The 72,089-nt window shown below is 44.6% G+C and overlaps 1 protein-coding gene across 1 annotated transcript; it reads left to right on the top strand.

The window, feature by feature from the left end:
* The first annotated feature begins 30,313 nt into the window (after nt 1-30,313).
* On the top strand, nt 30,314-69,443 carry LOC144501884 (myeloperoxidase-like). Its single transcript, XM_078225923.1, has 16 exons — nt 30,314-30,363; nt 32,273-32,346; nt 36,794-36,887; nt 37,865-38,040; nt 43,573-43,705; nt 45,765-45,894; nt 46,406-46,612; nt 50,366-50,720; nt 52,690-52,850; nt 55,300-55,558; nt 56,776-56,946; nt 59,586-59,823; nt 64,427-64,632; nt 66,495-66,656; nt 68,924-68,985; nt 69,408-69,443. Exons 1-16 carry the CDS (start codon nt 30,314-30,316, stop codon nt 69,441-69,443), a joined length of 2,514 nt encoding a protein of 837 aa, XP_078082049.1.
* The last annotated feature ends 2,646 nt before the right edge of the window (nt 69,444-72,089 follow it).

Raw genomic sequence — 72,089 nt, 5'->3', positions numbered from 1 at the left:
TGTTGGTTTCTAAACCCAGCTTACCAATGATACATGAAGCATTAGAACAACATGCAATCCTCTCCCTAAGCTCATCCTGAGTTGAACAATGCTCAATCAGTAAACTTATTTCCTTAAACTGTCGCCATCTTGAATGATTCCTTTAAACCATCTGGATGTACAGTCATTATTCCATATCCTGCTCTCTGAAAATTTCTCATACCCCATTTGCTGAGTTCACTTATATTAAGTCTGGCTCATCTTTTGATTTAACGTCGCTTCTGCAGAACATTGTTCAGGTGTCTTATTAATAAATTGAAAGTGAAACAGTCCCATTTTCTTTCTTTTAGTTGATGTTAACCTTAATTTAGATGCTTATATTTACTTGGGCAGTGCCAAATATGGACAATTAGTCAATTCGCAGTTTCCTCCACAGCACCATTTCTTTTACGAATGTCTGATCTTCAGGATAACTTTGAACCCAGAGCCCATCAGGTCAGGAAAGGGAACATTTAATTTCTGCAGTTTTATTCATTGAAGTTTTTTATGGAGTGTGAGCTGCTGTTATATAGCATTAAATCATTTTCAGGGTCACATTAACTTGCTGAATTATTTTACTGCCCACAGGATAAATGATGCATGTAATAACATTCTACACGTGTAAAATAATGTACCCACCAAAATTGTGCCATCTCCACCAGAGGTGGCACAATTTTGCAAATTGTGGCACTATTGTGGCAAATCCTACTCCAATGTAATTATTTAACCAGTTGATTGTTTGATTAATGGGCCTGGGTTTCATCGCAATACATCCCTGTAATTTTTCGGTCACATAATCTCACAATGCAGAAGAAAGTCATATGGCCCATCATGTTCATGTCAGCTCTTTGAATGATCTATTCAATTAGCTCCCTTCCTCTGCTCTTTTCTTGTAATACTTATCTCTTTTGAATAATTATCCAACTTCTTTCTAAAAGTTACTGTTGAATCTGGTCTTGCCACCGTTCTGACTGTATATTCCCGATCACAGCTGGCTGCTTTTAAAAATTCTGCTCATCTCTCTTCTGACGATTACATTAAAGCTGGCTCCTCTGATTGCCCACATTCTTGCTAGTGGAATCAATTGCTTCTTATTTACTCGATCAAAATCCTTGCAAATTTTGAGCACCTTTATTAAATCTCCCCTTATTGAATAAATAGAAAAATTCCCAATCTTTGTTCATCAAAGTACTATAGATTACTTTCTTAAAGAGGCCTCACCAAACCTCCCCAGAAATAGCCATGCGTTCCTTTAATTTCTGTTGGATCAAGTGGAGCAGAAGTGCCCCATTTACCCCCACAAAAATAATCCCCATCCTTGCAGAGCCCTTGCCCATGATTAACTTTGTTTCCAGGGTCGGCACTGTCAGCTGGCTCGGGGTAGGTCCAGCCAATTTTGCTTTTTGACTGGTCGACAGCCTCACGTTCATTCATTTGATACATAAACTCACTGGCCCTATCTCACTGAGGATATTGGTTCAGATCTCTTGCTGCTGCCATTGGGTGGGCCGTTTTATCACAACTACAACCACCTACTCAAATTGAAGGAACAAACCAAAATATCTTTGCTCCAAAACATTTCATTTAAAACAATTAGTTTCCTGTCCTTGGTGTTTAGCCTTTCCCCTATTAAAGTGCAGCTCCTAGGAATGTAGCAGGTTATTGAGAGCTAAGGGAATAACTGTTGAGTGAAAGGTAACGGGAAAATCAAATTAAGGTTATCTGGTGTTCCCTGCCAAAAGGTTGTTAACCCTCAGAGCCTCATCTCCATATTATGGTTCATATTAGTTTGTAATGTTTACTGAGGTGCATTGTCATATTCAATCTTGACTAATTTCCTTGTGTTCATTTGGGATTTCACATGTACATACGTAATAAATAAGAGAAAAAGGAAGAATAAACAGTATCAGCAAAACTGCTTGGATTTGTTCTGCAACTCAACCTTTGAGTCTTGACATGCTGTGCTTTTAATTTTCCGCAGATGATGAGGACTCCATTGGTCTAGTGAGGCGAAACTATCTCTATGGTGACAAGTAGGTTTTTCTCTCAATCACCCAGCTCTCAGGCGGGGTTGTCTGTTAATGGTGACACTCTCAGTAGCAAAGTCGGTTTTAGGGTGGGAAACATCAAAATATCCCAATTATTGACACACGCTCAATGGGACCAATCACAAAAGAGGGAAATGAGCTGATGAGGCACTAAGGAATTTCTCCCCCTTTCCAGAGATGAGCATCTGAAGAACTCCCTGTGGCATGCTAACCAGGAGTCAGGAAATCTAGACCCTGGAGGTCAGCCTGGTAAATAGTGAATCAAGGCTGTGACTGGAAGCCTAGTTGTACTGTACCAGAGAGACAGCAGCTATTCTCACAATGCTGAGAGCACAAAGTAGTCAATCAGTGCTGAGTTATCATTATATTTATGATGTGGGCTGTTGTTCTTTGTAATCTGGGATTAGACCAAACAATGCCTCAGAACTATGAAAACAACTTGAAACAAGTGAAGAGGCACTCAGTAGAGCACATACCTCCGCCACGCTGTGTTAACTGAATGTTAGTATACTTAAGTAATTCTCCCTTGATGCTTTTCCTTAACTGAATGATGGTCTGTCGCTACAGCATGGAAAGAATAAATCTTTTGATAAGAGCTCCCATCTAACTCAGGAGGCTTAAGGTCAAACCATATCTAACATCCTGCTCAGAAAACTCTGCTCATATCTTAACAGTTGTGCAGGGAGAGAATCCATAACATTCTAAAATAATCAGCAACATTTTAACTAAAACATTTCTCAACATTCTAATTTAAAGTCAATTTGTCCTATTACCCAATGTTAACAAATCTTTAAAAAAATTACAGGATCCACATCTTTGCCAAAAATTATCTGTTCTTCTTTGGGTCACATCCTAATTGTGTACCAAATTTAATTGAAATTGAACATTAGATTTTGAGATATGTTTGCAAACAGACTAACAAACCGGGGAAAACATATCACCTCCAACCAACAAATGGAAATTTGATGGATGTGATTTGCAATGGCTACAGAACAAAAATATTTTATTCCTTACAACAGAATTTGTACATTATAGCATAGCCATTCTGATTTATAAAAATATACTGATCTATTGGTCAATGTCTATCTGTTTTAAAGGATATGTGAGCTCATTGAGGTACTGATGGAATGCAAGCCAACTCAAAAACATTCAGGCAATTGAAGGAATTCTTTCTGTTGGACAGAAATGTTTTAGTTTCTTTTCAGACTTTTCTTAGAGTGGATGGAGAGTGAATTTTGGCATAGTCATTGGCCATGTGCTGAAATACTCTTTGTATTGGTTGGCATGGGACCAGCTTGGCATTTTCTGTCAAAGAGTGCCAGCAAATAGTGGCTCGCTGCTCCCTCACATGTGAAAATGAATGACTTAAGAAAGTGTCAATGTCTCACTGAGAAACAATCATAAAAGATCTACAATATCATAAAAAACATACATAAGTTTTCGTTGTCCCTTTTCTTTGTGCTTTTTCTTCATTCTCTTCATTCAGCTTCCCTTTCCCCTGTTACGGACTGGGTTTTATGTCCTCCCACCAGCAGGGTTAAAGGCAGACATGAAATCCAGTGGGCGCCCCCCCCCTCCCCCCCACTGCTGCTACCCACCCCAAACTGTCTGAAATTTTATACTGAGGAGCGGGGAAGGGAGAGGGCAGCCTGACAACCTTAGGTCTATTGAAGCCCTTAAGTGACCAATTAATGGCCAGATAAGGGACTTAAGAACCTTATCACACCTCAGTATTTTATCCATAGAGTTGGGAGTGGGGTGATGGAATGACACGCTGTGTGGGAAACCCAACAGCTGTAGCTACATGGGCTGTTGTAAGAGTGGGGATTCTCCTTTGTTGGCACCATGGGCACATCAATGTCCCCTTCCCACCATTTTGGTTGCTTCAGCCATGCCCCTCACCACTCTATGCAACATTACCCCCCCGAAACCCGAAACTTTATAATCCCATGTGTAATCAGAGCACCAGGACTCATTCTCTAATTCTGGTTAACACATCAGTGTGGGGTGGCACGCTGGCACAGTGGTGAGCACTACTGCCTCACAGCACCAGGGACACAGGTTCAATTCTGGCCTCAGGTCACTGTCTGTGTGGAGTTTGCACATTCTCCCCGTATCAGCGTGGGTTTCCTCCGGGTGCTCCGGTTTCCTCCCACACTCCAGAGATATGCAATTAGGTTGATTGGCCATGCTAAATTGACCCTAGTGTCAGGGGGATTAGCAGGGTAAATGTGTGGGGTTACGGGGATAGGGCCTGAGTGGGATGTGTTTGGTATAGACTTGATGCGCTGAATGGCCTTCTTCTGAACTCTAGGAAATCTATGATTCTATGATTATCAATTGCCATTTTCTATACCGATCTTACAATATACACCAACTTTCGCTTTTCAGAAACCTAACTGTATTAACAGGATGGAAATCTTTAAACATGGATTGATAATATCATGCATTATCTGGCTACTTGAAGTAGGCAGAACTACTTTCAGCTGCTTCATCAATGACCGTCTATCACAAGGTCAGAAGTGGGGATGCTTGCTGATGATTGCACAATATTCAGCACCATCTGTGACTCCTCAGATGCTGAATCTATCCATGTCCAAATGCAGCAAGACCTGGACGTTATCCAGGCTTGGGTAGAAAAGTGGCAAGTAATGTTTGTGCCACACAAGTGCCAGGCAATGACCATCTCAAACAAGAAAGAGTCTAACCATTGCCCCTTGACATTCAATGGTATTACTATTGCTGAATCCCCCTGGATCCCCCAATGGATCAACAGCCTGGAGGTGACCATTAACCAGAAACTCAACTGAACTAGCCATATAAATACTGTGGCCACCAGAGCAGGTCAGAGACTAGGAATCCTGCAGGCTGTTATACACCTCTGACTCATAAGGTTTGTCCACAATCTATAGGGCACAAGCCAGGAGTGTGATGGAATACTCTGCACTTGTCTGGATGGGTGCAGCTCCAATAACACTCAAGAAGCTTGACACCATCCAGGACAAAGCAGCTGGCTTGATTGCTACCCCTTCCAGAAACATTCACTCCCTCCACCACTGGCGAACAGTGGCATGTGTGTACTCCATCTGCAGGATGCTCTGCAGAAACTCACCAAGACTCCTTAGATGTCACCTTACAATCCCTTCTACCATCTAGAAGGACAAGGGCAGCAGACACATGGGAACACCACCACCTGGAAGTTCTCCTCCAAACTACACACCATCCTGACTTGGAAATATGTCGCTATTTCTTCACTGTCTCAAGGTCAAAATTCTGGAACATTCTCCCTAAAGCACTATGGGTGTCCCTACACCACAACTACTGCAGCAGTTCAAGAAGGCAGTTCACAATCACCTTCTCAAGGACATCAGGGCAATTAAGGCTGGGCAATAAATGCTGGCCTCGTCAGTGAATTCTACATTGCAAGAATGAATAAAAAATACACCAAAAACATAGTGAAATGGAACAGTTGGGGGAGCTTGGACACTGGGATTTTCCGGTTGCGTTCGTCCCAAAACCGGAAAATCCCACTACGATTCCCATGGCGGGCGAGAGGGGAAGATTCAGCCCTAAAAGTATGAGCTTAAATGTATGTGTTAATGTACAAGTGAAGTGAGGTTTCATCAAACAATTATTGGACAAAAGGATGAACTGAGATGAGAACATAAGGACATCAAAATAATAAACCTCAGTGAAATAATTCATATGAACATTAATAGATTGAATACCCTTCTCTCGTTTTATACTTTTCTCATGTTTTCATGTTCCTGAAATGACCTTATTGCATCATAAGTAGAATGTAGATTATGCATTAATCAAAAGATCTTGCTTTATCTTTGTGCCCAAAGTTTCACTGATTGAGAACCGAAGCTAATTCTTTCTTCATTTTATAACAGCATAATTGCAGCATATTCAAACCTTGATGAAAGTGCTAATGATCTCCAAAAACGTGTTTATGGTAAGTTGAGAAACATTTTTAGACTAAGTGAAAAGAGTAACATAATTAGATGGGGAAGAGGGTCTAATCACTGTTACCTCTATCTCGCTGTGTTTCACATGGATTGTCTGCTGAAGTTACAGTGGAATATTGAAAGAATCCAAATGGAAATTCCAGTCCCAACTCTTTGTAGTAGGATAGAAAGCAGAAGAGGGATGTGCTTTGAAGCCAGCCTTAATATATCAAAGTGATTGATTTCAAATGAAAAAATATCAGTTTATTATTATGATTATTATTAATTCTATAATTCAATTAGAGTCATAGGGTCATAGATCATAGAGGTTTACAGCATGGAAACAGGCCCTCCGGCCCAACTATTTTATGCCGCCCCTTTTTTTTAACCCATTGCCCGCATTTGGCCCATATCCCTCTATACCTATCTTACATTGTAACTGTCTAAACACTTTTTAAAAGACAAAATTGTACCCGTCTCTCTGGCCGCTTGTTCCAGACACTCACCATCCTCTGTGTGAAAAATTTGCCCCTCTGGACCCTTTTGTATCTCTCTCCTCTCACCTTAAACCTGTGCCCTCTAGTTTTTGACTCCCCTACCTTTGGGAAAAGATATTGACTATCTAGCTGATCTATGCCCCTCATTATTTTATAGACCTCTATACGATCACTCCTAAGCCTCCTACGCTCCAGAGAAAAAAAGTCCCAGTCTATTCAGCCTCTCCTTATAACTCAAACCATGAAGTCCCAGTAGCATCCTAGTAAATCTTTTCTGCGCTCTTTCTAGTTTAATAGTATCCTTTCTATAATAGGGTGACCAGAATTATACACAGTATTCCAAATGTGGCCTTACGATTGTCTTGTACAACTTCACTTTCAAGGAGCTATGAACCCACACCCCTAGATCTCTTTGTTCTATGAATCTCCCCAACGCCCGACCATTAACTGAGTAAGTCCTGCCCTGGTTCGAAGACCAAAATGCATCACCTCACATTTATCTAAATTAAACTCCATCTGCCATTTGTCAGCCCATTGGCCCAATTGATCAAGATCCCATTGCAATCCGAGATAACCTTCTTCACTGTCCACTATGTCACCAATGTTGGTGTCATCTGCAAACTTACTGCCCATGCCAACTAAATTCTCTTCCAAATCATTAATATAAATGACAAATAACAGTGGACCAGCACCGATCCCTGAGGCACACCAACCCTCAACAATCCTCAACAACCACCTTCTGTCATCAAGCCAATTTTCTATCCAATTGGCTACTTCACCCTGGATCCCATGAGATTTAAGCTTATGCAACAACCTACTATGCGGTACCTTGTCAAAGGCCTTGCTAAAGTCCATGTAGACAACATCAACTGCACTACCCTCATCTACCTTCTTGGTTACCCCTTCAAAAAACTCAGTCAAATTTGTGAGACATGATTTTCCACTCACAAAGCCATGCTAATCAGTCCTTGCCTTTCTAAATGCCTGTAAATCCTGTCTCTCAAAACACCTTCTAACAAATTACCCACTACAGATGTGAGGCTTACCAGTTCCTAGGCTTTTCCCTGCAGCCCTTCTGAATTGTGATTTTACTTATTTAATGCAATAACTTTCTTATAACCAAAGTTGTTTAATGTACGTAAATTTGTGTGTGATCTCCTATGGTTCATACATTTCTTTCCAACATCATCCAAGGTCCGTACAGAGCGTAAAATTTAATATTTGGAGTCTGACTCATTTTCGCGAACTCATATAGCCAACTCTGTTGGTCCTTGCACCTGAGAAATGCATATTACTCAAGAGACAGTATTAAGGATGAGCGGCATGGTGGCACATGGTGGCACAGTGGTTAGCACTGCTGCCTCACAGTGCCAGAGACCCAGGTTCGATTCCCAGCTTGGGTCACTGTCTGTGTGGAGTTTGCACGTTCTCCCCGTGTCTGCGTGGGTTTCCTCTGGGTGCTCCGGTTTCCTCCCACAGTCTGAAAGACGCGCTGGTTAGATGCATTGACTCGAACAGGCGCCGGTGTGTGAGTTCACTGCAGTGTTAATGTAAGTCTTACTTGTAACTAATAAATAAACTTTAACTTTGAGGCCAATTCAGAATGCGTTTTTGATTCCCTGAGATTATGAGCACTTTTCTGTGGGATAAGATAAAACTAAGGGCCTCCCACAGTCCAAAGATGTGCGGGTTAGGTTGATTGGCCATGCTAAAATTGCCCCTTAGTGTCCTGAGATGCGTAGGTTCGAGGGATTAGCGGGTAAATGTGTAGGGATATGTGGGTAGGACCTGGATGGGATTGTGGTCGGTGCAGACTCGATGGGCCAGATGGCCTCTTTCTGCACTGTAGGGTTTCTATGATTGATTCTATGAAATGAGGCATTCCTGACCAACTTGCATTTTTTTTTACAATGGAAGCTCTCATGGCTGCCCAAAGAATGATGATGCTATGGTGCAATTCCCCAAATCTGGTGAATTATATGGGCACGGACAGTCCTGGGTGCAAGCCAAAGCTTTGATGGTAACCCTGAGTCTTTAGTCCTCGTCTCTATGAGGCTTAAACTGCAATGGAACCTTCCATTTGCCAATTTCCTGATCAAGAGGGCAGAGGGAAGCTGAGGGCTCCGAATTTCTGCCCCTCTATTTAATACTAGGAAATCTGGGACAAGGCCTGATCTTGAGTAGTTTCCACATCATTCAATTTTGGACAGATTTGCGAGGCAATCCCAGGACTGAGGCAGATGCCGTGTACTTTGGTGCACTGCTGATTAGTCCTCTCGTGATTTCTGAATTACTCAAACCAATGGAAGAACTTCAACCATAAATTCTCTGTACCTTAACCTTTGGAGCACGTAGCATATAATTCTCAGCAAATGATTGGCCTTAAATCATTTCATGGTAGAATATGCAGTTTTCAGTAATGGATTGTCATTGATTTATCCATTCTTCAGCATCAGTGTACACAGTATGTGTTCCCAAGTTGAATTTCTGACCTAATGTTTGGGAAGATTTCCAGGTTGATCCTTGGGTGGTAAAGCAGACAGAGCAAATCACCTGCCCTTCATAGAACCTGTCTGATTCTCATTTCACAATGGAAGAGTGTTACGCCTCATTTCCATCCTTTTCCTCCATAACATCATCCTTACCTCAGCTCACTCTCTGCCGAGATCCTCACACAAAGCTTTGTTGACAGAATGAAGTAGACTCGTGGGACCTGAAAGAGAGAAGACCACTTTCCTGGTCCTCACTCTCTCCACAGGACCTCAATACCCTGAGAATTAGCATGTACCAGCTGATGCCAGCATGCCTCTGGAATTCATTGCTCACTCATCACCACTGAAAACTCTATAGGATGTGGAAGCGCTGGAAAGAGTGCAGAGGAGATTTACCAGGATGCTGCCTGGTTTGGAGGGTAGGTCTTATGAGGAAAGGTTGAGGGAGCTGGGGCTGTTCTCTCTGGAGCGGAGGAGGCTGAGGGGAGACTTAATAGAGGTTTATAAGATGATGAAGGGGATAGATAGAGTGAACGTTCAAAGACTATTACCTCGGGTGGATGGAGCTATTACAAGGGGGCATAACTATAGGGTTCGTGGTGGGAGATACAGGAAGAATATCAGAGGTAGGTTCTTTACGCAGAGAGTGGTTGGGGTGTGGAATGGACTGCCTGCACTGATAGTGGAGTCAGACACTTTAGGAACATTTAAGCGGTTATTGGATAGGCACTTGGAGCACACCAGGATGATAGGGAGTGGGATAGCTTGATCTTGGTTTCAGATAAAGCTCGGCACAACATCGTGGGCTGAAGGGCCTGTTCTGTGCTGTACTGTTCTATGTTCTATGTTCTATCCCCCATTTTCTGGCTTTAAGAAGTTATGGAGCAGCCAATTGCCCCAGCTTCTTCATTAGTAACAAACCTACAAACTTACAGCTGGCTTTCTGCATGCCATTGAGTCCTGAGCATCCAAATAAGACCTGGCCTCAGCCCATCTGGTATACATTGCAGACAAATATATCAAAAACCCCAGTCCTGTCCAACTGCCCATGTTCCATCTTCCATCAACTTCAGCCCATTCACTCTCTGCTTTCTACATCCTAGCCCAGGCCAATTCTCACTCTTCCATCAGTGTTAGCCATACCTCTGGGACTTCCTCCATCAATATAGCCCCCCACCCTGAACTTCCATTTCCACAGTCTCCAGAACATTCAGGTGTTCCATCAATCACCCCCGACAATCCCCTTCACACCAGTTATTCCACCATTGGCAGATGTGCCTTCAATTCGTTGGGTCCCTTTTAAGTTTAAGTTGAATTATTAGTGTCACAAGTAGGCTTACATTAATACTGCAATGAAGTTACTGTGAAAATCCCCCAGTCACCACACTCCGGCACATGTTCGGGTACACTGAGGGAGAATTTAGCACGGCCGATGCACCTAACTAGCACGCCTTTCGGATGGTGGGAGGAAACCGGAGCACCCGGAGGGAACCCACGCAGACACAGGGAGAACGTGCAGACAGTGACGGGTCCCTGGCGCTGTGAGGAAGCAGTGCTAACCACTGTGCCACCGTTCGGTTCTATTTCTAAACCTCTCAATCAGTCTCTCCTATTTTATGAGCCTTCTTAAAACAGACCTCAAATCAAACTATTTGCCTTCTCTCCTGAACATTCCTCCCCAAGCTTCACATTGGTTTGAGGGGTCTTGGTACATGGTGCTGTGTTAAAAGTACTGGGGCTTGCTGGCCAGTCCACTTTCAGGATCAGAAATCTCCCCCCTGAAGTCAACAAACCTTTTGCTGGTCCATCAAATTGTCCATCCCACTTGCGGGACAGGAAAATCCCAGCCAATTTGTTGTTCTTGTCATTGCATATGACTCTCAGATGATTTTATCTTTAATTCAGATTCTGGTTGTGGTAAACCACCAGACGTCCCTGGTGGAGAGGCTCATGTCACCGGTAACAAAGTGACATACACCTGCAATCCTGGCTATTCAATATCAGGATCAGCAACATTAAACTGTCGAGACAATAATCGCTGGGACGGTGATCCACCAAAGTGTTTAAGTAAGTAACTGAATTGCTTAAGTTTGGAACATTAAATGATCAATATGCCTGTATTTTCTGAAATGACACAGTCTTATTTCAGGTACTATCTCTCAGGAGGACAATCAGGCCCAAAACACGTTTCTGGGAAGGGTGAAGTGTGAAGGGACAATACTCAAGCATCCAGCTTTCCAGCTGATTTGACACAGAGAGTTACACATCCCACTTGATGGGGCCAATCTGAAATTGGTCCATCCAATGGAAAATGGGGTGGTAAAAGCTCGAAGACAGCTTCACTCCCATTATCATTGACACTTTCTCCAGGGCAGAATTTTATGCTGCCCCCATGGCGGGTTCTGAGGTGGGGGGAATAAAATTGAATGGATGGGATTTCCCCCCCCCCCCCACACCCCCCCCCCCCCCCCCCCCCCCCAGAACCTGCCCACCCAAACCCAATGCAATTACACAATTGGGTGGGAAAACCACCCATTCACCTGTTAAGGCCCTTAAGTGGCCACTTACTGGCCTTATTGTGCCCAACCTCCATTTTTAGGCTGGTGAGAGCAGGTGCAAAGAGGGTGGAAAAGTGGCATTTGCACCATCTCCGGTGGGGTTGGGGGGGTGGCATCTCTGAGAGCCCCCCTTGCATTGGAGCACCCACCCCCCTCCAAGACCCCTTCCCACCTTGGTTTACCTCTGCAGCAACTGCCCCTTCCCAACCCCTCCATCCCCTTCCCTCCCATCCCACTGGTCATCCCATACCATCCTGCTCCCGGGACACCCAGGCCCAGGACCTCACCTTTTCAAAGGTCCTGGGACTTAATCCCAGGCAGACTGCTGCAGTATCACTTCTGGCCACTTTTTTTGGGGCGGGCAATAGCTCTATCCCAACAAGGCCCACCAGAAACCTGAATCTCACCACATTCAGTTCCTGACATTCAGTTTGTCACCTTCCCAGCAGAAGTGCTGACATTATGTCAGAAGTGAGTTGTGCAGGCTTTTGCCTTCTATGTGGTTAATATTATTTATTAAAACAATAAGATTAACATTGATCCTAGCCTACATGCTGGAAACACTCACTTTTGCCTCTTGCACATGGACCCCCTCCCTCTCTCACACCATCAGTGCTTTTGCCTTCAGCTTTCCTGTGCCATAGAGTCTGCAACTCTCTTTCGAAAAGCCTTGTATATCTTCTCAGTCACTGGCTTATCCTTTCTGTAGCTTCTTCGTGTTGTGCGCTGTGTAACTTTTACTATTATTCTTACTTTTATATTACAGAAATTTCCTGCTCAGCACCTATCAACATCCAGCATGGATATTTCAATCGTGTGGGTAATACTTTGACATATTTCTGCCAACGTGGGTATTATCTTCTGGGGAAGAAAATACTCATCTGTCTTGTCACTGGTAAATGGGATTCGTTTACACCACGCTGTATCCGTAAGTATTAATGGACACCCTCCTTTTAAAATTCCAGTCTCGGGTGACTGTCTGTGTGGAGTTTGCACGTTCTCCCCGAGACTGCGCAGGTTTACAAAAAAGGTGTTCCGTTTTCCTCCCACATTCCAAAGATGTGCGGGTTAGGTTGATTGGCCATGGTAAATTGCCCCTCAGTGTCAGGAGGATTAACAGGGTAAATACATGGGGTTACTGCAATAGGGCCCTGGAGGGATTGTTGTCGGTGCAGGATTGTTGGGCGGCACGGTAGCACAGTGGTTAGCACTGCTGCTTCACAGCTCCAGGGACCTGGGTTCAATTCCCGGCTTGGGTCACTGTCTGTGTGGAGTTTGCACATTCTCCTCGTGTCTGCGTGGGTTTCCTCCGGGTGCTCCGGTTTCCTCCCACAGTCCAAAGATGTGCAGGTTAGGTTGATTGGCCATGCTAAAAATTGCCCCTTAGTGTCCTGAGATGCGTAGATTAGAGGGATTAGTTGCTAAAATATATGGGGGTAGGGCCTGGGTGGGATTGTGGTCGGTGCAGACTTGATGGGCCAAATGGCCTCATTCTGCACTGTAGGATTTCTATTTCTAGGATCAATGGGTTGAATGGCCTCCCTCTGCACTGTAGGGATTCTCTGATTCTCTCTGTTTCCTTCTGAAAATACAGCTTTGTCAAGTGCCCAGCACTGCAACGATGGGCCAAATGTCCTCCTTCTGTGCATTAAGATTCTAAGATTCACAGCGTTAACAAATGGAGAGCAAGTTAAGGTGCAGTAATAAAGTAGGAGAGAAGTTTATATCTGTGGAGCTGTACATTTGGGCCTAGATTTTCTGCTTATCAAGATCTGGGGAGAGTGCCTGTTTTGGTGGGACTTTTACTAATTACAAAGATGCAAGTCTGTTCCCAATTGGTCTGAGGAACTTTTAACATATCGCAGGCATGCCCTCAGCCACTGCTGGGCACTCGGGTCAGGGTGGGGTGGCATTTAGCAGTGCGTGGTTGTTTCTGAATGTGTTCTTTTTTTTTCAAAAACACTGAAGACTGGAGTCAAACACAATTTTAAATTTGAGGCAGCGGGAATCAAAATTCTCGAATTTGAGGCCATCAATACAAAATATACTGGAGAATGCCTTTCACTCATTTCATCCTCTCATAATATTCCAGCCTAGACACAGATGGGTAGTCTGCTCAGTATTCAGTTAAAGTATAAGCAGAGTGTACCCTGACACCTCCTTTATTTTGAATAACTGTTGTCCTAATTAAAACCAAAAAATTTCAATGGTGGGGTGGGGGGGAGGGGCGACTGGAAATCTTGCTTTGTAAATGATATGTGTAAAGCTCATTTAACTTATCAATCCTGTGCTGACAGGAGCTCAAAATCCCCCAGGACACTATGGTAAGGCAGACAAGTTTAGGGAGGGAGTTTCTAATGATTCCACAAAGCAGCTGGAGGCATGGTGACCAGTGGTCACTGAAAAGGAATGGGGTTAGGGAGTTGGGGGGGTTGGTGGTTGGGGGGATGTATAGGAGGCAAGAGTCAGAGGATCAGAACGTTTGGGGTAACAATATAGGGTTTGGGAAATGAGAGAAAAGTTGAGGCATGGAGTCATGGGGCAGGATTTTTACGCCCCGCCCTCCTCGGGAATCGTAGTTGGTCGGGGCGGATCATGCAAAGGTCCGTTGACCTCGGACGGGAATTTCCGGTCTTGGGGCGAGCGCAGCTGGAAAATCCCATCCATGGAATCAAACACAATTTTAAATTGGTGGCTTTGGGAAATTCGGAAGGAAATGTATATTTCTTTATTCCATGATGGAGCTGTCACACATCCAACCAGAGCTACAATTGGCTGATTTCCTTAATCCATTGTTCACTTAGAGTTGTCCCCTCTCAGACTTGAATTCCAAACTTGTACCAAAAATGAACATCTCCCTCTTTGAGGAAACAATGCGTGCAATCAATCTCTAACATCTGTTTCATATTTACAATTTAAGGGTGATCACATTGATCTCACATTGCCCGTGGGGGTCGTGCCAAATCTGTATATAACATGAGCTATTTCATCATATAGTACATTTGAAGGTTCCATGGCTAAACATGACAAACTTACTTTTTTGAACAGCCATCCGTGCTCCAAGAGGACCAAGAGGGGATGCAGGTCCCAGAGGACCAGAGGGAGCAAAAGGTGACGCAGGTGCAAATGGAAATAGGGGCGCACCAGGCATTCCAGGGGAAAATGGACAACGAGGAGAGCCAGGTCCCTCAGGCTATCCTGGATCACCTGGACCAGCAGGCCCAAGAGGCCCAAGAGGATCACCTGGGCCTAAAGGTCAAAATGGTAGTAATGGGAGGCCAGGTGCAGATGGTAACAGAGGTGCTCCTGGGCAAATGGGAATGATGGGCAGTAGAGGAGAAGTTGGGCCAATGGGAGAGAAAGGAGAGCCTGGACCTCCAGGACCACCAGGGCTTGTGCCTCCTCTTACAACTACAGCTGTAGCTTTTTGCGTGTCTCTAGGCACCAATTATCCAGCACCCAATATGCCAATTACATTCAGGAATGTAATATACAATGATCAAGGAGTTTATTCTCTGGAAACAGGCATGTTCAGGGCTAGTATTCCCGGTGTGTATTTCTTTTCATTTAATTGTGAAGTTAACAGAGAAAATGCATATGTTGAATTGAGGAAAAATGGTATCGCTATTGTCGTTGCCTACCAGGCGTATCAGAATGGTTACCAATCAATGGCAGGAGGTGCAGTCATAGCATTAGATGCCGGAGATACGGTTTACTTGACAACTTTAGAACATCAGAATGGCCTCACAAAGGCAAGTTGCTTTACTGGAAACATGATTTTCAAATGTCCATTCTATTCCCGTTAAAGACAGGCATTGTGTATCTAAATTTATTAATCTCAGTGTGAACCTTATTTAATGAGGGCATCATCTCACAACTTTCACATTTATTTTATGATTACTGACAAATACAATTCTCGAGGGAAAAAAAACATCACCAGTGTGATTTAGATTTAAAGATTTCAAAGGTGATTATAATGCACTCCTATTTTACCTGTGAATTGCATAACTATACTTCTCCTGTCAACACCAAAGATGCACCAAGTTTCTTTCATTAATCCTATCTAGGCATGATTGAAGGGATGATTTTCTTGAAGGTAGGTATAGTGAGGAAGTATCATCAAACCAAAAGCACAAACAGTAACTGTTCCAGACACCTACTCTATGAAACCACCGCTATGTATATTCACCAGGCAGAGTTAGAGCTTGGAATATCCTCTGAGACAGAAAGAGTTGCAATCAGAACAAGACAAAATCACTTCAGACTTAAACATTTAGAATTCCTTGCACATTTTCAAGAGCCCATCCATCGGTGGGTGCTTCCCTGATTAAAAATTTGAAGGATTAGATATATTTCAATATCTCATTGGCATATTCGGTGTGGTTAATTAGCTGTGATACCATCTAGTAATACTTCTGTGTGGCATACAGGTGACTAGGTCATGGGGAGTAGTATGAACAGATAGTCACTTGAGATGGACTGAGATGTTCATGGTGTCAAGGACCCAATGGTCAATTGTATCTGTTGTAATCCAGCGACAGAACATCCAACCTCAATCAAGTGTTGGTTTTAGCAATCTAAGGGGTTTATACCCCAAAAGCTGTTAATCACTAGAAAGATCAAGGCTCTCGTTTGAGTTCGTTACACTCATAGATCTGCTTTGCATTTATTAAATGCTCATTTCTACGTATCTTCTGCTGTGATTTGTCACCATACTAATTTCACAACAGCAGCTTTGAACAAGGCTAGCTGAAGCTATGTGACAACCCTTGGCCAATGTGAACTCTCCTCCATGACTGCTCCTTAAATCAGAGTCATCATTAAATGGATGTTAAAGCGTGACAAATGCCAAATCAGCAGCTTAACCAGGCGTCTACAATTCAGATCAATGACAGTGGCTGTTGTCCTTACTCTACGAGATTGCACTAGTTACGGTGTGGGTCCCACCATTCTCTGTCCTGCCTCTCACTGTCTGGGATCCCAGAGCCTACAGGCCACTGCTCCATGTTACTGGTAACAAATTAAGGAACATTTAAAATGCTAAAAGAAAACCTTTCCTCTTCCTATTCATTTTTGTGTCTGGATTTATCTGATTGAAAACATTTCACCTGACCTGTTTCTCAATTTTGTTTGAGGCCAAATATTCATGTGGGTACTACAGGACTGATCAATATGTGTTAAATTATGAAATATGCCTGCAATTCAATATTCTGAATGTTAAAAAACAAACATTGATAAAGAAATAGTTCCTAACAGATTGACTGTGTCACCAGCAATAAGAACTCAGTAGGTTAGTTCAGTGGGAAACAGATTGTTAGAACTGTCCTTTTGAAATTGTTGTTTCTATGAGAACTTAATTGTATGGAAATTGAAACATTGTTTGGAAACTTGCAAGATACACAATAAAGAACACTGCACTCTCATTCCACTAGTGGTGTTTTTATATGGGTGGCTCAAGTTCTATTAAGGAGCTACCTTTGTTTCCAGTTCTATTGTGGTTCAGAAGGCAATGAGAACATAAATTCAAAATAACTCGCAGAAGGCTACATACACCATTGCCAGAAATCTCCAGCCATTCACACTCCGCCACTGCTGCCAACGATAACGGAGGAATTGGGGCTCAGCCAAATCTCCATTGACTGCAGCGGGACCGGAGAATCACAGCCTATTGTCTCAAATGGACCAATCTATTGAACTTCAATTGTGAGAGAATGCTCACAAAATACAAGCGACTATATTCCAGATTTAAAATTCTGTCTGCAAACAGGAAAATCCTGAAATGTCACCATCACCATCACCAATTTTGCTTTCTGTCGCTATTCTTCATATTTGGTGTAGGGAGAGGGTTTGAGTGAGCAGGAAATAAAATTGTAACTTTTCACGAGGTGTATAATTTCATGGGGTTACGTCCCGCACATCACAAACAGCTGGAATAAATCCAACACCATACTGGACAACAGGGTTCTCTCATCTCCTGCTTAATTATAGGCGGCACGGGGCACAGTGATTAGCACTGCTGCCTCACAATGCCAGGGACCCGGGATTGATTCCCGGCTTGGGTCACATTCCTTATGATCTTTCATATGATAATCATGAAGCTCCCAAAAACCCCTTACTGAGTTTGATTCCCAGCTTGGGTCACTGTCTATGCGAAATCTGCACATTCCCCTGTGTCTGCATGGGTGTCCTTCGGGTGCTCCGGTTTCCTCCCACAGTCCAAAAGAGGTGCTGGTTAGGTGCATTGGCCATGCTAAATTCTCCCTCAGTGTACCCGAACAGGTGCTGTAGTGTGGCGACTAAGGAATTTTCACAGTAATCTCATTGCAGTGTTAATGTACGCCTACTTGTGAGATTAAAGAATATACTTAAACTTAATTACATGTGTAATAATGAAGGTTTAGCTCCTGTTCATTCAAAAAATCATCAGAGATTGGGGAGCAAAGCACAGAAAGGCTAGCTTGTTTAGGTTTTCAAAATTCTATATGCCCTGATCATTGATTTATATGGACAATTGGTGGCTGGCATCAGAAATTTTAGTTTTTATACTTGCCTTGATGTTTGCATTGCTGACCACACGTGCAACATTTATACATCAGTATACAGCTTGAAGGCAGTAGAGCTATGCTTCTTTTGGCTAGCAACATAAGTTAAATCAACAAACTGTGGGTTCAACTAAAATGCAGCCCCATAAAGTGATACTGCATCAAAGTAAACGGAATCAAAAAGAAAATTTAAAACATCAAAAGTAAATGTGATTAAAGAGATCAATAATGCACCCCAGTCCCTGTGGTGCCCAATGAGCATGGAAGGCCTCAATGGTGCCGGCAGATACTGTGTGCTGCCTTTCCAGGGGCACACGGCAACGCACAAAGTAATGCAAGAGGGACAGATATTCAGGACGGATGATCCCCTTGACCACCCACTGGCCTGGACCTGTTAATGGCCAGCTTGGCTGCCCTGAGGAGCAGGCCCATGATGAAGTCCTCCGCCCTCCTTACCTTCCCCCCTCCACACCAGGTGCCCGAACATCAGGAGCGCGAGGCTAAAGTACAACCGGAAAGAAAGTAGCAGATATGAATAGGGACAGCTGAGACACTGGTTGTGTGTGGGGAGCTGAGAGACTAAACAAAATCAGTAGAGTCTCTTAGGAAAGAGGGAGTGGGAAGATACGAGTGAGTGAGTGAGGGCTGAGTGGATTGGAAAATGTGAGAGACTGACTAAGCACAGGTTGAGGGAGAGAGGAGGTGTGCATGAGTGACTGAGGGCTGAGGGAGAAGGAAGGGAGGGCGTGGATGAGTTTGTGGCTGGGAGGGCGAACAATCACTTTGGGTGCATAATGATCACTTTTAGTGACCGATGATCGTTTTTGAGGCCTAATGATTGTTTTTGATGCCCAGTGATTGCTTTTGATGTTAGTGAGCACTTTTTATACCCAGAGATCAATTCTGAGGCTGGGTGTTCAGTTTTGATGTAAATGATCATGTTTGATGCCCAGTGATAGCTTTTGATGCCTTGACCGCATTTGATGTCAAAAGATGACAATCAGTGATTATTCCTGATTATATGAGGATCAAACGCTAAACCTTAAGCTTCAGCTTACAGCTCTGTTTGAGTGGTATAGCCACTGAGTGCTATGCCATTAAGCTCTGCCATTTATTAAATATTAGTATCTGGAATTTCCTCAGAACGGCTTCCAATCCATTGGCTGATACTTTCTGTACCCGATCGTGTAGAGTGTTAGGCAACGGGAGTGGAAAATATCACAAGAATGGCAAAGTCACGTTTTTTGTTGTCGTCAACACGATTATCCCTGCCACCCATCAGTGACAGGGCACATTTCCCAATGTTCAATGTTGGGAACAGAATTTGGTTTTATTAACATATTATTATCAGGCCCTTACGCGTGAATCATTCCTCCCCTCTCCCGCCTATTAGAAACTCCATCCATGGCGGCATGACAGCAGAACAGCACGAAACCCGACTGGTCCCCCAAGGCGTGCACCTAGCGAGCAGACCTCTCAGGGGGCTGCATGAGTGCATCGCTCAACAGGGAGAGGGCCATGCCTGGGCAGTGCCTGGGCAGTGCCAGGGGGCAGTGCTTGGATTGTGCTGACGAACTCCTTTGCACTCTCTGGGTGCGATCTTACCGGCTCATCACACCAGTTGATAGGTGTGGCGACGTGGTAAGATAGGGTAAGAGGCAGAAAAATGGGTTCACACCCGGTTTCTTGCCTCTGGCGAGCTTGCCGGCCCTGTTCTGTTGACGAAATCAGCCTCGCGCCATTTCAGTATAATGACATGTTTAACACTCTTTTGACACTCCGTCAAAAGAAAACAACTGGGCACGCCATCATGCCATCATGTAGAGGGGAGGGGCCTAAAGGTGCTGGCAAAGCCCGGCTGCACTGCTTAACGGGCTCCCCAACAAGAGAAAATAACCGCTCCCCCCACCTACCACGGAGGTTTCAGGCTTCCCCCCCCCCCCCACCCCCACTCCCTCCACAACCTCCCTCTCGTGATCAGAGCCAGCATTCATCAAACCCTCATTCTACCATCAGAACCGGCAATCAACACCCATACCGCGCCCACACTGTGATCAGAACCAGCCTGCAGCAACCCCTCCACCCTTCCCAAACAAACAATCAATGCTGACACGGCTTCTGGATTTCGCCGGATCTTGAACCACCATTGCCATTCCTGCGTTTGATAAGGTTCCCCATGGTAAGCTTTTGCAGAAAATACGGACACATGGGATTGAGGGTGATTTAGTGGTTTGGATCAGGAATTGGCTCGCTGTAAGAAAACAAAGGGTGGTGGTTGATGGGAAATATTCATCCTGGAGTTCAGTTACTAGTGGTGTACCGAAAGGATCTGTTTTGGGGCCACTGCTGTTTGTCATTTTTATTAATGACTTGGATGAGGGCGTGGAAGGATGGATTAGTAAATTTGCGGATGACACTAAAGTCGGTGGAGTTGTAGACAGTGCGGAGGGAAGTGGCAGGTTACAGAGGGACATAGATAAGCTGCAGAGCTGGGCTGAGAGGTGGCAAATGGAGTTTAATGCGGAAAAGTGTGAGGTGATTCACTTTGGAAGGAGTAACAGGAATACAGAGTACTGGGCTAATGGTAAGATACTTGGTAGTGTGGATGAACAGAGGGATCTGGGTGTCCATGTGCATAGATCCCTGAAAGTTGGCACCCAGGTTGATAGGGTTGTTAAGAAGGCGTACGGTGTGTTAGCTTTTATTGGTAGAGGGATTGAGTTTCGGAGCCAGGAGGTCATGCTGCAACTGTACAAAACTCTGGTGCGGCCGCATTTGGAGTATTGCGTACAGTTCTGGTCGCCGTATTATAGGAAAGATGTGGAAGTGTTGGAAAGGGTGCAGAGGAGATTTACCAGGATGTTGCCTGGCATGGTGGGAAAATCGTATGAGGAAAGGCTGAGGGGCTTGAGGTTGTTTTCGTTAGAGAGAAGAAGGTTAAGAGGTGACTTAATAGAGGCATACAAGATGATCAGAGGATTAGATAGGGTGGATAGTGAGAGCCTTTTTCCTCGGATGGTGTTGGCTAGCACGAGGTGACATAGCTTTAAATTGAGGGGTGAGAGATATAGGACAGATGTTAGAGGTAGGTTCTTTACTCAGAGAGTAGTAAGGACGTGGAATGCCCTGTCTGCAGCAGTGGTGGACTCGTCAACGTTGAGAGCGTTCAAGTGGTTATTGGATAAACATATGGATGATATTGGAATAGTGTAGATTAGAAGGGCTTTAGATTGGTACCACTGGTCGGCGCAACATCGAGGGCCAAAGGGCCTGTACTGCGCTGTAATGTCCTATGTTCTATGCAGTCGGCAAGCGCAGGCTCAAGAATAGGTGGAGCCTATTCGCGCTGGAGCTTGACAGTTCTGGAACTCTGCGCATGTGCAGTGGGCCCCAAACTGTCAAACTCCCATTTGCTGGCCAGCCTGATCGCTGGCCAGCCCAGGGCTCCCGCAGTGCTGCCCCTCCAGCCCCTCCCACGGCCCGATCGTGGCCCCCACAACAATTCCTGGGTCAGCTCTGACCCCCCCCCCCCCCCGCCGCTTCGTCCCAGAGCATCCCGATGCCCAGGCCCCACTGTCCCCAGCAGTGGCAATCCCCTACCCCCTCACCCCAGCAGACCCCCTTCTCCGCTGACACCTTCCCCACCCCCCCCCCCGCCCCACGGTCACACCCCCCCCGGAGGCAGGCCATCCCCAAGGAAGCACTCCACTTCCCTTGGCAGTTCACACCGCCCCCCCCAGCCGCTGCCCTCCCTCCATCCCAGACCGATCCCAATGCAGAGTGACAGAGGGACCCCCCCCCATTCACACTGATTGCACCCAGGCCCACAATAGGCCTGTCCCCTTGACACTGTCTGATGCCCACTGGGCAGTGCCAAGGTGCCCCTGGGCAGTGCCAGGGGGCACAGGCTGGCACTGCCAGGGTGCCCATGCCCGGGTGGGGGGGGCACCACCCCCCGCCGCTCGATCCCCTGGGGGGCCCCAATTGCCCTCCCCTTCATTCCGGCAGGGTCTCCCCGAACGTGGGGAGCTAGTCTGAACCCCACCAGAATGAAGTACTCCTGGTGGGGTGGGAGATTCGATCAGGACCTGAAAGGTCCTGATAATTAACGAATCTACATACAGTGCGGCCCCATTATAACGCGATGCTTGGGGTCCATAAAATGTTATCGTTAATAAAGCGGGGTCGCGCTAAATCGGGGTTCAAGAAAATCAGTGTTCAAACTGACTCAATGTTGACCTAACATCCTAAAACACCGCCATTATCGCCCTATTGACCCGTTTTTTGCACATTTACCATCTGGCAAGTAAATTACCTTTTAATTAAAGAATTCCGCGAATAAATCGTTGTTGTTACAGTAGAAATTAAAACACAAATTAATTGTTAGTGAAGCTTTTTAATAAACAAAACAAAACAACAACAGTTTATTTCTTTACAAAGTGATCGAGTGTTCCTTGCTTGAATGTAGCATTTTGCTGGCTGCGAGCGGAATCGAGAATGTTTCTGAGTTGGAGGATTTTTATGTGGTCCACCTGCTGGGTCTCCAGCCAACGGAGGCGTGAAGCTTATCTTTCACAGAAAAGGATTTTCTTTTTGTCGCAGTTTGTTCCATTTTGATCTAAGAAAACACAAAATTAACTCACCAAAAACTTTTCAGTTCCCCGGGAAGAGCAAAAAAAAGGGTCCAACGATTCATCGCGTTATATCCGAATTCGCGCTAAATTGGGGCACGTAAAATCGGGGTTTCACTGTATTTAAAATAGATTTTAAAAAGATTTAAATTACTTACCTGTCTTCCTGCCGCTTTCCAGCGTGGTCTGGCGGGCAACAACTCACCGGCCCTGGCAGATTTGCATGCGTTCTCCACGCATGCGCAAATCCCCGTTCAAGGCCGCAGATGCGCATCTTCCGGCCGCAATGGGAGAATTGTGGCCGAGGAGTGTGGAGCCTAAGCGCAGAAACGTAACATTGTCCTTCTGTTCTGCCTTGCCACTGAAAGGAAGGGACATAGAAAAAGTGTTAAAAGATTGGAATCCTTGACTTTATATCAGCTAAAGATTTGTGGCTGTAATAGCAATTACTCTCCAAGCCATGGGAAAGCTAGAAACCACTTTCTTTGTTCTATTGTTGAGGTTTTGAAGTTAACTTTGTTTTCTGATAGCACAGAACCAAACAAAGGATCATACAGCCAATAAGGAACAGGCTCAAAAATAATTAAATTATTTAAGACATTCAGATTGCTGGGAGATTTTATTGAGGGAGATTCCCAAAACAGATCATGTGCAGTGCTAAACTGCAAGAAAACCTGAGGTTAACTGAAACACGATTTACCAAAAACTTCATCATCTTTTTTTACATTAGCTCCCCGGATTTGCAAAGGAATAGCAAAGTCACATTATTGGGTGGTACGGTGGCACGGTGGTTAGCACTGCTGCCTCACAACGCCAAGGACTCGGGTTCAATTCCCAGCTTGGGTCACAGCGCGGAGTCTGCACGTTCTCCCCGTATCTGCGTGGGTTTCCTCCGGGTGCTCCGGTTTCCTCCCACACTCCAAAGATGTGCAAGCTAGGTGGATTGGCCATATGAAATTGCCCCTTAGTGTCCAAAGGTGTGTAGGTTAGAGGGATTAATGATATAAATACATGGGAGATAGGGCCTGGGTAAAATGGTCTGCCAGAGAGTCAGTACAGACTCGATGGGCCGAAAGGCCTTCTTCTGCACTGTAGAGCTTCTATGAAAACTCTACTTTATTGCCTATCCCAAGATGCCCTCAAATCTGAAACAATGTAAAACTAAGTAGGCTAACTGAAGGAGCATTCTGAGTCAACCAGAGCTGGGGCTGGAGATGGGAGGGGATAGTTGTAATTGACTACTATCCTTGAAGAATGAGCCTGTTGGTTGTTTTTCCAACCATCTGGAGCTTATTGGAAGGTACAGCTATTGAGGTATTATAGAACCAGAGAATGTTTAAGGCACAGAAGAAGGCCATTTCAACCTGTCATGTCTGTGCTGGTTGCCTGCAAGAACAACTCAGCTAGTTCCACTTCTTTGCTCTTTTGCCACAGCCCTGCAAAGTTTCTCTGCGAGTGCTTATCCAATCCTCTTTCAGAAGGCAAAAATGAATCTGCCCCCACCACACGCTCAGACAAAGCATTCTAGATCCTGACCACACATCATGTAAAAGCTTTCTCTCAATGTTTGCTGTTGGCTCTTTTGCTGCTCACCTTAACTTAACCTCCTCGGGTTCTCAATCCTTCTGTCAAGACAATAGTTTCTCTCTAACTACTCTGTCTAGATTCCTCATGGATTTAAACACTTCTATCAAGCCTCCCCTCAACTTTCTCTTCTCTATGGAGAAAACTCTCAGCTTCTCCAACCTATCCACCAAACTGAAATCCTTCATCAATGGATTCACTCTCAAAAATCTTTTCTGCACCCTCTCCAAAGACTTCATCATCTTCCCAAACTCTAAAATGAGCTGCCAAGCATTGGGCGCAATACTCCAGCTGAGGTTGAAGCAATGTTTTATAAAGGTTCATCATAACTTCCTTGCTTTTGTATCCTATGCCTCTATTTATAAAACTCAGGATTCTCTATGGCTTTTTAACAACTTTCTCAACCTGCCTACCATCTTCAACAATTTGTGCACATATATTCCCAGGTCCTGCTCCCCTCTCAAATTCTTTCCTTTATTTTGTATTGCCTCTCTTTTTTTTTTCCTTACCAGATGAATCATTTCATACTTCTGTGCATAAATTTTCATCTACCATACATCCACTCACTAATATTTTTCTTTTGAGGAAGTAACAAGGAGGATCGATGAGGGTGGTGCAGTGGATATTGTCTACATGGATTTCAGAAAAGCATTTCACAAGGTCCCACATGGCAGACTGGTCAGAAAAGTGAGATCTCATGGGAAATAGGGGAAGGTGGCAGGGACCCTGCTGTAAAGATATCCCCTGGGACAGGAGTAGAGTGTGTCTCGCCTCTGCTCCACTCCATCCAGCATCCTTGTGAGGGCCCCCTCTGAAAAGCGTGGTGCTGTCTTCTTGGCTGCCACCCCTGCCATCGTTAAGGAACAAGTGTGGGGAGTGCTGGGGTCGCTATTTATATGAATCTCCCCAGTGATTGCAGCAATTAAGTTGTTGCGGGACAGGTGAATCAGGGGGAACATGCCACTGGAGCTGCATGAAACTCGTGGGCATAAAAATTATCACTCATGAGGCATAAGATTAGGCCCAAGATCACTGGTGCCATCAGTGGGAAACATACTTTCAGCACTGGAACCAATACTCTGCCAATCTTTTGCCCTAAATGTCATTTTAGGTAAGAAACCCAATGTGACTTTCGCCACCATGCCAGAATCAGATCACAATTTTCCCACACATTTTTTGGCAGAGTGGTGAGTTTTGCACCACTTTTGAGTGGGGCTAAACACGTCAGCAAGGCTAGCTTCACAGAGATGGGCCCCGTTTTTAAAGATTGCCCTGATCTCAAAGTGAAAATGAAGACCCCACTCTGTCCCCCACTAATATCAGGGAAACCCCACTCATTGAAGGCATATTTCCTCATACCCTCCCCAACAAATATTGCCACCATCTGGGCATTGGGGTCCTCCCGATGGGTCTTTCTTTATGCCCCCCACTTCATGGGCCCCTCAAGTCCCACTCCACTGGCACTTCCCTGGCACTCTGGCAGTGCCAACTGGCAATGCCCACCTGGCACGGCAAGAGTGCCAGAGGGCACCACCAGGATGGCACTGTCAAGGTGCCAGGTGGCACTGCCCAGCCCTTTCTCCTACCACCCTGTGGCTTTAATGGTCTCCGAGTCCCCCGGCCACCATGCCTGGTCTTCATTACTGGAGACCAGTAGTAATGCTCGCCGAGTTCCTCCTGTGCCCAAAGGTCAGAGAGCAGGGAGAATCCGGCATCAAACAGGCTCCTATTTAAATATGCTAATCTGATTCCCGCCTTTACTGGGGTTTCTCTGACGCCGCTCTGTTCCAACGCAGCCTGGAAATCACAACCAGTGTCTCTGGAACATGTGCAGCAGTGAGAATCAAGAAGATGGATTAGCATTGCAATTGGGAATCTCAGTCATCAGTTCCTGGAAACAACCAAGACCATAAACCTACTAATCTGTGTTTAGTCGCAATCCACCTCCCATTATTTCATTACATGCCTCAATCCCTTTTCTTTACAGTTCCTGTCCGATGCCTCTTACTTCCTCTTGAACTCAGTTACACAAATAGCTCCCATGAACTTCCCCAATTACTTATTGTTTAAAAATGTCCATCTGATTTCCCATCTCACTTCTAATTTCATTGTCTAACCTTTAGCCGTTGCTCTGGAATTCTCTTCCCAAACCATTCAGCATTGCCCCACCTTCCATTGTCCCCTCAAAACCTATTCCTTAAACAAAGGTTTTGGTTCTCTCCCCGAGTTTTAGTCTGTCTCTCAGCCCTTTCCACACTCACCTTCAGATATTTCAATACAGTAAAGAAGTTTTACCATTTTATTCAGCGGTGACTCCCTGGATTTGACTCTTTTAGTATACTCAATTAAATTGTATGGAATATCTTTGCCAACCTTTTGCAAAGTAAGGACAACAAAATATCCCATAATCTTTCCCCCAGAACTCAAGTTGTTAATAGAATCATAGAATCCCTACAATTCAGAAGGAGGCCATTTGGTCTATCGAGTCTGCACCAACCCACCTTTTTATCTTGCCCAGGCCCTATCCCCATAACCCCATGTACTTACTCTGCTAACCACACTCCCCCAAACTACATATCTTGAGACACGATGGGGCAATTTAGCATGGGCAATCCACCTAACCTACACTGCTGCTTCACAGCTCCAGGACCTGGGTTCGATTCCCAGCTTAGGTTACTGTCTGTGTGGAGTTTGCATGTTCTCCCCATATCTGCATGGGTTTCCTCCGGGTGCTCCGGTTTCTTCCCACAGTCCAAAGATGTGCGGGTTAGGTGCATTGGCCATGCTAAATTGCCCATAGTGTCCCAGGATGTGTAGGTTAGAGGGATTAGTGGCGTAAATGTGTGTGGTTGTGGGGATAGGGTTTGGGATGGGATTGTTGTCAGCGCAGATTCGATTGGCCAAATGGCCTCCTTCTGCATTCTAGGATTCTATAATTTCTATGATCTTTGGAGTCTGGGAGGAAACCGGAGCACCCGGAGGAAACCCTCGCAGACATGGGGAGAACATGCAGACTCCACACAGACAGTGACCCAAGGCTGGAATTGAAACTGGGTCCTTGGCCCTGTGAGGCAGCAGTGCTAAACACTGTTTCACCATGCCGCCTGTTCAGGAGCATCCTTCATCCATTCCTTTCACCATTGATTTATGGAAAAGGTTGCAAAGGCAGGAACTCATTGTGGTGTGGAACATATTGAACAGTAATAATTCTGTTTCTCTTCACAGATGCTGCCTGACCTGCTGCAAGTATTGCCAGCAGTTTTCTGATTTTATTTAAGGCTGTATTGAAATCTGGATCAGGATGATGCTGGTGGAGCCCAAATGGCCACGGGTGAGAAGACTGTTGGTGAGTAAGCGCCACTTGCTAGTGCTGTGAATGATGTCTCCCATCACTATGTCGATGATTGAGAGTAGGCTGATGGGGCAGTAACTGGGCGAATGGGATTTGTCCTGCTTCTTATGTACGGGACATAAACGTTCTCACATAGATGCCAGTGTAGTGGCTGTACAGGAGGAGTTTGGGCAGAAGCATGGCTAGTTCTGGAACCAAGCCTTAGCACGACACCTAGTGTAGTCATCAGGGCCCGCAGCCTTTGCTGCATCCAATGCGTTCAACTATTTGACATCACGCACTATAAACTGAATCGGCTTTGGTGAGAGAGCTCAGGAGTGATCAAAATGGATCATCCACCCAGCACTGGTGGCTGGAGATGGTCAAATGCAGTTGCCTTTTGCACTTCTGTGCTGGGATCCACCAACATTGAGACTGGGAATGTTTCAGGGCCCCTATCCTTCTATTAGTTGTTTATTTGTCCAAACGCATTGAAGGCATTCAATCAACTTGTCTTGAATTTAACACTTTATTCCTGTGTTACATTTCTGTGTTAAATATTTTCACCCCATACTGTATCCTTTATTTTAATCTGAACCTTTCAGGAACATTGCAGTTGCTTTTAATTCTGATGATTGGTACTTTTATGTCCTATGTAACATGGTTCTGCAAAATGCGCAATTATTAATAAATGATTAGCTAAAAATGATTTTAAAAAGAACCTGTAAGAACCTTATATCAATGTATAATTCAGTGCATAGTGAAGTATTACACCATATGAAGGTTTATGTTGAAGTTGGCCATTTTCCAAAGCCATATTTTTATTATCTCATCAATATTCACCTCATTAAACATATTCATTTATTGGACTGATTGGCACCATTCATAACGTGCCCACAATACAGAGGGGAACACCCGAATGGACATTCGTTTAAATCCCCCTCTGCACAGCTGAGAGACCTTTAATTCAAATTTGACAGAAGATCCTTATTCTGCCCAGCAACAGCACAAAGCTACATTTTAAAACGGCCCTTGGCCAGAAGATCGGGATATCTGCGAGTCAAGACCTGGCAGTGGGATATATGGCACAACTGTACTGTAAATAAAATATTATGGGAATAAAATGGCCAAGGCAGGCAAAGAAACTTAATAAACCAGGATAAAAAGAATAAAAGATTAGATTAAATCCCCCTACACACAGCAGGACAAAATGACATTAACACCTAATCTCGCAAGCATAGAATACAGACACAAACATCGGAGGTCGATTTAGATAAGGGGACACATCGAGAGGATAATGGGAAACACATTAAAACACCGGGGCAAGAAAAGACAGTCCCATTAACACGGACACACACCATACAGATGCAAATTGACAAAGTCTACCAGGGAACTTCCTGACCGGATAGGATACATATTCTTAGTGTTAATCTGTTCGAATCAAAATCTTCAGGGCAGCAATTAAAGAATCCCGCCACTTTTTAAGTATTGTAAAAATGTATGAGCAAATGTTCCCGCTCGAATTTGGATTCCTATAAATATCCAGAGCGAATGTGTAACTGTTGAGATCATCGTGGCCAAGCCACTGTTTCTGAGCTGGCTACGCGGGTCTCCCTTGTATCCCAGTAATTGTACAATAAAGAAAAACACTTTGAACCTTGCCTTGAGACTCGACCTCCTTGAATGCACTGGTACAAGGGATTTTTCCCTACAACAATGTGGAGTTGGATGTGTCAGTGTTGTATCAGGAAGATACTGAGCATCTGACAAAAATTAACCATCAGAGTCATGCCACAAATAGGTTTGAAACAACATGAGCTTCCGCGACATATGATGACTGTGTGACAAGTCATTTACAGCCTATACATTACCAATGGTTGCTCAGGTTAAATCACTTAATTGGGTGTATCAATTTAAATTTAATAAGCAAGAGTTGTTGTTTGTAATATTCCAGAGCAAAAAATCAGAAGCTTCTGAAAGTACAGGTAAGTCCTCACCTCAAAAACCAAGACATCATGCTCGATTTTCTTTCCAGAGAGGCTAACTGATCAGCAAGGAGACCGATTGTTCACTGTGGTAACATGGCCCCTTTAAGGGGCTATCCTTTATGGGCCCAAGGAGTGGCAGCACAGGAAGCTGGGCCAATCGGAAGCGAGGGTGCACGTTCTGGGACTGGGCGAACCACAGCTGGAGCCAGGAAGGAGAAGAGAGTAGACTTGTGTATATGTTCAGTCAGACCCTTAGCGTGTATATGGTTTAGATAGATTAATAAACCCTTTCTTGTTATTGGAGCCATATCAAGTCATCTCCAGTTATTACATTTACCATCTATGTTGGGATCATTTCATATGTAATGTTATAGCAAATCTTGATTTGTATTACATATGAAGTCGCTGTTGAAGGGGTGGCTGAAGATTAGTTTACAGAGAGCTTGCTTGTCCTGTAGGGGTCCATCTGTGATCTCCTCAAATGTTGAAAATGTTTGATGAGAGAGACTTCTCCATGGAGGATCTGTCCAGGATTGTTTCTTTTCCCTCCATGTAATCAGCTCCAACTCACAGGCGATTGTCTTTCATTGTATTTGAACTTGGGATGTCCTGTAGGGCAGATTCCCATGCTCGGTCGGCTGTAGAATAGAACTCGGAATTCCCATGTGAACCACATGACCAACCCTGTGAAGCTAAGCTCTGATGAACATGCTCTCAATACAAGGTATGTGGAGCCTTGAAACCACTTTGTTGTTCAAGGTCCTGCTACTTGATGCTGCAGACAGGTCTCAAGCAGTGAAGGTAGAATGTATCTAGTTGCTTTCTGTGACGTTAATGGGCTGTCTCTTCCTCACTGGTGAACTGGTTTGAGAAACATTGCCTGGTTGTGGTAAACCACTGTTAGCTTATTACCTGTATATGTGACATGTCTGGACACATCCCTGCCGGCCCTACCCGAGACTCCTCCCCTCCCTGGTCCAGGTATAAAGGCGACTGCTCCCCACCCCCCTGCCTCAGTCTGGACCAGTTCATCGGCATGGGTGTGCTCCAAGTCTTTTGCTAATAAAAGCCTATTTGTTCTTGCATACAAACTAGTCTTTGCTCAATTGATGGTGCATCACTTTGGCTTTTGCTTTCAAACAAGCTCCATGCTTTCTCCATAGCCTTTGAGCGACCCTACTGAATGCAGGGCATTTTTTGCAAGGCAATCGATGATTTCACCATCCAAATTGGTGTTGTTGCAGCGGATACAACCAAGATAGTATAACTGGGAAATAGTCCCTGTAAAACTTAAACTTAAATATACTCACAGGTTCAGGATTAAAAAGGAGGTCGTCACATGGTGGAAATAATGAACAGGATCAAATTAACGACAACAGCAAAATACTGATGGACAGTGGATCACTTGCTTGTAACATGGCAAATTGCAAAGCAATAAAGCAGGCTAAAAAACATAAAGGCTGGGATTCTCCCAAAAAAATTGTAAGTTCCCAACATGCAGGAAGATGGGAGTAAATCCTGCTGGTTTTTTTAGCGTGATTTCCAGAATGAATCTCCAACACTCAGCATTGCAGAGTGCCTCAGCGGGATTCATTCTGGAAAGTGGTGGGCGGGGCCTATTCCCACCCAAAAGGCCGGCAGCATAGTGCTGAGTGGGCCACTCCGCATGCACCGATCTGTCAGTGCGGAGATCAGTGCATGCGCAGTGGCCTCCCATTGCCAGCTACTCGAGCAGCGCAGCGGGCTGGGAGAATCACCCTCATTATGTGAAGCTAGCTTCAGAACAATGACATATTTAATAATCTTAGTCTGGGTTGCAGGAAATGAAGAGGAAAGGGTTAATATTCATGTTGAAATTCTTAAAATTGGCTTCTGGCTTGAATAACTGCATCACACCTATGATAATATGTATAAAAATCCTTAGTCAGCAAATCTAAAATAACAGTAAGCTGAAATGCAATAAATTATTACGCCATTCGTTAGTTAACTGGGTTAACTGGAATTTCAAACATTCTATGCAAATGATGTGACCACACAAATGATTTATAAGGTGAGGTTTCAGAAATTTTCGTGCAGAACAGACCAGGGGATTCCAAGGCAAGTGTCAATCTGGCTGGCAATCTCAAATTTTGCGGTTAATGTACGTAAGTGAAGTTGGCTGTTAATCGTTTGCGCATATTTTATTATTAAGTCAAATTTAATTTTGTTCATGACTTGATCCTTATGAAGACTTTAGGTCCATTTAGTTGTACCCTGATCTTGTACATGTTTAAGGTGAGTGGACATCTTACAGCAATAATATTTAATCTATTAATACAGGGCACGTAGAGCAAAGCAACTCTTCGTGAAGATCTTTTTATGCATCAACAAGGTTCAAGGCATTTATTAAAGACTTTCTTTTAATTTCAGTGAATGATTATTGATGTAACACAGGTGAATTTTAGTTCATTTTGGTCAATTAAGTTGTTTAGTGACTTACTAATATTTTGTTGCTGGCATCATGAAATCCAGTGTCAAAGAATTCCTTCAGTGTATTCCCATCTCAACTCACCTAAATTGAATTTAATTACTAACACCATCTCTGAATGACCAGTCCTGTCCTTAACTCATGATGGAATGTGTTTTTCTTTCAGAATGACAGCCCTGTGGTTCCTGGGTGTGTTGCTCACTGGGATTTTCCTATCGCAGTCTGATGGAGTTGCAACAGGTAAGAGGTTGAACCCAACTGAATACTCTGTCTCACGTAAACTCTATGAGAGATTGAATCTGGCTCCACTGGTCTGACTTGTGCAATGTCAGAATGAAAGACGCTGGCATTCCCAAAATCTATCTCAGTTTGAGGAAAGAGCAATAAGGAGATGAATAGGAGAAGGAAACAAGAGAGACTTGGGGAATCTCTTCTGGAAACTAGAAGCAGGAGTAGGCAATTCGGCTCTTCGAGCCTGCTCCACCACTCATTTTGATCATGGCTGATCATCAAATTCAATATCCTGATCCCCTGATCCTGTCAGTTTATAGAAAATATATGTCTTAATAAAGACATATCCTTAAAAGGATCAAGCTGAGTACAAACACCAATCTTACACCATGGAAAGTCTGATACACAAAACTTTGACACTGCTCTTGAATGAAGACATGGGATAAATTCCATATTTGGCCAAATTGAGTTAATCTCTGCAATGGCTCATCATTCTCAGATGTGAAGAAAATCATAGAGCATAATGTTGTGACACTGAAATAATGTAAAACTAAGTAGGCTAACTGAAGGAGCATTCTGAGTCAACCAGAGCTGGGGCTGGAGATGGGAGGGGATAATTGTAATTGACTACTATTCTTGAAGAATGAGCCTGTTGGTTGTTTTTCCAACCATCTGGAGCTTATTGGAAGGTACAGCTATTGAGGTATTATAGAACCAGAGAATGTTTAAGGCACAGAAGAAGGCCATTTCAACCTGTCATGTCTGTGCTGGTTGCCTGCAAGAACAACTCAGCTAGTTCCACTTCTTTGCCCTTTTGCCACAGCCCTGCAAAGTTTCTCTGCAAGTGCTTATCCAATCCTCTTTCAGAAGGCAAGAATGAATCTGCTCCCACCACACGCTCAGACAAAGCATTCTAGATCCTGACCACACATCGTGTAAAAGCTTTCTCTCAATGTTTGCTGTTGGCTCTTTTGCTGCTCACCTTAACTTAACCTCCTCGGGTTCTCAATCCTTCTGTCAAGACAATAGTTTCTCTCTAACCACTCTGTCTGGATTCCTCGTGGATTTAAACACTTCTATCAAGCCTCCCCTCAAATTTCTCTTCTTTGTGGAGAAAACTCTCAGCTTCTCCAACCTATCCACCAAATGGAAATCCTTCATCAATGGATTCACTCTCAAAAATCTTTTCTACACCCTCTCCAAAGACTAAATCACCTTCGCAAAATCTAAAATGAGCTGCCAAGCATTGGGTGCAATACTCCAGCTGAGGTTGAAATGTTTTATAAAGGTTCATCATAACTTCCTTGCTTTTGTATCCTATGCCTCTATTTATAAAACTCGGGATTCTCTATGGCTTTCTAACAACTTTCTCAACCTGCCTACCGTCTTCAACAATTTGTGCACATATATTCCCAGGTCCTGCTCCCCTCTCAAATTCTTTCCTTTATTTTGTATGTGAAGAAAATCATAGAGCATAATGTTGTGACACTGACACTTGTAAAGGAACCAAGAGTTTCAAGCAGGTTTTATTTCATGGAATATTCATCCAGAGATGTGTCGACCATCTACGATGAGTCTGTTGAAGTCTTTAAATTAAAGCAGAGGGATATCTGCTGAATACATCTTAAAGGAAGAATTTACTGAAGTTCCATGTTTGGGAAGTAATGATGAAATATCTGTTGTGAATATTAGGAGGGAAAAAGGGGAATATTTCTGGCTTCTGAGACTTGGAGCAGGGGAATATGTCAGGACTGTAGCAGAATGCAATCTCTTCAAAAATCTACACCAAAACGGCACAAAATGGCCAGTGATACAAAAGGATCTGCCTGGTCAGTTGAGAGTCAGTTGTATTTGGTGACATTCAACAAGAATAAATGTAAAATTAAGAGATGATGTAGAACCAGGAATGTGGATATTAAATGACAATGTTTCTGAAGTGAGAGATAAGAAAAAAATCTACAGGTTTCTAAAAAGTTGTAGAATCATCAATTTGGTCTTCACAAACAATAGGAAAGAATGTAACATATTTGGAATGTATAACTAGGGGTGTGACTTAAATATTCCACATACTTGAGCATACCATTTCCCTTATCCTAATTCACATCAAGTCTCATTCACTCATCACCCCCATTGCTGGCTGATCCATGGTGGCTCCCAGCCCATTCCATTTTAAAATTATTCTTCTCCTGTTCAAGTCCTTCCATAACCTTGTCCCACCTTATTTCTATAACCACCTCCAACTCAACAATCCTCTAGCAACTCTGCGTTCATCCAACTCTAGGATCCTGTGCGCCCCTCCATACCTTTCACTTCACCACAGTAACTTCTATTTATATAATGCTTTAACTCAGCAAGATGTCATAGGGTGCTTCACAGACATGTAGTCAGACAAAAATTGACAGAGCTAAAGGGCAAATGTTGAGCAGGTGACTAAAAACCTGTAGAGCTGGGTTTCAAGGATTGACCTAAAGGAAAAGGGAGATAAAGCGGTGAAGAGGTTTACAAGATCATAGGATCCCTACAGTGCAGAAGGAGGTCATTCGGCCCATCGTGTCTGCAACAACCACAATCCCACCCAGGCCCTATTCCCGTAACCCCAATTATTTACCCTGCTAGTCCCCCTGAACTAAGGGGTAATTTAGCATGGCCTAACCTACACATCTTGGGTCTGTGAGAGGAAACCGGAGCACTCGGAGGAAACCCACACAGACATGGGGAGAATGTGGAAACTCCACACAGACAGTCACCCAAGGGCAGAATTGAACCTGGGTCCCTGGTGCTGTGAGGTAGCAATGCTAATCACTTGCTTCCATGCCGCCCAAAATAATTTCAGAAACGTAGGACCTAAATGCCTGAAGCATGGCTGATAGTGTCTTTCATGTTTTTTTTCTGTTGGTGACAATTAGTTAAACATTTCTATTGCTGGGGTCCACTATCTGTTGCAGATTGTATATTCCTACCACATGACAGTTTTGCCTTTAAACACAAAGTCAGTATAGGGTCTGAGCCGAGGAAATACTTGCATTTCATCATCACATTAGACTTTATGTCGTTTTCATGATTTTGGTATTCACTTTAAAAACTTACCCTGCTGCATTTTCAATATTTCTTTGTATGAGTATGTGTGAGGTCAAACTTCAGCACAGACGCAGGTGAATATTTTCTCCAAATGTGAATAATTTCAAAACAAGTTTTGGGGACTTTTTAAATCTTAAATACTTTTAACACACTTCTATACATTTTGAAATATTGTTGTCAACATTTAAGTACTTTTAACATTTTTAAGTACTTTTAAAAACTTTAAAATCATTCAAAACTTTCAAGCGCTTTTCAACATTTTTAACTTTTTGCTACTTTAACGGGCTTTGAATGCCCAGTGACTGCCCAGGAGCATCATGGGACAAACTGGTTTGGTTTTCGATAAGAAATCCATAACACACCTTACAACAAGAAATAGCTAAAAAGCCATCATAGAAAAGATCAAGATGGTGTTTCATAAAATAAATTCAGACCCCACCTCTCTCTCTCTTATACTCTGGAGCCGTGGTGAAACTGTCCAGACTGATTCAGAGAATGTCTTTCCACCCACTCGCCCCCAACACTCTATTTGAACGTGAATACTGTTAAGCAGTGCAAAAACTGGAATTGATACACTCTACAAGCTGGGATATCTGTCCTGTGTCCTAGAAATAAAAGGATGAATGTTAAAACTCAGATTTTTTTTAAAAATAAAGAAAAGCTTTTTACGAAGTGATAAACTGAGATAGAAGTGCTTTGTGTGCTTTTTTTTCTGCCATGCCTCAAAGAAATAAAGTTGTTCACCTTGGTGAAAAAAAACAATATTTTCCAAATTCCTGCCGACTCTGTCAACAGGCTATTCTGTTCCAGCCTAGTTTATTGAAGTTTTTACCAGATTACTTTCTTTACACCTCGCAGCCAGCAAGTGCCAATGGGAGGGTTTAAGCAACAAACCAATCAGTCACTGCATCAATTCCTGTCAGGCCTGTAAAAATAAGGACATGTGTTGCACTTCTAAGGTATACCCAAATATTTGAACAAATTGTGGGTTTGTGCCACGAGAGCCACTTATTAAATTCAATGTAACATAACCTCCCTAGCTTGGAGTTAGACTGGCATCATGTCCCAGTTTAATGCCTTTCACATGCTGGCACTCTCTGGAGTTATCCCAGTCCCTATCACGTTTCCTGGCTTTCAGTTATTAACAGCTTCTTACTTCACATCATGTTAATTAATATCTTTGTCACCATGTAGAACTTATGTACAGGTTCAAACAGAAAGCAGCTAGTCCCGTAGGTTTCTGTCAAGTGATCAACAATGTTGATCCCAATAATAATCAATTAATTAATTAATTCCACAACAAATAACCTATCAATTTTCTTGGGATGTGAATTATGTGGTTCAGAGCTGCTGTGTTTTTCTTTTGTAGGTGTTGTAGATGATGACAACGCCCTGGGCAGTTCATTTGTACAAAGAGCTGTACGTGAAGCCATTGAACTGGTGGACAAAGCCTATAAAGCCACCAGAGACAAGTAAGTAATTAACTCAATATCTCTGACTTAAGCACCATTTCCATGAGATGTGCATCTGAAGACAGATTTATTAATTTCATTTTCTTGAAATTCAATTCTGAAAATATAATTCAGCATTCATAATAAGAACAGCCATATTGTTCTCTGCAGATCCATTTGCTCAGAGTTTGTTTAGCTTTGGGGATCTGAGTCTAAATATTCTAGTACAACAGTGACCAAATATACACCATTTATTTTTAAACTTAATAGGCTCTAAATTTGCACTTGTGCATTAAGTCTGATCATAGAAGGATATTTCATCCTTTGTCAGAGAGGGCACTGACTATGTGGTGGGTATCAGAAATTTATGAGAAAAGGTTAAGGAAAGATTACTTGCTTTTTTCTTTAAATTAATCTGAGAAGTAACCTGATTAAAACATTAAATGTGAATAGCAACGTGTGACCATTAGTTATGTTTCTGATCAAAGAAATACTTTGCATTCATAAGATTCAAGAGTTTCAAAATATTTTACAACAAGCAAATTACTTTTATTTTTTAAATGCCACTTTGGTACATGGATAAGAACATGTCTCGTTCACCAATGTCCTTTAGGGAAGGAAATCTGCTGTCTTTACTTGGTCTGGCCTAAATGTGACTCCAGAGCCACAGCAATGTGGTTAACTCTTTAATATCTTCTGAAATGGCCTCGCAAGTGATTCAGTTCAAGGGCAATTAGGGATGGGCAATAAATGCTTTCCAGTCAGTGCTGCCCACATCCTCTGAATAAAGAAAAATAATTGCAATCAATTTGTGCATAGGATCTTTCAAACAACATGGGAGAGAGCGAAGAAACTGTATAATGTTTGGAATCTGCACTCCTTTGTGGCAGTAACCAGCAAACGAGCTGTTTTTGTAACAGAAAGGCATGGTTTATATTTTATATTCATGAACTGACCTTCTGACTTATCTCCATCTAATCTGAGCCTTTCCAATCCAGACAAAAAGAAAAAATGAGCAAAAGATCCTTGAAACCGATGGACCTTCTGCAATTCTTTAAGCAACCACTAGCAGAAACCAGGACCGCAGTACGGTCTGCAGAGTACATGGAAGCTGCATTGTACCTCATCCAGCGCAATGTACACCAGATCCACAAACGCTCACTGAATGCTACAGGTTAGTTTGGAATGGGCCCAGCCATAGACAATTGAAACCCAGACTGAAACCAACAGAGACAGTGTCAGTGTGGCAGGCGAAGCAACAACATTCATAGAATCAGGGGATCCTTTCAGCCCACAAGAAGGCCATTGGGCCGGCTGTGTCTGTGCTGGCTCTCCAAAGTAACAATTCAGCAAGACCCACTCCCCCATATTCTCCCCGTCGTCCTGCACATTCTTTCTTTTTAGATCATAACTCAATTTCCTCCAGAATCTCGACTGACCCTGCCTTACCACACTCTCAGACAGTGCATCCCAGATCCTAACCACTCGCTGTGTGAACCTGTCTCCACCACCGCTTCACATCCTTCCTAAATTGTGGTTCCCAGAACTGGACACAATAATCCAGTTGAGGCTGATCCAGTGTTCAATACAAGTTTAACATAACTTCTTTGCTTTTGTACTTTATACCCCGATTGACAAAGTGATGAATGCCATCTGGTTTATTAACTGCACTCTCCACCTATCCTGCCACCTTTAATGATTTGTGCACATATATAACCAGGACCCTCTGCTCCTGCATCTTCTTTAGAATTGTACCTGTTGTTTCATACTGTCTCTCCACATTCTTCCACCAAAATGAATCACTTCAATCTTCTCTGCATTAAATTTCATCTGCCACTTTCACCAACCTCTCTCTCTCCTTTTGAATGTCTGTGCTCTCCTTGTCACAGTTCACAATACTTCCCAGTTCACAATATTTCACAATACTTCCAGTTTTGTATCATCTGCAGATTTGGAAATTGTGGTCTGTACACCAAACTCTAGGTCATTAATTTATGTCAAGATAAACAGGAATCCTATTACCGACCATTGGAAAACTCCATAAAAACCTTCCTCCAAAAGACAACCATTCATGCCAATTTAATATCCCTGCTGCTGCTGTCCTTTTCATTCCACAGCTCTAACTTTACTCACAAATCAAATGTGCAACATTATATCAAATGCCTTTTGGAAGTCCATGTACACCACATCAACAGCATTACCCTCATCAACCCTCTTTGTTGTCTTCTCACAACGATTCAAGCTAGTTAGCGAAACACAATTTGCCCTTAGAAAATCTGTTCTAGCTTTCCAAAAGACAGACTTTCCACATTGTAAAAATCAAACAGTGCTGCCACCTTTTTTGACATTTCTTAGAATTTCTGCCCACCTTCTTTTACCAGCTAATGGACAGCATGGTGGCACAGTGATTAGCATTGCTGCCTCACAGTGCCAGGGACCTGGGTTCAATTCCCGGCTTGGGTCACCGTCAGTGTGGAGTCTGCACGTTAGAAATCATAGAAATCATAGAAACCCTACAGTGCAGAAGGAGGCCATTCGGCCCATCGAGTCTGCACCGACCACAATCCCACCCAGGCCCCACCCCCACTTACCTTACCCGCTAATCCCTCTAACCTACACATCCCAGGACTCTAAGGGGCAATTTTTTTAACCTGGCCAATCAACCTAACCCGCACATCTTTGGACTGTGGGAGGAAACCGGAGCACCCGGAGGAAACCCACGTTCTCCCCATGTCTGCATGGGTTTCCTCCAGGTGCTCCGGTTCCCTCCCACAGTCCGAAAGATGTGCTGGTCAGGTGCATTGGCTGTGCTAAATTCTCCCTCAGTGTACCTGAACAGGTGCCGGAGTGTGGCGACTAGGGGATTTTCACAGTGACTTCATTGCAGTGGTAATGTAGGCCTACTTGTGACACTAATAATTTAAACTTAAACTTATTTCACTCTTCTTGGTTAATGTCATTGTTTCATGCTTTCGGTCAATCCAAGTTCCTCTGATGGTGTAGGCAAATTTAGTTTAATGTACCCTAGTGCCCCATACCCCAGCTGCAACCTAATGCATCTCCTGACAGGCAGGGAACCCTGACAACATTGATGGTGGAGTGGGCATTGAGGGCAGAGTGGGCATTGAGGGCAGAGTGGGCATTGAGGAGGGGGTGGGCATTGAGGGGGGGAGTGGGCATTGAGGGGGGCCTCTTGTGGACAGCTGCAATGTTGTACTATTGAAATGCTCTAGTCTTGATGATGGGCGGTCGGGGTTTGGGCGGGTTCCCGGAGGCTGGGGAATGGTTGCCTGCAGCTCAGAGTCTGTAGTTTCTTTAGTACAGAAGACACATTGCACAGCCATTCTCACACTCATCAGGGATGATGTGCTGGGTGTGTGCAGGGGTTTACATAGCTTTCAGCACTAAATGACACAGTGGAGGCTCTTTCTGTGAACAGACTGAATATTTATTCTCGAACTATATACAGTGGTGATCTTTCTACACTTGTGCCTACATTTGTCAATGCCAACTAGGTGCCGATAACTTCCTACCTGTCCTTACCTTTCCACTATCCCCAGGACCCACAGCTCAGATTAGAGAGGCTTGCTGACTTCCACACCCTGTTGGCTGAGATGACTTTGACAGGTGTCCCCTGGTGGGCCAGGCACGTACGGATCCAGTCTTGTTTTCAGACAGCATGGATGTTGCAAGGCTGCCCTCCAAGGTGTGCGGAGCTGGGGATGTGTCGCGCACATGGTGGGGGGTGGAATCAGATGGGCTGGACATCCTCAGAGTCCGCTGTGTGGAAGGCCCCCGGGCTGTGGCCCAGATGATCCTCATCCCTTCGCGTGCTCAATGGCCCTAGTGTGGGATAGAGGGGTAGCTGGCATGAAGTCCAGAAGCCTCACTGTCCTCTGGTGCTGACACACATGAACTCCCACCAGTGCCTGCACCTTGCGGTCGAAGCACTGCACCATGGAGTTCATGCCGTCAGGCATGGAAATCATGAGCTGAACCATGGTGTGGCATCTCCTGCCATGGTGATGGGACTCGTCCAGTCAGCTCTGCAGTCCAAGAAGGAGAACTGTCATTGGAACATAGAAACATGGGAACATAGGAACAGGAGTAGGCCGTTCAGCCCATCGAGCCCGCTCTGCCATTCAATAAGATCATGTTTGATCTGGTTTTAAAGCTTCCAACTAGTGGAAACATTTATCCTTATCCACCCTGTCCTTCCCTGTAAATACTTTGTAGACATCAATCAGATCTGTCATCCCTTCCTGATGCTCGCAACTCTGCCTTTGCAACAATTCCAACAATTCTGGAAAAACCAGACTCCGGGGCACATCTCTGCCTCCGCCTGCTGTGGATCTTCAGTTATGAGGTGCTCATCAATGAGTGAATCCACTGAGGTGTGAGTATCTGCACTGGTGCCAGGTTTGGGTGACAGCTGTGCCTCCTCTTCAATGGTGGGATCGGAGAGGCCTTCCAAGGAGCTGCTCATGTCTAGTGGGTCTAGGAGGGATGAGGATGGTCCATGCTTCTCTGCTGCTTTGCCTGCAAGAGAACGGTGATGGCATCATGCATTACAGGAGATACGGAGGGAACATTGATTACTCACTTGAGACTTGGAGAATGACTGCATGTCTTAAGGATTCTCACAGTTTTCTGCTGCCCCGCTTCACCAGCAACACAGGTGTGGTCTTCTCCTCCCCGGCCAGCTCAAGGGCTCTCTCCTTGAAATGCGTGAAGGTTCTGAGCTCTGGCATGACTCTGGCTAGCTGAGCCCATTCACGCTTGTTGTGGTTGACACAGATAGGGTGAGTGTAGATGGGAGTGTGGTGATGAGGTGTGGCAGACGTGGGTCTTGAGTGGGAGCTAGAGTGTGAGGAGCATGGCAGCGACTGGGGGAGCATGGTGATTGTGGGAGGGGGAGGAGGGCCTCGTGCCTGGTTAGCAAAGGCTGAAGTGGCTGGGTGAGTGATGGAGGTGGGAGGGGTGATGGAGGTGGGAGAAGTGATGGAGGGGGGAGGGGTGGCGGAGGTGGGAGGGGTGGCGGAGGTGGGAGGGGTGATGGAGGTGGGAGGGGTGATGGAGGTTGGAGGGGTGATGGAGGTGGGAGGGGTATTGGAGGTGGGAAGGGTGTTGGAGGTGAGAGAGGCGATGGAGGTGGGAGGGGTGTTAGAGATGGGAGGGGTTATGGAGGTGGGAGGGGTGATGGAGGTGGGAGGGGTGATGGAGATGGGAGGGGTGATGGAGGCGGGAGGGGTAATGGAGATGGGAGGGGTGATGGAGTTGGGAGGGTTGATAGAGATGGGAGGGGTGATGGAGGTGGGAGGGGTGATGGAGGTGCGAGGGGTAATGGAGATGGGAGGAGTGATGGAGTTGGGAGGGTTGATGGAGGTGGGAGGGGTAATGGAGGTGGGAGGAGTGATGGAGATGGGAGAGGTGATGGAGGTGGAAGGGGTGATGGAGGTGGGAGGGGTAATGGAGATGGGAGAGGTGATGGAGGTGGAAGGGGTGATGGAGATGGGAGGAGTGATGGAGTTGGGAGGGTTGATGGAGGTGGGAGGGGTAATGGAGGTGGGAGGAGTGATGGAGATGGGAGAGGTGATGGAGGTGGAAGGGGTGATGGAGGTGGGAGGGGTAATGGAGATGGGAGAGGTGATGGAGGTGGAAGGGGTGATGGAGATGGGAGGGGTGATGGAAGTGGGAGGGGTGATGGAGGTGCGAGGGGTAATGGAGATGGGAGAGGCGATGGAGGTGGAAGGGGTGATGGAGATGGGAGGGGTGATGGAAGTGGGAGTTGTGACGGAGGTGGGAAGGCTGTGTGATGGGGGTCCTGAGAGAGAGTGGGGGTGGTTCACTTATCCTGACTGAGTGAAGAAGATTGTTCATCTTCTTGCAGCACTGCTGCCCCGTCCTCGTCTGTAGTGAGCTGGCACTCACAAGGGCTGCCACTGCATCCCAGGTAGGGGTGGTGACCTTGGTGGAAGGCCTTCTACTGGAAGCATTGGCAGGAATCACTCGATTTATCATGCTAAAACCAACACTCTGCCAAATTCTCAGAAGATTCTGCCTGATATAGAAGACAGGAGCAGGAGGAGGCCATTTGGCCCTTCAAGCCTGCTCTGCCATACTTGGCCCTATATATCTGCATGGATTATAATGTAAAGGTGCTTGGCAGAGCAAGGGTTAATGTGGGATTGGAGAGTGGCATCACCCATGGTGTGATGTATGCAGTCACATGGTCAGAGACTGTCAAAGAACAGTCTAGAAACAATACTTTAAGCAGCTAACCTGCAATGTGGAGAGGCACCGTGCATGATCATACTTGGAAACATAAATAGTTAAAGCCTACTCAATAAAAGTGTTAATGTGTAAACACACAAAGCTCAAGATCTCATCAATGAAACACCACCACAGTAACACAAAGAAGCCATAGTATGAGATGTATGAGAACAGGTGAAGCTCTCACGTGTGTAGTTTTATGGATCAGAGATCAAACGGCCAGTGGCCCACAGCAGCAAGGCCATACTGTAATTCAAATCAGTGAACACAGAGCCTGGAGTGTGGTCAACATCAGTCACTCTGCCTGGAATTTACTCACCTGGCAGTGAGTATCTGTTAATGCTCCTACTGTAACAAAGTCAGATTGTTGATGCAATTTATGTGTGAATTTTTCAGTGATTTGGAATTGATAATGAGTGAATATTTCCGACAGATATGTTAACAGCGAGTGACCTCGACACCATCGCAAAGATCACAGGCTGTCAAGCCATACGTCAGCCCCCAACCTGTAAAAGCGACTGTTGGTCAAATCGATACAGGACCTTCACCGCTGTGTGCAACAACAGGTAGGAACTGATGGTGCTGCTGACTATCGTCCAGTCTCCTTCCGAGATTAACTGCTAAACACATACAGCCATTCACTAAATCTGTCTTCATCCTGATTAATATTTAATTATAATAAACAAAGGGTCATGTCCTCAGAAGCATTGTAATAAAAACAGAAAATACTGGAAGCACTCAGCAGGCCTGGCAGTATCAGTGGAGAGAGAAACAGAATTAACGTAAGCTTTCAGTGGAGCTGTCCATGTGTCACATTGGTGCGTGGTATCCTTTGAATGTTGTCAAAGTGTTTTTAAGGAAGACAGAGTGAGAGAGAAATGTGGAATATGAAAATAAATGTGTGGACAGACATCAAGGTGGATTATAAAAGATTTCAGCAAGCCATAGACATGTTTGCAATAACATTTACTTTGGTTAGATGTACATTCAGGGAGTGGAGCCTTTCCTACCAAAGTATTTTAGGGTGTTTTCTGCAGTATCTCACAAAGGTGGGTGGATGGGGGGTTGGGGTGCCACGTGCTAATGTTTGTCCCCAAGAACCATAGAGGAAAAACAGCAATATCATAAAACTTGCAGTGATGCGATAAATTCTCCCGCTCTCCTGAAGCTCTCCTCCAGCATTTCAGCTGGTATTTCTCCCACTCTTCTCATTTCAAACGGACATCTCCGCCATTCATTATGATCATGGCTGATAATTGAATTCAATATCCTGATCCCCCCCTTCCCCCCAAATATCTTGATCCCTTTAAGCCCCAATTTCTTCTTGAAATCACACAACATTTTGGCCTCAACTACATTCTGTGGTAGTGAATTCCACACATTCACCACCCTCTGGCTGAAGAAATTTCTCCTCACCTCAGTTCTAAAAGGTTTACCCCTTATGCTCAAACTATGACCCCTAGTTCTGGACTCCCCCACCATTGGGAACATTCTTTCTGAATCTACTGTGTCTAATCCTGTTAGAATGTTATAAGTTTCTATGAGATCCCCTCTCACTCTTCTAGACTCCAGTGAATATAATCTTAACTGACTTAGCCTCTCCTCATATAACAGACCTGCCATCCCAGGAATCAACCTGGTGAACCTTCACTCCCTCTAGAGCAAGGACATCCTTCCTCAGATAAGGACACCAAAACTGCACACACTACTCCAGGTGTGGCCTCACCAACAGCCTGTACAATTGCAGCAAAACATTCCTATTCCCATTCAGCACGTCATAACCATTACATTATAAACCAAAGATTCTGCCCGAGTCTACTTATTTGGATCCTTGAAGGATCAAAATTTCTGTCATAGGTTCAATCACTGACAGCTTGCAACAAAATATTTGAAGAGAAATTAAATCTATGATGTTAGGCAGATTAGATTATAATTTTCCGACAAAGGAAAACCCCTGCTGTCTTTCACTTCAGCCAAACTTCATCTTGACACAGTAAGATGTCTCACAGCATCAGGTTAACCTGGTGTTGTGAGACTTCTTACTGTGCTCAGCCCCGTCCAATGCCGGCATCTCCACTTCATATTAACTAACGTAGGACCATAGAATCCCAACTGTGCGCAGGAGGCCATTTGACCCAATCTGCAACCGACTCTCCAAAAGAGCATCTTTCACAGGCTCACCACACCCTATCCTCATAACCCTGTGCATTTACCATGGCTAATCCACCTAAGCTACACATCTTTGGACACAAAGGGGCAATTTAGCATGGCCAATCCACCTAACCTGCACATCTTGGGACACTAATGGACAATATGGCTAGCCAATCCACCTAACCCGCACATCTTTGGACTGTGGGAGGAAACTGGAGCACCCGGGGGAAACCCATGCAGACACAGGGAGAATGTGTAAACCCCACACAGACAGTCACCCGAGGCCAGAATTGAACCCAAGTCCCTGGCGCCGTGAGGCAGCGGTGCTAACCATGTGCCATCACTGTGACAAATAAACTGTCGGCCCTTTGCTTATAGAGATGCTACTCAGATGAGTTTTATTCAGACCGAGTTACAGTTTAGGGTCAGGTGAATTAGGGGGAAGGTAATGACTGTTGTTTTCCTTATGTGAAGGAGGAAGCCTCGCCTGGGAGCAGCTAACACGGCACTCACCCGATGGCTCCCAGCTCGCTATGAGGATGGAATTTCACTTCCAGTGGGCTGGACTCCAGACACAAAAATATCAGGATTCACTCTGCCACTGGTAAGTGTTCACACATCAGACACAAACAAATCCAATTCACTGTGATATTGAAAACCTTACTGTAGAGAACCACTTAATACTGAGGACAAGCAGTGCCTAGGATTAATATAGTGTCCTCCAAGCAGATCCAGTCCAGTCAGATAGGATGCTCTCTCCTCACCCTTTAACATTCTTCGATGAGTTATACCTTTGCCTCAACTCCATTTACTTCTTCCTAAGTTCAGGCACATGGTACAAAACTGCTCCTTAATATAGTCCAGGTTTGCGACATCACTTGGAAAGTTTGGAATGCTGATTGGTGCATGAAGTAAGACAGGATAAAAACATCTTCTATTGGTTGTCCCTGGAGCTGCACTGCTCTTCCTGGTGTTATGCCTTCAGCTTTTTTCAGTGTCCTCTTAGGTTACCAACATGCCACAGAAGAGTGGGTGAGAGTGCGGCAAAGGTGGCTCTGTGATGGATAAACACTGTCTTGTTTTTATGTAATGAATGTTTTACATTTCTGCTCCAGGTTCGAGATGTGTCCAACAAAATCCTGAATGTATCCAATGAAGATGTGTCCTCGGATTCAGTACTGAGTCACTTGTTTATGCAGTGGGGTCAGTGGATTGATCACGACTTGACTTTAAGCCCCATGTCTGGCAGCATCCAAACCTTCAATGATGCAATTAATTGTCATTCGACTTGTATTCAGAGAAATCCTTGTTTTCCAATAAGGGTAAGATCTTCATTCCACCCCTGAAGTTCCCTGTATAATTTGTGTCCTTTTCCCTTTTCTGCAGCCTTGATCTATGCAATTTGCAGTGAAATTAAGAACTTTTTGTTTAAATAGCTCTTTCCTTTGAGATCCACCTCAAAATGCTCAACGATAGGAAACTATCTAACCTGGCTGGAGCTACGGTCTTAACTCATGATACATCTGGAGGGTAGAATTATAGAATCATAGAATCCCTACAGTGCAGAGGGAGGCCATTCGGCCCATCAAGTCTGCACCAACCACAATCCCACCCAGCCCTATTCCCGTAACCCCACATATTTACCCTGCGAATCCCCTTACACTAGGGTCAATTTAGCATGGCCAATCAACCTAACCCACACATCTTTGGAGTGTGGGAGGAAACCGGAGCACCCGGAGGAAATCCACGCAGACACGGGGAGAATATGCAAACTCCACACAGGCAGTGACCCGAGGCCTGAATTGAACCCGGGTCCCCGGCACTGTGAGGTAGCAGTGCTAACCACTGTGCCACCCGTCAGCGTGAGTAATAGAGTCTTTTGCTAACTGAAATATTACATAAAATGGAATATGGAAAATAGTGAGGAATCAAATATTGCAACTGATTGAGAAAGTATTCAGGAAAATGTGTGTAAGACTATATTCTCAAGACAGCAAGAATGTGGGATCAACTGTTAGTAAATTATTGAAAAGAAATAGGGCAATGGGATTGTGCTGGTGAAGATATATTACTTAATTTTTGTTCTGTTTAAGTAGGGCCTTTGATTTTCAATCTTCTTTAAACCATCTGAAGTAAAGCAATACCCTTCTGTAATCGGTACCCTGAGTCAAACACCACGGGGGCAATTTTCCTGTGGCATTGAGCCTGGCACAAATTGCGTTGAGGCCACACGGGGGTCAAAATATTGCGGGTGAGGGGCCAAGTGTACTTAGCGTCATCGAGGACCCTCTGTGGGATTCTCCCAGCGTAAGCCCCCCAATCCCCGGGGGTAGTGGGGCATGAAAGGGTCAAAGCATGAAGGGAGCGGCACATGAAGGGGACCCATTGGGAGAGCCCCAATGACCTGATGCTGGTGATCTATGTTCGGGGCGGGGGGAAGATCAGGCCACCAATGGTGGAAAGGGGGGGAAACATGCCTTCAATAGGGTAGAGGAGAGGGGAGGTGCGGATCTTGTGTGGAGGGGTTTTCAATTTCATTTTGAGATCAGGGTGCCTTTTATTAACAACCTCTGTGAACCCTCACCCAAGAAGTAAGTAAACGTGGAAGATTGCCATCCGATTCGCATCGGACTTGCGGGCATGAATCACACCGGTTTTCTCACCCATAATGACACTTTGGGGGGGTATTCACCGGCCCTGTTTGCCACTAGTGAGAATCCAGGTGGCCCACTGAATAGGACATTGGGGCTAAAACGTGATTGCTGCTAGGCAACTCACCTGTCGTGATGCCCCTGTCCCGCTGCGCCGGCTCTGATCAAATTCCTGCCCGATTGTTATTCAAAACACCTATTTTAAATGTCATTAGCAGGCATGAAACCCTATTCAAAGGCCTCCCACCATTCACCCACCTCCCCAGCACTGGGCAGACTTTGGTGCTGGTCATAGCCAGCATGAAACTGACATGTTAGACCCCGAGTGGGGTCAAGGAGGTAAGTCCAGTGCCCATGTGCCCCTCTGCCACTGCCAAGCTACAGAGGGGGGTTTCGCATGGGTCCTGGGGTTGGGTGGTCTTGGGCTGGGTCAAGGGGTTGACCTCAGCACTCTCCCCAGGGATGGGAGTCTTGTGGTTGGTCTGTCCCTTCCAGCCCTGGGAAACCTGAAGATCACTCATGGCATGGTGATTTCAGGTATCTCTCTGTTCAAAGTCCCCATGCTGGTCTGTGGACTATTTAAAGTGGGCTGCTCACTTTAATCTCCATGCCCCCTCGACACTTGGCAGGCTTCCAAATCCCTGCAGCACTCCATTCTGCAGAATGAATCCTCCTTTCTTTCTATCTGAAGCTGCAGGTGTGAGAAGACCCCTTTGAAGTCCTCTGACGGTCAGGAGGAGTCAGATTCACTGGGGGTGGTGGGGGGAGGGGGGGGTGGCGGTGAGGGGTGGAATTCCCTTTTCCACAGTTGCTCCTTCAGCCCCATTGTTTTAACATAGCATTTATTTGAAGTTTCTGGGCCTTCGAAGAAAGCTCAAAGACTTTGAAATCCCATCAAACCCTTTGAAAAGCCTTGCTTCCACTCAATTTCAGTCCAGTCCTTTTAAACTCTCCTTTGATTGGCAGCTTCATGGTTTTTAGACATTTGTTGATCTTTCCCTTCACAGTTGAACGCTTCTTAATTACCTGCCCGACAGGTCAACCGCTCTCCTCATTGTTCCCAACAATGTTTATACAAAGGACAATCTGAGAGAACTTAGCTGCTTTGAAGTTGCCTGCAGCTGTGTGTGGTCACAGCTGAGTGCTGGGGGGGGGGGCGGGGGGGGGGGGGGGGGCATTGGGTCACCCTTCTGCTTGTGTGGTGTGGTGGGGGGGTGGGGGTGACCCATTGGGGGAAGATGCTCCTCTTTGCTGAGAGGTTGTGAGTGCTCCTCTGCGGGAGGGGGTTCGTCATTTCCAATGTGAGGGTAGGGGGGCCTTTCTATGATTTTAAAAAGGGTGCCCCGATGTCTGAAGGGCTGGCAGGGGTGTTTCCCACTCTGCATAAACTTAAACGGTTAAGGTGGGTAAATCCAGATCACAGCCGCTGCTAACACCCAGCGTGAAACACTCTGGTTTCAAGCTGACTTGGGTATTTTGTGCCCTTGGTCATTTTTGGGGAAAATTCTGCCCTGCTGGTGCCATGAATAAGTTATTTCGAGTTAATGTAACTTACCTTTCCTTTGGTTCCAATATCTTGAACTGTGTCTGTCTTTGATTTGCATACTTTAACTTGTCACAGGTAAATATTGTTTGGATGTTTTTCCCAAATGATTGATTTGTGCTAAGTTTAAAAAGAAAGCATTCCTTCATTATCTGTGCACAGTTCATATTTGCTGCATTATTTCACATTTCTACAAATCAAGCCACTATTCCTTTGCCCATTCACTTCATTTATTCAGAACAATTTGAATACTATTCACCTACCTTACACCAGTTACCAACGTTAAAGTTAAAGTTTATTGATTTGTGTCACAAGTAGGCTTACATTAACATTACAATGAAGTTACTGTGAAAATGCCATTTGACAAAGGGCCATCTGGACTCGAAACGTCAACTCTTTTCTTTCCCGACAGATGCTGTCAGACCTGCTGAGATTTTCCAGCGTTTTCTGTTTTGGTGAAAATCCCCTAGTTGCCACAATCTGGCACCTGTTTGGATACTCTGAGGGAGAATTTAGCATGGCCAGTGCACTTAACCAGCACATCTTTCAGGCTATGGGAGGAAACTGGAGCACCCGGAGGAAACCCTCGTAGACATGGAGAAGAACATGCAGACTCTGCACAGACAGTGACCCAAGCTGGGAATCAAACCCAGGTCCCTGACGCTATGAGTGCTAACCACTGTGCCACCATGCCACCCCAGGCCATGTACTTGGTGTCCTGAGCAGATAAACACTGACTGGAAGCCAACTCCTCCATGTCATTTATCATGTCAACAGCAGAACTCTGAAAAATCCCTTGTGGAATTCCCCCAGTCACTGACTCCAGACAGTTTCTTCCATTGCCCATCACATCTAAAAGTGTTCCTGATCTTTCCTGACAGATACCTCCAGGGGACACCAGGATCAAGGATACGAAAAAATGTTTGCCTTTCTTCCGATCCGCTCCGGCCTGTGGAAGTGGTGAACTGGGCTCGTTGTTCGGAGATGTAAACACCCGTCAGCAGATCAATGCCCTGACCTCTTTCATTGATGTTAATGAAGTCTACGGCAGCTCAGATTGTTTGGGCAACAAACTCAGGAACCTCACCAATGAGCTTGGCCAGTTGGCTGTCAATGAGCAATTCTCTGACAATGGACGAGAATATTTACCATTTAACAGCATTTCAAGTAACCTTTGTGGACAGATGGAGCGATCCTGTGTCATGGGTCAAAATTCAACTCCATGTTTTCTAGGCGGTGAGTAAGGTTTAGATCCAGAAATCCTGTCCCATGCCACCTTCATACCCAGTTAAAGTCCAACCGGTTTATTTGGAATTACAACTTTTCGGAGCGCTGCTCCTTCCGGCATCTCCACATTATGACCTTCATACCCAACATTCCTTTCACACGCACAGCTCCAACCCTACAATTGTTTAACACACATTAGAGGGATTTACATTGAAAGCTGTTAGGGGAAATCGTGTTGCAATTGATGCTATTGAGTTTGGAAGATGTCCAGAGACAAACATAATTAAAATATTAAATAACAAATACCTAAAGCTTTCACAGTTAAAATAAAGACAACTGGGAAAATGGCTAACTAGTGTGAGCAAACCAGTTGCTGGTCAAAAACGGCAACACCTCATTGCAGCCTGTTCCTGTTCCCCATGCAGTCACTGCCATTTCCTTCATTGGACACTCCAGGTGAAAGCCAATTTGTAATATTGGTCATTGGAGAATTGAATGCCAAGTCTGTTGAAAATTTGAGACGTGTGCTGTGGCACATTCCAACCATTGGTATTGACCAGTGAGATCACATAGGCAAAGCTGGGATTTCAGTTTACAATTTTGGGAGAAGCATGAAGCCTATAAGATGGCCCAGCCTGCTGTTGACAAATGTGTACCCACAACCACAGCCACAAGAATGAAAGAAATTAGCAGATAATAAGATTTAATTTCCAGATATGATTAACAGTTAATTGTTTGACACCAGGAGTATTGAGGGGTTCCTCTTCAAAATAACATGTCCACCTGAGAGGGGTGGACTCAGGTTAAAAACTCATCTGAAAGACACTGGCAGTGAAGCACCGCTTCAATGCAGCAATGCATGTCCACATTCCCTCGGTGCAGCATTGCAGTGTCTGCATTCCCTCAGTGCAACATTGCAATGTTAGCATTCCCTCGGTGCAGCACTGCATGCCTGCATTCCCTCAGTGCAGCATTGCAGTGTCTGCATTCCCTCAGTGCAACATTGCAATGTTAGCATTCCCTCAGTGCAGCATTGCAGTGTCTGCATTCCCTCAGTGCAGCATTGCAGTGTCTGCATTCCCTCAGTGCAACATTGCAGTGTTAGCATTCCCTCAGTGCAGCATTGCAGTGTCTGCATTCCCTCAGTGCAGCATTGCAGTGTTAGCAATCCCTCAGTGCAGCATTGCAGTGTCTGCATTCCCTCAGTGCAGCATTGCAGTGTCTGCATTCCCTCAGTGCAGCATTGCAATGTTAGCATTCCCTCAGTGCAGCATTGCAACATCTGCATTCCCTCAGTGCAGCATTGCAATGTTAGCATTCTCTGTGCAGCATCGCAACATCTGCATTCCCTCAGTGCAGCATTGCAATGTTAGCATTCCCTCAGTGCAACATTGCAGTGTTAGCATTCTCTCAGTGCAGCATTGCAACATCTGCATTCCCTCAGTGCAACATTGCAGTGTTAGCATTCCCTCAGTGCAACATTGCAGTTCAGTCTAGGTTGCTCAGGAGTGAAGCTTTAATGTTTGATTCCGCAGTGAATGTGCTATCCCAGGACCTAAGTTACACTCTGACTCCATCCTTAGTCTTAGCTTGAAGTCAGTTGTGGCTTTCATTCATACAGATCATGAGTTGAAGTCTCATTCCAGAAATTGGAGCACATTGTTCCAGCTGACAGTCTTTGCAGTACTGAGCGGGAGCTGCACTGTCTGATGTGTCATTTTGCAGATAAAATGTTAATCAAATTCTCTTCCGTCATTCATCTGGATAGAAATGACGTTCCAGCACTATTTTGAAGAAGACACTCTGTCTGGCCAATCCTCCTGCGTTGTGAAGTTACTGAGAGCCCTTACCATTCCGATCCCAGAGCATCCCTTAATCCATGCCCGGATACTTGTTCCATTCACTGTTGTTTATGCTCGCTTTCATTGAGATTGTAGAAGTGAGACTTACAGAATTGACACAAGTTGTCTCATTACAGGAGACGTGCGTGTGAATGAACAGGTGAACCTTTTAGGATTCCATACCACATTCCTGCGGGAACACAACCGGGTGGCGAAGGAGCTGAAAAAACTGAACCCACATTGGAGCGGAGATACAGTTTTCATGGAGTCCAGGAAAATTTTGGGAGCCTTTCAACAGGTAATGAGAAGAAGTTCTGGAATTTCGCAAAGTTGGGGAGAATCCAACAGCCTTTAGAATGCGGCCTGGAGCTGATTCCGGGATTCCCGGCCCACTCCTCGTGACCCCAATGTTCACCTGGTGCAGAGAGCGAGCCCACATCCTGCACTCCCAACCTGACTAGTTCCATGACAGCAGACAGATCCAGCCCTCCCTAATTTTCATGGAGTCGGTCCAGATATTCATGGCCTCAAGTTTCCCGGCCTTCAAAGGTGTTATGTATCAGAGGGAACCTTTTGTTGTTGTTGACAGCCTATCTTCACTCCCATACTGTTTTCAACTCTTTGGGGAATAGTGAGGGAAATGGTGGAAGGATGTCTGAGCTGATTATCAGCCCCATTGACCCATGTTGAAAGATCCTTCCGCGGCCAACAAGTCCTGGCGTTGGACTCGAACCCAGAGATCCTGGTCCAGTGGTAGGAACCCAGAGATCCTAGTCCAGTGGTAGGAACCCTACCTCCCCACCACAAGGGCTCCTGGGAAACCTTTGAAAGGTACATACGAGAGGTCTTACCTATACCCCTTTGCAACTCTATGCAAAATGAGTAGAAGCAATACCATCGCTGATGTGACACAGTCAAGCTTCAGCTAATAGAACACAGCGAAGCAAGCTGACCCAGTCTCCACTAAACAGCAGCAAAATGAGTGGGAGCCCATTAACGCCCATTTTGGAAGCAATTATGAATTAGGACAACCTGACCAAATTCAGCAAATTTATACCTAAATATAAGAGGCAGAAATGCATCCTTTATTATTTTTGGAAAATAGGCCAGGGACCGGGGATCAATTTTAGCATCAGATCACTGTCTGTGTGGAGTTTGCACGTTCTCCCCATGTCTGCCAGTGTTTCCTCTGGCTGCTCCGGTTCCCTCCCACAGTCCAAAGCTGGGTAGGATAGGTGGATTGGCCATGTTTAATTGTCCCTTAGTGTCCCAAGATGTGTAGGTTAGGTGTATTAGCCATGGTAAATGTGCAAGGTTACAGGGATAGGATGGAGGTGGAGGCCTAGGTGGGATGTTCTTTTGGAGAGTCGGTACAGATATGATAGGCCAGCTGGCCTCTTTAAGCACTATCGAGATTTGATGATTCCGTGTTCCATTTACCCACCCACCCCTAAGCTTCTCATGCTCTTCTTGCCAACCTAAGTCCTCCATCCACCATCCATAGCCGCACTTTTCCTCCTTGCCAATCTATGGCACATCTCTGCCCATTAACACGCCATTGAATAAAACCGTTGAACCCTATAGTTACAATAGCATGTGCAGAAAAACTTCTTTAAAGCAATCCATTCATAAGCATTCCTTTTACTGCAGCCCTATAAAAGCATCAATCATCCAGGCCTTACAAAGTATCAGGAGCAGAAACTGTAAGCATTTGAAACCTTTTTATCTTGAGAAAGTAAACATTGCACAATTGGCAAAATAGAGAAGAGAGAAAGAGCTGTCAATCAAGCAATGTTTACCCTCAAGTGCAGCTGTTTCAACAGAGTAATAGATGTCTGAGCTTTCAGCCGAGAATATGAAGCATAAGGCCTATGGTATCCATGGCTTTATCAATTGGGGCATAAAATATAGAAGCAAGGAAGTTATGTCAAACATATAAAAGCATTTGTTTATCCTCATTTGGAGGATTGTGTCCAGTTCAAGGCTCCACACTTAAGGAAGGATATGAAAATATAAGACAGGATGCAGGAAAGATTCATAAGAATGGTTCCTATTAGAGAGATGGAAGAAGTTGGGACTGTTCTCTTTAGAGAAGAAAAGGTTGAGAGGAGATTTAATAGAGATATTCAAAACCATGAGGGGTCTAGACAGAGTAGACAGGGAGAAGCTGTTCCCATTGGTGGAAGGATTGAGAAGCTGAGGACACAAGTTAAAGGTAATTGGCAGAAAAGCAATGGGGACAGGAGGGAAACCCTTTTCACACAGTGAATGGTTAGGATCTGGAATGCATTGTCAGAGAATGTGGCAGAGACAGTTTCAATCAAGGAATTCAGGAGGAAAGTGGATTAATATCTGAAAAGGAAAAATGCACAGGGCTCTGGGGAAAAAGCAGGGGAGTGCTTTAAGTTCCTTCAGAGGGCCAGCAGATACACAACAGGCCAAATGGCCTCCCTCCTTGCTGTGACCATTCTATGATTCCATGATTAAGTGGATCTTCTGAACCCAATTATTACTTTCCTGAACCCCCTTTACTAACCAAGGTCCCAAGATGAAAAGGCCACACTCACTCCTAAACCCAGGAGTGACAGGAGCAGTGACAGGAACCTTGAATCTCTCTTGCTGTGCCAGACCTGTAATCAATGCACAGAACTGAACACATCAGTTTCTAACACAACTTACTGATCCCTTTTGAGTTGATTGTTGTTAAATCGAACCACACTCAATGGTGACTTTTCTCACTGCCACAGATAATACACTACAGAGACTTTGTTCCACTGGCTATCGGGAATGAGGCAATGCAGAAATATCTCCCAGCTTATGGAGGCTACAATGCGTCTGTAGATCCCAGTATTGCCAATGTTTTCTCGACAGCAGCTTTCCGTTTCGGACATCTCACCATTCAGCCAACGGTCTTCCGCCTTGATGAAAACTACCAGGAACATCCTCAATTCAAAAACCTTGACCTGCATCTGGCTTTCTTCACTCCCTGGAGACTGGTCAGGGAAGGTAGGTTAAACAAACAGTAATATTACTTGTTATAATCCAGGTAAGAAACTACAAGGTGTTTTATGAAGTCAGCCTAGACTATAAGTTTTGTAGGGGTGAGCATACAATAGTTCACTCCAGGTATGATTCAAGTGACCCACTAAGGAGATTTTTTCAAACAAAATTTATTTGAGAATACAGTTGAATAATAATAAGAAAAATCAGCAATAACTTTTACCAATTACAAAATCACAACTGTAATATTGTTTAAACCTTAGCAGCTATGCTTACTGTTGCAAACCAAACAACGCCTACAAACATGCACCCCATTCTAGGCTTAGCACAGAAAGTAAACTCATGTGCTGCTGGATCTTGCAACTTTCCAACCCCTGCTGTGGATTACCCCTTTGGATGTTGAATTGAAAATGATGAGGCCTTCTCAGTCCTGGAACCTTTTTGCTCACCTTGAGATGCAGAGATACTGCTTTCCTCTAGCTTCTAGCTGCACCCCACAGGTGGCAGAGCTTTCACTCCAGAGAGAGGCAGAAAACACTGCTTTCAGTCTGCAGTCCCAACAGCTTCTGCCAAAATGAAATTAAACCTTTGGATTTCTCCTGTGTAAAAAAAAACTGTATCAAGGTACCACCTAACCCGTCAATCATTTTTCATCCAACAATTCAAAAAGGGTCATAAAATTCCAGGACACTGCATTAGACCAAAATAAAAAAGAAAGTGTTGGTGCAGACTTGATGGGCCGAATGGCCTCCTTCTGCACTGTAGGGATTCTATGATGATTTCATATTCTACTTTCTGATGCCTTTTGAAGTACTATATTGAATTGTATTACCCAGAATTTCTGTACACATTATCCCAGTCTACTGAAGTAACCTCAGTGGAAGATCGATGAACCTTTTGGAAAAATATTGTGAATGGCTAAAAAAATGTCCAATTATGCCAGTTTTACAGTGTTTACAATGAAGTTATGGCAGAAGACTGGAAACTACCTGCCGAAATTCAGGAGCCTAACTGTTTTTACAATGTTATTAATAATAGCCTTGCTTAAGCAACATGACAATTGTTAGGTAATAATCTTTGTCAGAGTTATTTTTGTGCTGCTCCTGTTGAGATCTTTAACACTTGGTCACTCCTCTAAGTTACAGTTTAGAGAGTAGAATGAATAAGCAGGAAATGGATTAACAAGGCATGTTTTACTGTGTGTGTGCGTGCGTGTACATTAGGTGGAGTTGATCCCCTCATGCGAGGATTGTTGGGCAGACCTGCCAAGCTGCAGAGACAGGGCAGGATGATGCCAGATGAATTGCGGGAGAGGCTGTTTGAATTGAGCATTCGCCTGGCCCTGGATCTGGGTTCTCTGAATATGCAGCGATCCCGAGATCACGGAATCCCAGGTAAGCGGAAAACCAACATGGCGTAGAAAGTAACTTAGAGAAATATGTCGTTAAAATGTCGGTGAATCCAACCGTTTCTTTATCTAGCAGGGAAATATGGCTTTGTTCATTGTGACTAGCTATTTTATCCCAGTATTGGTTGGAAATGATGTGGAAAGGCTGGTGTGAATATTGGTGCCCAGTGTAGTGAAGTAGTGCCTAGTGTTATGGTTCAGGTCAGAAACTTCAAAGTGTTTTATGAAGATCGCCTGAACCATAAGTTTTGCATCTTGAATTTGGCTAGGATAAGCATGAGATGTTTCACTTCAAGTATAATTCAAGTGACCCACTAGGAAGCTTTTATCAAACAAAGTTTATTTAAGAATATAATTAACATGTATAGTAATAAAATTATCAATTACAAACAAGAAACAAAGCAGCCACTGCAGTGTATAACTCTTAATGAATAGCGCTAAGGTGTTCCAATTAAAACCAAAACCCATAGACAACAAAAAAACCCTTTTCACAGGTTTATCACTGCACAGGTTAAAGCTCACATGACGCTGGAATCTGATTCCCTGGGTTGAATGCTGATTTCAAATGATCTTGAAAACTCAGAGCAGCCTGCAGTCATATCAACTTCCCAAAACACCAAAGCACATATTTTTTTACTGCAGCATGGCAACAAGCCTTTCTTTCAGCTAACTGGTAAAATTTTCAAAGCAAAATGGAGGGAGAAGGAGAATTCCTTTCCAGCTTGCTTCTAAGACTGCCTCTCACACTGCAGCCAAAACAAAACTAAAAATAACCCTTGTCATTTGATTTGCCGCCAGTTTTTTTTTCTCCTCCACAACGATGACATCACCCAAGGCTGTGACCATGAATAAACAAGGAACGTTAACATCAAAATCGGTACTTGCTGAGGAGCGAGAGATCTGTGCTCTGTGGGTTAAAAAAATTTTTAAATAGCCATGGTGCCAAACCAGTGAACAGCCCACACCGCCGACCTTGAGGTTATTATCAGGACTCTAGATCCCAAAAGCAAGAACTTTATTCTAATCCTTTTAAATCTTTGATGGAGCCTCGGCTGGTATATGTGTCGAATTCTGGTCACCTCAATTTAGGAAAGATGCCCAGGTTTCATTGCGAGGCCTCAGATGGGTGTAGTACTGGCAGTAGCCATTGCCTCCCCAGTGGCAATCTGAGCAATGAAGAGCTGCCAGCCTGTGATTGGCTAACAGCTCTTAATTGGAGGACCCCTGAAAATGGGATCCTTGCCCCTGGAGAAGGCCTGCTGCTGCCTGAGTGGCCCTTAATTCAGAGGACCTTCCTCGAAAGAGGCAACGCGGGGCTCTCATCCCTTCTCCAGCTGACAAATGAGACCCCCCCCATCACCTCCATTAAATACTGCCTCGTGTAGCTAAAATCCCACATCCCTGGAACCATCCTGGTAAATCTCCTCTGCATCCTCTCAAAAACATTCATATCCTTCATAAAGTGACCAGAACTGGATGCAACACTCCAGCTGGGACCTAAGTGGGTCTTTATAAAGGTTCAGTATAACTTCCCTGATTTTGTACTCAATCTCTCCATTTATGAAGCCCCAATTGATGAATCCCATATGCTTTGTTGACCACTCTCTTAATATGCATACTGAAATAACTCCTTAGGGACCGGTATCCCTTCAGCAGATTCCCTTTATTTACAAACTCTATTCCAATCCTAGAGTGCTTCTGATACACAGTCAGAATCCAGAGTGCCCGAAAGCTAAAGTAAAGTTTATTTATTAGTCAAAAATAGGCCTACATTAACACTGCAATTAAATTACTGTGAAAATCCCCCAGTCGCCACACTCCAGCGCCTGTTCAGATACTCTGCGGGAGAATTTAGCATGGCCAATGCACCTAACCAGCATTGGGAGGAAACCGGAGCACCCGGAGGAAACCCATGCGGACACGGGGGGAATATGCAGACTCCACACAGACAGTCACCCAAGTCGGGAATTGAACCCGGCACTGTGAGGCAGCAGTGCTAACCACTGTGCCATCGTGCCACCCATCTGAAAAAAACCTGACACTCCCATTTTTATACACAAATGAGACTCCCTGATTGGGCAGGCAATTATGACCTAAATCAGGGATCTCATACTCCAAGAGGCCAACCTCATGGGCCTCATTGAAGTCGTTACACACACTCTGTGCCATCAAATCTACATTGCCTCTCCTGATCCCTTCAGTTAAAATGAATAATCTCACACTTCTCTGCATTAAATTATATCTGCTATTTGCCTGAACTTTCTCCTATCTATGTCATGTTGCAGGCCATTCATATCATCCTCACAGCTTGTCGTTGGTATGATTGGTAAATTCTACTCTATATGCTAAGATCAAAACAGACCAAAGCAGTGGTCCTAGCATTGAGCTTGTCTGGTCTATGTCACTCCAGTCCATTCCACAAACAAAAGGTTGGCTTCAGGACAGCATTATCAGCCACCAGCCATTATCAGGAATAGTGTGAAGGGAGGCAGGAATGGAGTCCAACTAATGGAAAGGAAATATCCTTAAATGAGGACTGACTCTGCGATAGAAACGCATTCCATATGAACCTTCTCTTGTGGCTGACGCAAATGTTTCACTTATTTTGCTCTCTGAATTTCACAGGTTACAATGCTTGGCGGAGATTCTGTGGCCTTTCGCAACTGAGGAATGTAATTCAGCTTTCACGAGTCCTTAAAAATACGCAATTATCAAAGGAACTCCTGAAGTTGTATGGAACTCCAAACAACATCGATGTGTGGCTGGGGGGAATCTCTGAACCCTTTGTGAAAGGTGGCAGGGTGGGCCCTTTGTTCGCCTGTTTAATTGGACAGCAATTCAAGAACCTGAGAGATGGAGACAGGTAACGGGCAATACTAGTAAGCACAGAAACTGATGGAGGCTTTGACTTTCATTGAGTTGTGGCTTTCCACTATAGTAAAGTAAGACTATCACAATCAAGAGATGGCAGCTCAGAGACACTGGGTTGTCTGATGCCCCAGTCTAACCATCTTGACTGAAATGTACTTAGTCAATTGTGCTACTGGATGGAGTCAATTCAAATTTATTGATGGTCATGATGTAAACCTTTGGCTTTGTGGTAGCATTTGCACCTTTCAGTCAGAAGGTGCAAGGTTTGAACTGGGCCTCATATAGTCAGGGTGTGTGGAGACCGCTGCCTGGCTCTGAGCTCTGGGTTAACATCCAGTGAAATTCTGGAACTCAGTTGGTGTTATTTGCCTTTCTCCCACCACCACTTTCAATCTCCATTTATATGGATTGTGAGATCCCATAGAAACATCCAATAACGACCCTATTGCCTGCTGCAATGTTAGTTATGGACACAGAAGAGGTGTCAGCTTGTAATTCAACCTGCAAATCTTTCCATTAATTCATATCAACTTCTAAATGAAGAGTGAGAAAATATGGTAACAACTGTGCAGAAAACTGTGAAGATTGGGTCTTTCGATGTTGCCTTTCCATAAACATATCTTGAATAAGTCGATTGGAGACCTACTCTGATTATGAAATCAGTCTCCTGAGGAAACACAGAGGCCAATAGAAATGTGAAACTAACGCTATGTTAAATAGGTTGAGAAATGGAGTGAGATATTTCCACATATAATTGGAGTTTTATCGGAAGATGTAACTCTTAGAGCTCAGGCTTTGGCCACAGGGTCAGACGCCATTCAGGAAACATGGGACCAAGACACTTAGAGGCACGCTTGGGTTATCAGTTTGTCACTGTTTAACCACTGACAGCAGTTTGCTCACATGGGAACCTGCTCCTCCTTCCTGTCCCACTAGTTGCTATCCAAGCTTCTACAATGAACACTCAATCCAAGTGAGATCTTCAGACTAAGGACCTGAGTCTCTTTGTTAAATACAGGGACACATGTTCGATTCTCGGCTTGGGTCACTGTCTATGCGGAGTCTGCACATTCTCCCCGTGCCTGCATGGGTTTCTTCCAGGTGCTCCAGTTTCCTCCCACAGTCCGAAAGACATGCTGGTTAGGTGCATTGGCCATGCTAAATTCTCCCTCAGCGTACCCGTACAGGCGCTGGAGTGTGGCGACTAGGGGATTTTCACAGTAACTTCATTGCAGTGTTAATGTAAGCCTACTTGTGACACTAATAAATACATTTTAAAACCCCAAACCCCCCTCCTGGGTTATCCAGCTACTGTATTTAAAGTCAGTGAATGCTGTTCCTGTCTGATTCTTATTAAATAACTGCTATATTCAGAGTCACTGAAAGTCTACGGTTAATGTTTTAAGGATAGCAACTACACATCAGCTGCACATTACACAACTATACATAACAACTACCCTGGACATTCTCTCTTCCACCTTTTATTGAGAAAAAGATACAAAAGTCTGAGATCACGTACCAACCGACTCAAGAACAGCTTCTTCCTTGCTGCCATCAGACCTTTGAATGGACCTACTTTATATTAAGCTGGTCTTCCTCTACACCCTAGCTATAACTGTAACACTACATTCTGCACCTTCTCCTTTCCTCCCCTATCTACTTTATGAATGGCATGTTTTGTCCGTATAGCGTTCAAGAAACAATACTTTTCACTGTATCCAAATACATGTGACAATAATAAATCAAATCAAACATTCTCTGCTGTGCATTTGTACTCGATTAGAAAGTGTCCCAAAACTTGCAGTGCAAAAGGAGGCCATTCAGCCCTTTGGCCCTTCATGCAAGTGTAACTTTGAGTTATAAGTTTAACTAGACCTAATAATTCAAACCTCATTTTCATGCATTTTACCTGAATCATTTTGTATAAATCCTTTTCAAATAATTATCCAGTTCCTGTTTAAAGGAGTTTGGTGTCTCTGCCTTGTGGTCACTTGTGGTAAAGCATTCTGCATTGTCATAGCCCTTTCCCTTTGTGAAAATATTTATTCCAGTCTAGCTAATATTCTTCTATTGTTAACCCTCAATCTATACCCATTGGTACTAATTTTACACCCCATGGAAAGATTTTTTATTGATTACCCTATAAAACTTTTCTATAAAAAACTATAAACTGCACCCCTCCCCCCGGGAATTGTCAGTTTCCACTGGCTTGAGTGCTTTACACAAAGCAATGTTTGCATAAGCCATCGCAACAGGGAATAGCTAACTCTGTGCACAATACAGCTTTATCTATTCCAGGAATTTCAATGGCTTCCCAATGGTAGTTTTCCCCTTGATTTATCAGTTGTCCACTACAACTTGTTGGCAGCGCTTTGAGCTAAAGGGTTCAAGGCCCACTGCGGAGGGCATGCACACACGTAATTCCCACCTCAGTGCAACTTTGAAGGGGTGCTGTCTGTCAGATAATTTTTTTGGAATCATAGAAATCCTACAGTGCAGAAGGAGTCACAAGGTGCCCGAATAAAGTTCTTTCAGGTGCATGTAAAGAAATATATGGAGACGTTCAAGGAGGATTCCATGTCCTGGCTAGTGTTTACCCCTCAACTAACGTCACCAATAACAAAATACCTGGTGATTTATCTCACTGTTATTTGTGGGATGTTGCTGTGCATATTTTAGCTGCGATGTTTCTGAAGGTACCACAGTGACCACAGGCTAAAGATATGCAGGTCAGGTGGATTGGCCATGTTAAATTGCCCCATAGTGTCCCAAACTGTGGAGGTTAGATGGATTAGCCCTGGTAAATGTGTGGGCTTACGAGGATGCGGGGGGGGGGGGTTCAGAGATGGGGATGTGGGGTAGGGCCTGGGTAAGATACTCTGTCAGAGAGTAGGTGCAGACTCAATGGGCCGAATGGCCTCCTCAGTACAGTAGGGTTTCTATCATTCTCTGACTCTCTGACCATGTTTAAATGCAGTAAGAAGTCTCACAACACCAGGTTAAAGTCCAACAGGTTTATTTGGTAGCAAATATCATAAGCTTTCGGAGCGTTGCCCCTTCGTCAGATGGAGTGAAAATCTGTTCTCCAACAGTGCACAGAGACACAGAAATCAAGTTACAGAATACTAATTAGAATGCAAATCTCTACAGCCAGCCAGGTCTTAAAGGTACAGATAATGTGGGTGGAGGGAACATTAAACACAGGTTAAAGAGATGCGTATTGTCTCCAGACAGAACAGCTAGTAAGATTCTGCAAGATCGGGGAAAGCTGTGGGGGTTACTGATAATGTGACATAAATCCAACATCCCGGTTTAGGCCGTCCTCATATGTGCGGAACTTGGCTATCAGTTTCTGCTCAGCAACTCTGCGCTGTCGTGTGTCGTGAAGGCCACCTTGGAGAACGTTTACCTGAAGATCCAAGGCTGAATGCCCGTGACTGCTGAAGTGCTCCCCCACAGGAAGAGAACAGTCTTGCCTGGTGATTGTCGAGCGGTGTTCATTCATCCGTTGTCGTAGCGTCTGCATGGTTTCCCCAATGTACCATGCCTCGGGACATCCTTTCCTGCAGCGTATCAGGTAGACAATGTTGGCCGAGTTGCAAGAGTATGTACCGTGTACCTGGTAGATGGTGTTCTCACGTGAGATGATGGCATCTGTGTCGATGATCCGACACGTCTTGCAGAGGTTGCTGTGGCAGGGTTGTGTGGTGTCATGGTCACTGTTCTCCTGAAGGCTGGGTAGTTTGCTGCGGACAATGGTCTGTTTGAGGTTGCGTGGTTGTTTGAAGGCAAGAAGTGGGGGTGTGGGGATGGCCTTGGCGAGATGTTCGTCTTCATCAATGACATGTTGAAGGCTCCGGAGGAGATGCTGTAGCTTCTCCGCTCCGGGGAAGTACTGGACGACGAAGGGTACTCTGTCCACCGTGTCCCGTGTTTGTCTTCTGAGGAGGTCGGTGCGTTTTTTCGCTGTGGCGCGTCGGAACTGTTGATCGATGAGTCGAGCGCCATATCCTGTTCTTATGAGGGCATCTTTCAGCGTCTGGAGGTGTCTCTTGCGATCCTCCTCATCCGAGCAGATCCTGTGTATCGGGAGGGCTTGTCCGTAGGGGATGGCTTCTTTTACGTGTTTAGGGTGGAAGCTGGAGAAGTGGAGCATCATGAGGTTATCCGTGGGTTTGCGGTACAGTGAGGTGCTGAGGTGACCGTCCTTAATGGAGATGCGTGTGTCCAAGAATGCAACCGATTCCGGAGAGTAGTCCATGGTGAGTCTGATGGTGGGATGGAACTTGTTGATGTCATCATATAGTTGTTTCAGTGATTGCTCACCATGACTCCAAAGGTATTAGTATTCTGTAACTTGATTTCTGTGTCTCTGTGCACTGTTGGAGAACAGATTTTCACTCCATCTGACGAAGGGGCAGCGCTCCGAAAGCTTATGGTATTTGCTACCAAATAAACCTGTTGGACTTTAACCTGGTGTTGTGAGACTTCTTACTGTGCTTACCCCAGTCCAACGCCGGCATCTCCACATCATGTTTAAATGTGCAGCATTTAGGTTGTGAAATAAGCTTTACAAATTCACTTTCTTCCTTTAGATTCTGGTGGGAGAATCCAGGAGTTTTTACTGCTAGCCAACGTCAGGCTCTTGCCCACATCTCCATGTCCAGGATCATCTGTGACAACACCGGGATCCAATTTCTTCCACGCAATGCCTTTAAATTCCAACCATTCCCACGAGGATATGTGAGCTGCAACCAGATACCAAAGGTAGACCTTGGTGCCTGGAAGGAGGATGTGCAAGGTAGGTTATTACAGGGCTGGGCCCAGCCTTCAGGAAGCTGACATTCCAGTTCATTTATGCTTGAATATAAAACTAAGCAAATCAGCTGGTGTAAGAAAAGAGCAAAGAGAAATTGAGATCTATCTTTGCACGAACAGATGTGTTTGGGGAGATGATGGTGCAGTGTTAATCTTGATGGACTAGTCATGTAGAGATCTGGGATACTGCTCTGGGGACATGAGTTTATACCTCTCCACAGCAGCTCCATTATTACACATCTGGAATATAAACTGGTTTTACCATTGGTGACCATGACAACTATCATTGTTTATTGTAAAAACCCATCCTATTCACTAACAAGCTTTAGGGAAGGAAATCTGCCGTCCTTACCTGGTCTGGCCTACATGTGACTCCAGACCCACAGCAATTATTCAATGCCCTCTGGGATGGGCAATAAATGCTGGCCCAGCCAGCGAAGCCCCATGAATGAATTAAAAGGAAAGACAGAACAATTGTCACTTCTGTGGTCACTGAGTCATCAATGCTAGGTCATCAAAAGGATCCATTGGGGTGGCAAAGGCTTAAATGGGACATGAAGGGCAATTCTAGTTAGAGAGCAAATCTATCCATTAGTCTTTGACAAAGTTGAGTGAAACTTCGCCAGGAAAGAGATGATACTGTTCAGCCATCAATCCAAAATAAGATCTGTGACCCTTTAGACTCATACGCCGAAAACCTTCGACCTCATCCGCGGCTGGGATTTTCCGGTGCCGTAGCAGTGAATGGGGTTTTGGCTGAGCGCCAAATTCTCCATTCTTGCTGGCAGCGAGGTGGGTATGGACAAGATTGGAGAATCCTGCCCTTAATGCCCAATAGAAATTGCTGACTAATCACAATTGTGGCTTCATGGCACAACTGTACCTGCTTCAGTCATTTGGGGAAATAATCCTGACATAGACTCTCACAATTCTGGTGCATGTGTATGTAACAACTTTCTGTGTTAAAACTCTACTTGTATATTTTCTTATTAAACCGCTGCCACCATTTAGCAACTTAAAAAGTAAAACAATTGCAATATCCAAAAGGAATCTCATACTTTCTGTCTTACCATTTTACCACAGACACACAACAAGGGTAAAGTAGGCAAACATACATCTTGGAAATATGAATATTGTCCAAGGACAATGGTCAGGATTTTCCCTCCCTGCTGTGGCAGGTTTCCCCACAGGCGATGTGGTGAGCCATTCAAATCCCTGCTGATGTCGGCGGGGCTGGAAGATCTCACTGTGGGAAGGGCCGGAATATCCCACCCAATGTCTGTTTTTAATTCCCACCACTTCTCCATCACTCCTGTCTTGATTGACCTTGGCTGGAATTCTCCAGTGGCATGCCCCGCGACCGCTGCCAGCGAGAATGGAGAATTTGGTACATAGCCAAATCTCTGTTCACAGCAGCGGGATCGGATAATCCCAGCTGCGGATGAGGTCAGAGAATTCCGGCCCTTATCTGGCTTTCAGTCCTCAGTTTGTCAAGATTAAGATTCTCATTCTTGTGCTTAAGGTTCTCGCCTTGATCTCGGTCTCTTCCTCCACCTCTACGGTTCATCTTCCTCAAACTCTCCATTCCTCTGCCTTTAGTTCCTTGCCTGTAGCCTCCCTTCCATTTACCCAACCCTTAGCAGCTACATTTTCTGCCATCCAGATCCCATACACTGGAATTAAAATTCTCCAGCTCATCATCTTCCTCACTTCCTTTAAGATTCCCCTTAATACTCATCTTATTGACAAAACATCTTGTCATAATGCTTAATCCTTGGCTGGACATCCACAGTTGCTTCAATATTCACTGTAACATTAGTGTCTGTTTTTTTCCCTCTTTTACAGTCACCCCCTGTGGACCGGTCCCTGTTGTGGATTTTGGCCATTTTTCGATCTGTAAATCCTCGGTCAGGTACACCTGTAAGTCCGGACTCAAGCTGGTGGGAGGAGATACGATTAAATGCCTGAGTAATGGACAGTGGGATTCTGCACCACCTGGCTGTGTTGGTAAGAGCTTTGATAAATGAATGAATGGAAAATTGAAATAGAACGAAGGAAGCCCAGCAGTGATGGTGGAGGTGGGTGTAATTTTTCATCTGAGCAGAAGCCAGCTGATTGCCCAGGAGCCAAGTGCCCCAGGTGGAACTGGCCAGCTCCGCATGGGAGGCCCATCGCAGTCACAGCAAGCCTTGCAGACTGCAGTGAGGTCAGATCCTGAGGCCAGGGAAGGCGAGGTCAAGGTTCACGTGTGTGAGGTTGGGGGGGGCGGGACAGGAACCACCTGAATCATTTCTCATGAACACTCCAGCTTCTCCAGGCCTCTCAACAACAAATTGAACACTTACCACCGAGATTTATGGTAGATGAAGGGTTGTGAATGTAGCCCAATCCCTCATGCAAACCAGCCTCCCATCCATTGACTCTGTCTACACTTACTGCTGCCTTGGAAAAGCAGGCAGCAGAATCAAGGACCCCACGCACCATGGACCTACTCTCTTCCACCTTCTTCAGTTGGGAAAAAGATACCAAAGTCTGAGGTCACGTACAAACTGACTCAAGAACAGCTTCTTCCCTGCTGCCATCAGACTTTTGAATGGACCTACCTTATATGAAGCTGATCTTTCTCTACACCCTAGCTATGAATGTAACACTACATTCTGCACCCTCTCCTTTCTTTCTCACCTGTGTACTCTATGAATGGTATGTTTTGTCTGTATAGTGGGCAAGAAACAATACTTTTCACTCTATCCCAATACATGTAAATCAAATCAAAGATAGGTTCAACTGAGAGGAGTGGTCGTAGAGGATAATTCACCAGAAGACCATCAAAATGCCTTTGACGTCTGATCAATGTAGAAAATAAAATGCTGATTAAAATGTGTACCTAAGACAAAACTACCTGAGTCTGACAGGCATATCAGTCATGCGCTAAACCTTTAGCGGGGAGGTGAGAGTGGATGGACTGCTTTGATTTTAACTCTTTGTGTTGCCTGATTTCTGTGACATTTACATTCCCCCTAATGTATACAAAAGCTGCTAAAGCCATGGGGTAAATATTCTAACAAAATTGGAACATTATAAGTCAGGCATAGAAGATATTTAATCTTCTAAGGGAGAAGTAAAGCAAAACAAGTTTTATTCTGAGTTTAACATGTTACCCTGCACCCTAAGGTAAAGATAGATCATAGAAACCCTACCATGCAGAAAGAGGCCATTCAGCCCATCGAGCCTGCACTGGCAACAATCCCACCCAGGCCCTATCCCCATTACCCCACGTATTTACTCTACTAGTCACCTTGACACTAAGGGCAATTTAGCATGGCCAATCAACCTAATCTGTACATCTTTGGACTGTGGGAGGAAATCAGAGCACTTGGAGGAAACCCACGCAGACACGGGGAGAATGTACAAACTCCACACAGTCACCCATGGCCGGAATTGAACCTGGGTCCCTGGCGCTGTGAGGCAGCAGTACCACTGTGCCACCGTGCTGATTAGGTGGATTGTCCATGCTAAATTTCCCCTTAGTGTCCAAAGATGTGCATGTTAGGTGGATTAGCCATGGCAAATGCACGGGGTTACAGGGATAGGGCAGACGGGAGGGCCTAGGTAGAATGTTCTCTTGGAGAGTCGGTGCAGACTCGATGGGCTGGATGGCCTCTTTCTGCACTGTAAGGATTCTATGTATTCTATGATGAGGAAAAGGAGGTACTTCGAATTCCGGGTGACGAATTAACCCAGCAACCCTGAGTCACCAGTCGGTATTCTAGTGGAGATGGGAGATGGAGAGGGAGTCCTGAGGAATTTTAGGTTTGTTAATTTTAGTGATTTCCATTTTGCTGTGAGATTTAAATTAGTATACATACTGGGACAGATCAGTGCGCTGACTGCCCAACATATTCAGCATTTGAAAGTTTAACCCACTGTGACTGGGGATTCCACCCCACACTCTTAATCTCAGAATCACAGAATACTACAGTGCAGAAGAGGCCCTTCGACCCATCGAATTTGCATCGACACATGAAATGCCCTGACCTGCCCACCTAATCTCTGACCCACACAGTAATGTCCATCTCTGTATCTGTAACCCACCAGAGAGTGCTTTACCTGTAACTCACTCTGCACACAGCAAATTCCACTGGGACAACTTAAGTGGTGGATAATCACAGAGCGAAGGAAAATATCAAATTGTTACTTATTTTCTAGAATATTTCAGCAAAGATCACAAATCTAAAGGGTTACCACCCTTCTGATTGCACACTACTATTTTCCAGGTGCTGTTACCGCCATCTGCTCATCAAAATGGAAGCAGTTACCTAATGGAAAGCTGGTAAAGGTGAGATTGCTTTTGTAGACTTTTGACAATCCTTCAGAAATTTCCTGCAGGTATCCGCAAGATTCTTTTGTTCCCCAGCTAGTTTTCGTTTACATTCCCCAATATTTTCAGAGAGGCTTGGATTGAGGAGAAATTAGTACTTTAAACCTTCTAGGCCCCAATATGAATTCCATTTAATAAGCGAGACATCCAGTAAATAGGTAGAGGCCTCGGCAATCTTTCCAGGATCGTTTTCATGAACCGTGTCCCAGGAAGCTGTACTCGGGAGCATCAGAAAAGGTTTTTAGTTTCCCGCACTGCCCACCCCCTCCCCCACTCCACCTACCATGGTTCAGTCTACCAACTCCAAAGAACCCTCATGCCCCTTGTGTGCTGAGCCTTTGTGTCTTATTGTTTGACTCCTCGGAATGTTTTATTATTAGCTTCAGGTGATGAAAGCAGCAATGTTTGAGCAGTGATGCATATTGCGGTATGTAGGTAAACGTGCTGATTTACTCTTACAGGTCTTTAAGGCTGCCTGCAGGAACACAAAAAAGATAACGCCCAGCAATCATGCTTAACTGGAGATAAAACCGACACAGGTCACCAGGACCAACAAAAGAATTGTTCTGAAGACATCAGCCTTTTACTGTACAACTTATAACTGAGAATCCAGACTCAAGCATTGCAACACTGTGCTGGGACACAATGTGTGATGGGCAGAGAGACTAGTAACGCGTATCTTTTTAACCTAGCAGCAAGGGGCAGGTTATGGTTGGATGGAGGGGTTTAACGCCTTAAATCGGATCCCCAAACCACATCAGCCTCCAATCTGCTTCAACTTTAACTGAGACAGGAAGATGGTCAGATGCTCCAAGGAGGCAGTTCAGACCATTATCATTCAGCCTTTTACATTTAACTGCTGTCTATAGGGTCTCCCGTGTGTCAAAGAATGCTTTAGCTATATACAGATAAGGATTTGGTGGACCCAGGAGACAAAGGCCTTTACACCTACCTCCTGGACCCAGTGCACCTGCCGAAGGAACTCCCACGACCGGGCACTCTCCAAACTTCCCCATTACGCTTCAGATCCCCTATCCCTAACAAGACCCAAATCCTTCCCCTGATGCCTTTGCTCTGCCCCATCAGGTCTGCAAGCTCCTCCCAGCTCAACCCCTTTACTGTATGTCATCCCTGGAACCTCTGACCTGCAGGCCCATGATATTCTCCCACCCACAACCCAATCCAGGATCCGCAGTTGCTGCCGGATCAACCTCTTCACACCAATTGGTCCCTATCTCTCATAGCAGCATAGAATCCTTACAGTGCAGAAAGAGGCCATTTGGCCCATCGAACCTGTACAATCCAAAATCACCAAACCAAAATAATCCCCTCCCCCCACCCCCAAACTGGCATGGACTTCCCCCTTATCTGACAGGAAAGCAAAGCTTGTCAATCAGGCTGTCTTCCCAGGGGAGACTGATCCATGACATCAAACACAGTTAAAACCCCAGAGCCTGCACACAAATCCCAATCTCCAGGTTCCTGCAACTTTCTGAGCCATCCACTGAGCCAAGGAAATAATAATCTAGGCACTATATAAATGCAAGTTTATTTTAATCTCCTGATCACTCTGTTTTCTTTTGAATAGTAATATTTTTCAATTAACCTTAGAAACATGGTGTCAATTACTAATGTGGGCATGAAAGGTACTTATCAGAGATAATTAAATTACAAAATATGTATTTAATCACATTTAGCATGTTTTAAGTTAATAATTGTGAACAATCAGTTCTGATCAAAGTGACGGATCGGGTCAGCAACAGCATCAGAGTCCAGTTTCATCAGGCTGGACAGGAATGGTTAAATTGACATTTTGAATTGCTAAAATCACTGATTGGATAGAATTTAAAATCTTCGTTGCATTGAAGTTTTCAAAGAAAGTCAATAAAGGACATAAAGCTCCAACTCAGCAATGTTGGTATCAAATGGGTTTTATAAATTATGAGGGGCAGCTTCGTCAATGTTGAACACAGCAAGTGAAATGGCCACAGCCAGTCCCGCAGATATAACCGACTGACTGAACTAACAGAGGCTGAAACTGTCACACATTGTGGCCATTGACAAAACATCAGTTTGACCTCAACTGGAGTACAAGAAAACATAAGAACCAGGAGCAGACCATTCGGCCCCTTGAGCCTGTTCTGCCATTCAATAAGATCATGGCTGATCTGATTGCAGCTTTAACTCCACTTTTCCACCCGTTAGGAATGTGTTAACTGCAACCTTCCACTTTAGATCAAATTTGCATGTTAATTGTTTAATAGTGCTCACTGGGATATATAAAGGGATTACAGGTGGCACTGGGTGTTGGGTGTATATGTGGAGTTGTAAAAGAGAATAAAGTGAGTTCGTGAAGAATTTGGACTTGCTTCATCTTTTATTACCGGACTGCAACTGAGAGGCTTTACACCACCTGCACCCATATAACCCTCAACTCCCTTGTCAAGCAAAAATCCCTCGAACTCAACCTTCAATATATTCAATGACTCAGCCTCCACTGGTCGCAGAGAGAAGAATGATCCTCTGAGGAAATAAATTCCTCCTCCTTAATTGGGAGACCCCTCCCCATCTTGAAACTGTATCCCCATTCCCCAGTTCTAGATTCCCCTCATGAGCACTACCCTGTTAAGTCCCCTCAGAATTCGATATGTTTCAATAAGATCACCTCATTCTTTTAAACCGCAATGAGTACAGGCCCAACCTGCTCAATCTTCCCACATCCTAGGAATCAGCCTGGTGAACCTTTACTGAACTTTGTCCAATGCAAGTATGTCCCTCCTTAAGTAGGGTGACTAAAACTGCAGTCTGTACTCTAGGTGTGTCTCACCAATGCCCTGTACAGCTGTATCAAGACTTCCCTACTGTTATACTCCAGCCCCCTTGCAATAAAAGCCAGCATCCCATTTGTGTTTCTAATTACTTGTGATGCTTGTGTAATAAGTCTTCATGGGCAGAAGTCCCTTCACCAAAATCCCTTTATTTACAAACTCTAACGGCAGTTCACAAAGTGTTAGCAGTCTATTGAGGAGGGTGGGGGAGGGGATGTCAGAGGAACTGACACT

The sequence above is a fragment of the Mustelus asterias genome, chromosome 12 (genome assembly GCF_964213995.1).
Source record: "Mustelus asterias chromosome 12, sMusAst1.hap1.1, whole genome shotgun sequence".
Classification (NCBI taxonomy): Eukaryota; Metazoa; Chordata; class Chondrichthyes; order Carcharhiniformes; family Triakidae; genus Mustelus; species Mustelus asterias.
This window is presented reverse-complemented; position numbering and strand designations above follow the sequence as displayed.

Coding starts and splice junctions, on each gene's coding strand:
- LOC144501884 (XM_078225923.1), top strand. CDS start 30,314: ATGACCAACCCTGTGAAGCTAAGCTCTGATGAACATGCTCTCAATACA. Junction 38,041..43,572: donor ACGCTCACTGAATGCTACAG/GTTAGTTTGGAA, acceptor TATTTCCGACAG/ATATGTTAACAGCGAGTGAC. Junction 52,851..55,299: donor TTTTGGGAGCCTTTCAACAG/GTAATGAGAAGA, acceptor TCACTGCCACAG/ATAATACACTACAGAGACTT.